This window comes from Staurois parvus, unplaced genomic scaffold (assembly GCF_062004578.1).
Source record: "Staurois parvus isolate SC_StPar_1 unplaced genomic scaffold, SC_StPar_1.0 ptg000362l, whole genome shotgun sequence".
NCBI lineage: Eukaryota > Metazoa > Chordata > Amphibia > Anura > Ranidae > Staurois > Staurois parvus.
Genome location: NW_028318158.1, coordinates 961,924 through 1,034,012, shown reverse-complemented (window position 1 = coordinate 1,034,012; position 72,089 = coordinate 961,924). Strand labels below are relative to the sequence as shown.

Genomic DNA, 72,089 nt, shown 5'->3' with positions numbered 1-72,089 from the left:
CCAGCAATGCCACCCACCAGTGCCACCTATCACTGCACCCCAGCAGCGCCATCCATCAGTGCCACCAGTCAGTGCTGTCAGTCAGAGCCGCCTATCAGTGCCACCTGTCAGTGACCATCGTTGCTGCATATCAGTGCTTCCTCAGCAATGCCTACCAGTGCCACCTCATCAGTTCAGCCTATTAGTCCCATCAGTGCTGCCTATCCGTGCCACCTCATCAGTGCGGCCTACTATCAGTGCAGCCTCATCAACGCACATCATTGAAGGAGAAAAATTACCTGTTTGCAAATTTTTTTAATAGAAACAAAGAAAAAAATTTTGTTTATAGTGCAAAAAATAAAACACCCAGTGGTGATTAAATACCACCAAAAGAAAGCTCTATGTGTGTAAAAAAAAAAATGATCATTTCATATGGGTACAGTGTTGCATGACCGCACAATTGTCAAAGTACGACAGCATTGACAGCTGAAAATTGGCCTGGGCACAAAGAGGGCATAAGTGCCCAGCAGACAAGGGGTTAATTTGCAGGGATTTCCTCTCACTTCCTGTTTTAGCTATGGAACAGAAAATGAAGGGAAATCTCCCCTGTGGGACAGAGAAGGAAGAAAACTTACAAGAGTTATCACCCTCCCTTATTCTATTCAAAATGAAAAACGTTTTGCCTTTAGTTCTACTTTAAGCATCCCAAATTTTTAAAAAGGCTCTATCAACATAAAATAAAAAGTCCCCATAATAAAAACAAAAAAACGCAGGAAATTGGTTAATTGAACAAAAAGCTAGCAATTAGATGTAAAGTATACTGTAGTTTCCTAATTGACCAGCTTTCTCCTTTATGCAGTTTGTCAGCTTTCCTAACAGCAGCTTCCAATAACAATGACACTATCCCTGTAAAGCTGCACATAAATTTTGCCGGGACTGTGAATTTGTCCCGCAGGTTTTGCCTCAAACCCATGTTACCAGCAAACCCGAAACTCATCCTTCCTAAGCATCGCTCTCTTTTTTGCCACAGAACGGAGGTTTCCACTGACTGAATATACACAAATGTAAATCAATAATAAAAACTATGATCAGGTTTGATAAATGCAGTGGGTTTGGGTAGATCTGCCATCGCATATTATTGTCATGGGGAAACTGGTTTGTCTATAAATGTTGTAAAAGACCTAAACCGCCTTTGTCATCAGACTGTTTAGTTTCTATTTTGTCATCACATTTTATCGCTAGAAAAGTCCAGGTACTCATCCGGGAGTACAATGGCATTTACTGCTTAAGCACTAGACTTCTAGATGACACTTGGAGAGAAGAGGTAATCCTCTGCTAAGGACCTTCCTTCCACCCTAATCTCCGAGAAGCCTCTCTCTTCACTTCACACTCCAGCATCATGTGAGGTCATGTTACATCACCCGATAACCCAAGCACGGGAAGCCACCAAATCTTTAATCACAGTGAAGAGCGACCACTGGACAGGATTCATCAGGAAAGACACTTTGGAGATTGCATTCCGAACAAAGAGCCAACAGGGCCACATAAAACAGGATGACCTAAATAAAGATGTCACTACTAGCATTTATATTTAGTTATGTAGAACAGGGGTCTCTAAAACTATGGTCTATGGGTCACATCCAGCTGCTACAAGATTTTATCTGGCAAGCAGCTAATGTACACATAAATAAAAAAGGTGCAGCGCTAAAGAATTCATAAGCATATGGTGCCAAATTGCACCTAATATCACAAAGATAGTCAATAAATGCTGAAACGTGAAGGCTTGACATGCAGTGGTCAGCAGGGAATGAATCCTCCTGATATATAATAGTGACTCTGTGCTCCAATCTGTAAGAATTGCACACTCACCAGATACACTAGGAATTAGTGCATTAGATATAAGCTCTCTGCGGGGTCCCCTTTAAGGTAGGTCAGTCAGGAGTATGGATCCTCTTGTCCGGACACCAGCCTCCACTACAGCTCCTCTTCCACTGGGGGTCTCTCCAAGCAGATGGCTCAAAGCCAAGCCATATATAGAAAAAACTAATAGTGTAGTATGTACATGTACTAAAAATGTATTAAGAATCCTTATTACAGATGTTTAAGGATATAAAATCCTCTATTCGATAGTACACGTGTGCAAAAACTCATAAAAAGTGAAAAGACTGCAGAGCTGATGTGAAAGGCTGAATCAGCCACTATCCAAAATGGCCACCGGACCTCAAGTGCGGCTCTGGCGGCGTGACGTCACGTTATGGCTCCTCAACGCGTTTCGTGCTATAGCATATGTGCTATGGCACACCCCTTTTGATAACATGCTATAGCATGAAACACGTTGGGGAGTTCTCATCCCTCTTCCAGAACAAAATCGAGGTGAGCTTAATGTTGTTCAGCCATTCACAGGGACCTTTGCATTCTATGAATGCATACAAAACTTCCTCTGAATAGGCAAATCATTGGTCACATGATTTCATTATGTGACCAATGACGCAATGAATTGGATGGAGCTGGATGACGTCAGATGCAATTACTGGAAGTGAGGTGCCAGAGTGGGGCTGGTAAAACTCCATGGCGATCTAGCTGTAGTGCAACAGGTTCTGTGCACGGTTTTATGCGAGTTCAATAATGCTTTACTAATAAAGTGTTTGATAGAAGTAACTGAACTATGGCAGCTCTTTATTCCTTCTGAGCACTTTTCAGCTGAAAGTGGTGGACAGAAGGAAACACTACAAGAGGAATTGGTGGAGCAGAGTAATTAAGCATGGAATTGACCCTAAGCTCCCACATTAAAGGAGAGATGTGTGGTAGACCTATACTTATATATGAGTCCAACTGATAAGATGAGGGCTTACCTATCACTGTTGTGCAGCACAGTTGAGTGAGTTGTGGAACAATGGAATTTGTGGTGGAACAATGGAATTTGTGGTGGAACAGTGTCATGCTTTGGAAATTGGTTATCACTGTGGATGGGCATTTTTGTTACGAAAATTTTTTTCTTATGTATGAGTGATAAGCACTGAAGTCACCACAATAGTATTTATTTGGTGAATCTTCTGAGCAGTGCGGCATCAATATTTAATTTTATTTATTACAGGTGTGGGAACACATATTAGGTGTCAGCAGCAGCTTTAAGTTGTGTTTTGTTTATATTGTGGTTTGAAAACTCTAGTCATCTGAGTTAGGTGGAAGGTTTATGTGTTGTTTGTAATATTTCATTTCAATAGTTGTCAGCACAGGAGTAAATGTTTATTTTCAATAATTTTTATTAGGAAATTTTTGAAACATACAAACAATTGAGAACTATGATATAAAGAGGTTCACATTAATACATATAAAATATGCATAAAAAAGGTTAGTTGACGGTGCCTCACCATCCGGTCGAGGCACAATGCAGAGTCTTGCTTTAGTTACATGAGAGGTATGCTACCTTTGTGAACCAATTGGAACTTTAGGAGGTATAATAAGGGGGAGTGGAGGGGGTAGAGGAAGGGGAGGGGGGGGGGGGGAAGGTAATGGCACCGAGTCGTCAAAGTCAGGTAGTATGGAAGAGAGCTATAAAATCATTTTATGGAACATTTGGGATTTTGTAACCATCGAGTCCACTGGGTCTCAAATTTATGATACGAGGAATTGTGGAGCGCCGTTCTTCTCTCCATCTCGCAAAGGAAGTTAAGGTTGGTCAGCAGTCGGGACATAGAAGGAATGTCAATAGAACGCCACAACCTGGTGATATTTATTTTTGCAGCAGACAAGACGTGAATGGTAATAGTACGTGAAGCCAGTGGAATTTTGTCTATGCCAATGTGAAGGAGCGCTAAAGCAGGGTTTGGGTAAATTGGGGTTTTCACTATCGAGGATAGTAATTGGAAAACCTGGTTCCAATAGGAAGTGAGGGATTTGCACACCCACATCAAGTGGAAAAGGGAGCCCCTTTCTCCACAATGTCTCCAGCAAGTTTGGGAATGTTGGGGATAAAACAAAGACAGCTTGACTGGTGTTGAGTACCATTGATGGAGTATTTTCAAGTATGATTCCCAATGCGAGCTGCACTTTGAGGCTTTGAAAGTAATGGTGAAAATTCTCTCCCAGGTGGAGGGAGATATCGGTTGTTGAGTTATGTTTTCCCAGTTTGCTAGGGATGATGTATATGTGGTAAGCTGCGAGTCAACCAGCATTGTGTAAAAAGTTGATATACCTTTTTTTGGATAAGTAGATTTTTGAAAGAAGTGATGTGCTGTCGCAGGGATTTTTATGCTAAATGGTACATGTGCCTTACGGAGGGCATGGGTTAAACGTATATAGGTAAAACATTCAGTTGCCGGGATTCGGTATTTGTCCCGAATGGCTTGAAAGGAGTGAAATTTGTTGTTAGTATATAGGTCTTGTATATGGAGTAAACCATGTTCTATCCATAGGTTTAGGTTCAAGTGAGGAGAAAGGAAGTGTAGAGCTGAGAGCGGAGTGGTAATGTGGAGGTTGTCTGTTCGTAATTTGGTATGAGTAAGAAAGTCCTCCCAAGCTGCTAGGGAAGCTCGTATGCAGGGGTTATATTGCGAGTTTGTAGGTTGTTCCCCACGGGGTATGAATAGTAAGTCGGACAGGGTGTGCGGTAGGAATAGGGAGGTTTCCATAATAGTCCAGGTCTTGCTAATTGTGGGTTGTCTCCAGAAGAAGAGCTGGTCAAGTATTGCAGCAAGATAGTATGACTTAACATGTGGGAGACCCGCTCCGCCTCTGGAGGGAGGACGGATTAAAAGATTTGTGACACATCTAGGTTTTTTTGAGTTCCATAGGAACCGATTCAGAATTCTCTGGAGTTTTGTGAAAAAGATATGGGGCACTGGAATAGGGAGTGTTCTAAAGATGTAGAGTATCTTGGGTAAAATACACATTTTGACTGTCGCCGTTCTGCCTAACGTCGAGAGGGTATTGGTGCGTAGTCCTTTAATTTCTTGTGGGATAGATTCCAGTAATGGTATAAAGTTAGCATTGTATAATTGGCTAGTCCTTGTAGTGAGTCTGATTCCTAGGTATGGAATGCTAACTTTTTCCCAATGAAAGGGGAAGTGCTTAGAGATGAGATTTTGGCTATTTTCAGGTATATGTAGATTTAGTATGGAAGATTTCGGTTCATTAAGCTTATAGTAAGATACGGATGTGTAGTTTTGGATTTGTATTCGTATCGCGTTAAGGGATTTATATGGGTTGGTGACCATTAGGATAATGTCATCCGCAAATAGGCTGATCTTGTGTTCTGATTTTAGGAATTTAAATCCCGTAAATTTAGGGTCATTTCTAAGGTTGGTTGCCAGTGGTTCAATAAGAAGAGCAAAAATTATGGGGGATAAAGGGCAACCTTGTCTAGTTCCGTTAGAAATGGAAAAAGGATGAGATAGCGTACCATTGGTTAGCACTCTGGCTGAGGGTCTAGAGTAAAGGGACAATATGGCTGATAACATCCAACCAGATATCCCAAATTTTTGTAGTGTATGCGTCATAAATTGCCAGTGGATTCGGTCAAACGCCTTTTCTGCATCGAGCGATAATAGAAGCGAGGGTTGGGGGTTTAATTCAAGGTGGTGTATCAGGGATAAGATTCGTCTAGTGGCGTCAGGGGCCTGTCTACCAGGAATAAACCCTACTTGGTCTGGATGAATTAGAGTCGGTAGGTAGGGGAGTAGTCTCAGAGCTATTATTTTAGCATAAATCTTTATGTCTGTGTTGAGAAGTGAGATTGGTCTGTAATTTTGTACCAATTGGGGGTCTTTGCCAGGTTTCGGAATGGTGGTAATTATCGATTGTAGCATTTCTTGGGGAAATTCTCCATAAGTAGCTGCATGATTGTATAGGAGTGCTAGGTGCGGAGTAAGGTTGGGAGCAAGTGCTTTATAATATTCATTGGTGAAACCATCATTCCCTGGGGACTTGTTCAGTGGGAGGGTACATATGATTTTCTCTATCTCAGGAGGGGTAATCGGTACAGAAATAGATTCAAGTTGGGTCTGAGTTATGCGTGGAAGATTAGTGCTACTCAAAAAATGTTCGATTGATTGTGTTGTTGGTTGGATTGTATCAGCGTCATCCTTCAAGTTATAAAGTGTCTGGTAGCAGGCCGCAAAAGCATTGGCAATGTCTTGTGCGTTTGTCAGGGTGTCATGTAACGTAGGATGTTGGATCGTGGATATTTTGGTTTTCAGTCGTTTTTGTCTGATAAAGAGCGAGTTTGCTTTGTTACCTAGTGCATAAAATCTAGCTTTCGTTTTTTGCAGATTAGCGTCGTATGTATGTAAAAAAATGGTACGTAATTTATTTCTGTCGGAGTTTAGAGTCGCTGTCGTGGTTGGGTTTGGGTGTTGTTTATTCAGTTTTTCATTTAAGCGGATGGAGGTCATGAGTTGGTCAATTTGTTGAGAACGTTGTCTCTTAACACGGGAATTTAATTGAATGAGGATACCTCTCATGTAGGCCTTGTAAGCTGGCCAAAGCGTGGTAATGGATATATCCGGGGTGGAATTGGTATCAAAAAAAAGTTTATGGGCATCTTGAATATGCTTCAGGTTTTCCGGTGCTGTTAAAAGTGCAGAGTTAAGTCTCCAGATGGGTGGTAGTGCTGTATTTTGATCATCGACCAAGGATATTTGGATCGGAGCGTGGTCGGACCAGGTTATGGTCCCTATTTTGGATGATGTCACCTGTTGCAGCGTCCACTTATCTGTTATGAACATGTCTATTCGGGAGTATGAAAGATGCGGAGCGGAGTGATAGGTATAATCCCGTTCAGAGCCATGTTGACATCTCCAGATGTCATAGAGGTCGTTGTTATGGAGAAATTGGTTAAAAGTAGGTTTGGTGTATTTGGAAGTGGAGGAAGAGTCTATGTCCGAATTTCCTATAATGTTAAAATCGCCACCAACGATGAGTTTCCCTTGTTTAAGTCGGGAAATGGTTTTGAAAAGTTTACGGTAGAAACTTATCTGTTTACAATTTGGGCCGTAGATATTCACTAAAGTGTGGGTCTTGTCATTTATTTGGCATACTAATATATGGAAGCGTCCTTGTGGGTCCGCTGTCTGATAAAATACGGAATGAGAGAGAGAGTCATTGATGGCCGTGATCACTCCATTCTTCTTTTTGGTGTTGGTTGCCATGAATATTTGAGAAAAGCGATGAAGATATAATTTAGGTGACTTATTAGTAGCGAAATGTGTTTCCTGTATGAAGAGTATGTCTGCTCTTGATTTCCGTGCTTCTTTAGATAGTAGTGATCGTTTATAAGGTGAATTTAAGCCTCGGACGTTTAAGGATGTAAAATTGATCATTGGTATTTATAATTCCAGGATTTTCCGTTGGTTGCAGTGTTATTTGGGAGAATCGTAAGATTATGTACACTTTCAAGAGGATGAGCGTTTGAGCGTAGGTGGGAAGTCTGTGACTCAATTGAAGCGGTAGATGGAGTATTCCAAGATGTGTCGCAGTAGAAGACGTTGAAGTATTGGGTGGGTGTCCAATGGTGCCAGGGTAAGAAGGGGAAGAGGGTATGGTGAACAATAAAAAACCATTTGCGAAAAATGCAAATATCACGTGTAGCCAACATTGCTACCTCTAAAACTTGGGGGTTCAGGAGGGCTTGACCGTTAGATAATGGTCAGGCCAATTGTAAAGAGAACTTTGAGCGAAATTCAAGGGTTTAGGCCAAACGCCAGACAAATTAAGTAAATGATTGGCTCCTGGGAGAGCGTGTGAGTATACTGGTTAATATAGAAAGGGTATGTTCCGCGGGGGCTAAGTTGCCTCCATAGAACTATGCGCAGATTCTTGTGGTTCCGCGGGTATAATATTCCAGGATTTTAGGAGATCCAGGCCAGCTTCCAACGTTTTAATGGTGAAAATCCTACCATGCTGTCTCACCGTTAACTTAGTGGGGAACCCCCATTGGTAGGCTATGCCGTGATTTCTGAGGGCCTTGGTGATTGATATCATACGTTTCCTGTTAAGGAGGGTAGCCTTAGATAAATCCGCATAGAGGCGAAGATTTGTGTGTGATGGCGGGAGAGGAGGCGGGTTTCGGGCCGCTGACATGATTCTGTCTTTCACGTGGTAAAAATGTATGCGTGCTAAGACATCTCTAGGAATAGATGTTGGTAGAAAGGAGGGTTTGGGTAAGCGGTGTGCGCGGTCAATTGCGAGTTCTAAGTCGGATATTGATGGTAGAATGAGTTTGATGTATTGCTGTATGTATGGGAGTAGGTCCTCATTCGTGACAGATTCGGGGATTCCTCTGAATTTAATATTATTGCGACGTGATCTGTCTTCTAAATCGGCCAATTTTTGATTGATTTGTTCTATATCTGATGAGTGAGTTACATGAGCATCGATTAAGTTGTTGTGTGCCGTAATGATGTCTCCCATGTTGTTCTCAATGTGGGTTATTCTGCGTTCCTGTTGTTGTACTATATTTGACAATTGGTTAAGTGATGTGAAAAGATCATTATGTAGCGATTGGTGCAAAGATGTGAGCATGCTTCTCATGCATATTTCTGTCAGAGATACATCTGACGCAGGGAATGCGGCTGTATCAGGCATGGCTGAGTGGGGTACATGTGATGCAGGTTCTGAGGCCTGGAGTAACGTGCTGGGGTCCTGCTCTAGCCTAGGTCTGGACTTAGCTGGGCTTAGTGATGTGGGGGACAGTGGGGGTGATGACTCACCAGGGTCCCCGGGGTAGAGCGAGTGCTGGAGCCTGAGATCTCTTTGCTGGGACCTGTAGTCCTCCTGCTGGTCACTGCTCCCCTCTCCCTGCGTGCAGCCACGAGCGCCATCTTGGATTCCCGGCCCGAGGGCCGGGAAGAATTGAGTAAGTTTTCCTGGTTGATCCGCCAGTTTCTTACGTCGTGGCATAGCGGTGGAGGATCGGGCACCTGATAGGAACGGTGCAGTGTCAGTGCTGTGTCCCAGGGCCGGTTTGTGCCGCAGTGAGTCTGGCGGGTGGACGGAGCTGTCTTACTGCACGTCCACCTTCAGAGCCGGAGCGCATGCGCCCCCAGGAGTAAATGTTTAAAGTCAAAGTACACCGTTCTAACTCCCAGCTTACCAGAAAAGTGCCAACCACTGTGCAACTCCTACAGGGCACATAGGGGTCTATTTAAATAAATAAAAAACATGCATAGCTTTACATCCCCCGAAATATCATGTATATTGGCTGTGTGAGAATTTACCAACATTTGCTCATTAGTTCTACAAACAGGGCAAGTCTGAAGGTTCTTGATTGGTCTTTGGATGGAATGTTATTAGAGAATTTTGTCTTGGGACTGAATGTTATTTGAAACATTTTCTTTTCACACTGAACATTCTTAGAGCGTTTTCCCTTTGGGTGCTTTCCTTTGTGATTGAACGTTCAATCCAAAGGGAAAACACCCTAAGAACATTCAATCACAAAGGAAAGCACCCTATGAACATTAAGTTCAGCAAGAAAATACCTTAAGAATTCAGTTCAAAGGGAAAATACCCAAAAAACAATCAATGCAAAGGTAAAACACCATATGAATGGTCAATCCAAAAGGGAAAAACACCCTAACAACATTCTGTTCAAAGTGAAAACAATCCCAAAGAGTACACACCCCAAGAATGTTCAATCAAAAGGGAAAACACCATAAGAACATTCTTTCCAAAAGGGAAAAACACCCCAAGAACATTCAGTTCAAAGGGAAAACCCCCAAAGAAGGTACGGTTCAAAGAAAAACACTCTTAGGAACATTCAATTCAAAGGGAAAGCACCCTAAGAATGTACAATCCCAAAAGGAAATTGCCCTAAGAATGTACAGTGCCAAAAGAAAACATCTGAAGAATCCCAAAGGGAAAGCATCCTTAGAACATTCAATCCAAAGGGAAAACACCCTAAGGATGCTTTCCCTTTGGGATTCTTCAGATGTTTTCTTTTGGCACTGTACATTCTTAGGGAAATTTCCTTTTAGGATTGAACATTCTTGGGGTGTTTTTTCTTTGAATTGAACATTCTTAGGGTGCTTTCCCTTTGCTATTAAACATTCTTAGGGTGTTTTCCCTTTGAATTGAATGTTAAGAGTGTTTACCTTTGAACTGTACCTTCTTAGAGGCTTTTCCCTTACAACTGAATGTTCTTAGGGGGTTTTACTTTTGAATTGAACATGCTTAGAGTGTGAGCATTCTTTGTTTGCCTTTGAACTGAATGTTCTTAGGGTGTTTTTCCCTTTGGACTGAACATTCTTAGGGTATTTTACTTTTGAATTGAACATGCTTAACATGTTTTCTTTCTGAATTGAGTGTTCTTAGGGTGCTTTCCCTTTATGATTGAACGTTGTTAGGGTGTTTTCCCTTTGGATTGAATGCTTTTGGGATATTTTCCCTTTCCTTTGGAACTGGATGTTTTTAGGGTGTTTACTAAGAGAGGGTGTTTTCTCTTGAGACTAAGTGTTCGTACGGCATTTTGCATTGGGTTCAACTGCTCTCTTAGTATATGTTGCATCCAGTACTGTTTAGATTTGAGAAAAAATTCATAAGTATTATGGTTAACACATCCGAATTACATGCACCCTGCAACAGACCAATAACATTCCTCATATGTTAAAACCATTCGCAAGGTTATTTGCGACTTTTGAAAGGATACATTAGCACAACAAAACAGTGCTATAGAGTGTAGCCTTTACATAGAAATGAAGTGTCTGACTAGACATTCACTGAAAATGTTGAGTACTTCTGAGTGGTAGGTGGCGGACACACTCACCACACTATTTGTCAGTTTAATTTTGGCAGTCTTTGTCCCCATTGTGGAGATCTAGCTTCCCTTCTTGTCCTGTAAACACAACAGGAAGGAAGAAGACTTCTGTCCAAATTGGGGGTAAATCCCCTTATACCTTGTCAGCAGAAGAGACGCCCTAATTTTCCCTCACATCCTGTTCTGGTGACAACTGTAAAAGGTTTGATTTTCTATCACAGTGAATTTCCCCACCAGGGACACAGATAGCAATACAATTCTGCCAGATGTATTAGCACATTCCTACTCTATGAAAAACTGCTAAAATGGCTTTTGATAAGCTTTAAAGCAGAACTCCAGCCAAAACCAACAAGATAAAATGAATAGATCACTAAAAGTTGAAGTGATATTAAACCCAACAACTTACTATATTAAAATGCCTCAATTTTTAAATGTGGTGGCTGCATTCATTTTTTTTTTTTTTAACCTTTTATCCTTTATTTTCACCTAACATACAATGTGTGTCCAGCAGCTATCACCCCATGTAATCACTGGCTGCATGTAGCTAGCTTTGGCCCAGAGCTTGCACACTTCAATGGCAGCCACAGGTAGCTGCTGACACTTGTCAAAAACAGCTGCAGGAATCCATAATTTCTGCCACTGCTATTCACACCATGGTAAAATGTCTGTGGGAAAGTAGCCAAAAAAAAAAACAACTTATTTTTCAACTTCTTTCAACCAACCAAGCTGTCCAGAAAAAGTGGAGGAAGCTAGAGGGCTATGACAAGCCACAGGCATGGTTACAATGATCAGCTTTTATTCATATATGTAAAACCTTTATCCCAAAAGGGAAAAAATAAAAAGTTGCTGTAACTGCTTATAAAGTGTCATCTGGAATTCAGCTTTAAAGGATAAGTTCACCTTTGGGAACATGTAACATGTTCCCTATGCAGCAGCCGTGCACGCCGCTGGTGGGAGTAGAGATGCAATTGATGATTTATGATGGCATCTTAACTATTGATTGGGATCTACATTCCTGTGTATGGCAATTCGATCAATTGGATTGTCAACTATAGATCAATTATTCCGATCGGAAAAGAAATCACGCCCTTTTTAAATCATGTATGGCCACCATAAGGATTGGCAAACTGCAATATACTGTATTACTTTCTTGTGTTTAAGTTTAATAGGACTTTAAAACAACATAAAACCAGCTTTTGCCTCAATATTCATTTTAAATCCAGAGATTTCTCCTGCAGTACTTTTCCCCACCCTTTAGCTGAACTTCCTAGGGAGAATACTCCATCCTTCTTCCTCTGAACCCAGGTCATTCAAAATTCACCACCAGCCTAACTGGACAGTGAAAAGAGAAGCAGCACAATAAGCTCATCTGTCACTCTGCTTTCTCCTTCTTTCAGCATCCTCCCTATCAGAACATGAACTGACTAACGTCTTGTGCTGCTTCTCCTCACATTCCAGGCCTGCTGTACATGGACTGCAAGAGGCTGATACCAGGTCACATTCAGGTAGTTACTGATGTAATATTAACTACAGAGCTGCAATAAAGGTGTTGAAAAGGCTAAAGTTTTTTTTTTTAATCTTAATACACTATTTGCATTAAGGTAAAAAAAAACCTTTTAGATGTGTCTCCCTCCCCTCTAAATACTTACCAGAGCCAGATCTCAATCCAGCACTGTGCCCAAGAGCAGGGTCACTGCTCTCTCTCCCTCCTCACTGGACCCAGTGAGAGCAGCGGTATTCATTGGCTCCTGCTGCTGTCAATCATATTCAGTGACAAAGGATAGGGGGGCTGGACTAGGCCACACTGCGTGCATTGACACATACAGCCACACTTGGGATCAAGCCCACACGTGTGCCCCCGCAGCAAGTGGTTTGCTTTAGGGGCACGCTGGGGGGACCCCAGAGAAGGAGGATCGGGGTTGTTCTGCACAAAACCATTGTAAGGTGGGTAAGTATAACATGCTTCTTCTTTTTTTTTTTTTTATATATATAACAAAGACAACCTTTATAACCACTTTAAGTTATGTCTTTTTTATCTTCTTAGAGTTCAGCTTTAAGAATATTATCAGGAAAATAGGTCAAACCATTTCAACATGAAAACTTCAAAGCAATACAGGAAAAACAAGGCGGATTTCAGCAGCATTTAATAATAAATGCTAGCAGTAGATGCCTTTCTACTCGTCCCTCTCCAACACACACACAGACATATTCCGCTGCCATCCACAGTAGCCGTGTCTTTTATTCAAGCTGACAACTGTACATGTAAAGACTGACCTCCCGCCTTAAAATCTTCCCCAAAAGGTATCAATTTTGGAAGGGGCTGTGTTGCACCCTTTGATAAAGAATCCTTAAACTGTTTTCTGCTCCTGCTAACCTTGGAGAGACATAAGTGAAAGCCAAGTAGTTATTTTCGAGCAGAAATCGTTTCAAAAGCAGCGCTGGAATCTGTTTCAAGCTCAGCCAGGGCCTCTCGTCTCTGCCAGCAAGAGAAGAGATTCTAAACACCACACAAGGTGACGGGTCGGAAGACACGGCCGCGCTCCTGTCAGGCGCGGGGGGTCGAGAAGCGGAACTTGGGCAAAGCCTTCTGAGCCAGGACATCCATCAGGGTGACAGACGCAAAGTTTGTGACCTCTGGCACTTCCCCTAACCAAACTGGGAAGGTGCCACTGTTTTGACTGCACAAAATGTTTTGGAAAAATAGGTTGAAAAATTAGACATTTTGGAAAATATTTCAGGATTAAAGGCTTCCTGAGGCCAGGAGAATGAAAGTTCCCATAATTTTTTTTTGCTCCGTTTCTTTACATATAAATATATAAAAATGGTATTTGTGAAATGTGAAAAATGCCATGCATTCTCAGAATGAAGACTTTATCCAGTCAGCTCCACAGATAAGGAATTATCTTTAGCCCTTCCGCAGAACTTCACTATCTATCTGAATCACTTCCGCTGTATTCCTCCCCTGCGCCAGGTTGTGCGCCCACCTCTCCATCCTCGCTGTCCTTGTCCCAGTCCTTCATGGACGCCCCCATCATAAAGTCGTCGCGCAGAATGTTCCATTCTGACGTGTCCTCTGATTTTGCAACATTCTGGAGGAAATAAAATGGCAAAGGGCAATTATTTAGGAGAACAAAAAAAAACATCAGAGATAGCTTTAACAACAGCACTAAATATGGCAAGTACACAATACTGACAACTCATTAACTGAATGCTGTGCTTGCTTCTTCTATGTTAATGCCTTGGAAATACTGAGGTAAGAGAATGAAAAAAAAAAAAAAAAAAAAAAGACAATGGCTGCCTATGCATTTCATGAAATATTTTCTTTAACACCAAACTCTGGACAACTAAAAATACTCACTTCAAGGGTAATTGCTTGTTTAGGCCTAGGGGAGCAAAAAGGACTCCTTTGACACCGATGAGGGACAGTTGTACCCATGGGTTTAGTATGTGCTAGCTGCACTTTCATTGACTTCTATCTCCTGCAGTTTTGGTGCGCTTTCAGAAAGCGCACAAAAACTCCTGTATGCAAGACTTTTTACCAAGAATATAGAAGTCAATTGGAAAGCACAACTAACCCTCACCAAACCCACAGTGGGGTCAAACCACACCATATCAGCATGAAAAGGACCCAAAAGGAGATTTACTTACCCGACCTTCCACTCCTCCCGACTGCTACATTGATCGCCAAAGTGTCTGCATCCCCAGACTAGGCTTCTGACATCAAGACCAGAGGAGAAGCCCCAGCCTTGCACTGGATATGAGGATGCTGCAGGACAGTCCGCCTCCAGATTGGGGGGTAACACCGCCTGCCAGAGGAGAACTTTCTTCCCTCCCGCAGTGGGGCTGTGCTGGCACTGCATTGGTTAACTGCTCGTTTTTCTCCAAGGGTGAGCAGAGCGTAGATGAAGTTATCTAAACCCCAATCCAAGTGCAAGACCAGTCCCTGCTGCTCTTGACCCCCCGCACGCTAGAGGTTTTGTGAATGGACTGTTCCTGACATCACGCCCATAGACCAGCTCTGGACATGAGGATGGCAGGACACCGTTTTCCAGAGGATCGAAGGATGGGGCAAGTATAGCCTTTCTGTGCGCCACTGGACAAAAGTAGTTAACCCATGCAGTGCGGACACAGCCCGGCTGCAAGGGGGGAAAAAAAAATAGAGTTCTGCTTTCTTCTCTCCCAAGAAAACAAGAAAAAAACAGCCATAACCCTTGCAGTGTGGGCACAGCCTTACTGCAAGGGATAATTTAGCCTAAATACAGTCCACTTACTAAAACTACTAAAGTTAGCAGTGCTTTTCTGCCCCCTCATATCCCCCACTGGTTGGATACCTGCACCACTATTAAAAAAAAAAAACAAAATTCCAGAATGGCACATATACAAGATGAGGAGTATGTCGTCAAAGGTAGAGGACTGAGGATTGTACTGGTGATGTAGCCTTCCCAGGGGACATCTGTGAGGCCCTGGCTATGTCATTAGAGCTTAAGGAGACTAGGGAGTGGAAACCCAGTAAAGATAAATCAAATATTTTTAACGCTCCAGAGCTTCACTGCTACTGCAGCCACCACCATAAGTCCTAGAGTTGGCTTGTGTCAGAACTTAGATTTGTGACTTCACCCCATATGAACCAGTGAGAGGAACCACTGTGTGTGGTGAGGGAAGCAAGTTCCTTGACCCAACCAACCTGTCGAACACTTGAAATGTCAACTCTTCACTGCTCCCTGGTTGTTACAAGGGTTTGTTCTTCTATAAAAGTATACAGCATCTTCCATATAAAATATTCTTTTACATACAAAGTGATCCTGTGCTGACATGGTCACTTTAAAGGATAAGTGTACTTTAAAACAAAAGTACACTCATCCTTTATGTCCCCAATCAATCCCCATCCCCCACCCCTACACAGACACATACTTACCTCGATCCAATAGCTGCAACTTCCAATGTCTGTTTACATCCTGGCCTCGTCTGCGTAATACAGCCTCTATGGGGCTTGTCTTGATCTCAGGACAAGGAACCCTCAGCAGTGTACCGGCGTGGCCAAAACAGGAAGACTTGGAACAATGGATGTAATCAAATACCAGCCACAACCATCGGATTGAGGCATGTGTCCATTAGTTTAGGTCAAGGTAAAGGGGCAAAAAGGGATAACTGCACTATTCTGAAGTGCACTTATCCTTTTAAGAGAGAACAGGAATGTAAAAAAACAAAACAAAACAAAAAACCCATACATTACACACAGATGACTGCAGTATTGATCCAATGCCACCTCTACTCCGAGAACTAATAGATTAAAGAACGCTGATCGCTCAATTCTCAGGTCTGCTCTGAGCAGAGAGCAGTGACTGTCATTCTCCATCTCTGTGCTGACTGGAGCACCAGGCAGTGCAGTTCAGGGGTGGGAATGGCCGGCTTAGGCTCTCAGCGGAACCCAGAGGCTGAGCCTGCTGCTGCTCAGGGACCAAGACAGATCCCGGCAATATGGTCAGGACCCCTGTAGAACCTGGACCAGCTCTGTGACGTCAGCCAACAGCGGACTTTAGCCCACTGTCAGCAGAATCTGGGTCACAAGAGTGCAAAACTAAGTGTGCTACTCTTACCCACAGGAGAAGTAGGGCCAAAAAAAACTTTGTTCATATTTCATTTCTGAGGTTTACAACCACTTTACAGAATATGGCCAAAGCATATCCCTCTATAGTGTGTACATGTCACAATTAAGAGCACTGTCTATTGCTTTGTTCCTCTGCTATCAGCATGAATCACTTCTGATAAGTTTTCCTGACACCAAGAGAAAAACGAAGACGGGGAGGGACCTTCAGCAGACTGACAGCCTCAGTTCTGTTCCTGTGAGCTACGTGAAGGGGGGTGTTCCTCTTCCCTCCAATCTCCTCCCTTTTTATTTTACTGAACTCAGACAAGCTTTATAAATTCTAGACTTTAAACAGATATTTCAAAGAGAATAATGTAGATAAACAGATATAACTTATGTAGGAGGATAAATCTCTGTCAATCACTTGAGGCCAGTCACTTTACTGGGTATATGCAAGTGTGTACAACCACTTTAAGCCTGCTTTCACACAGGTGGTTGGAGGGCCAAGAAAACAGCAATCGTTTAACGACAACCCCCCCTCCCCCCCACCCGACACCCATCTAAACCTACCATAAAAGCTGAAGTGGCTGTACACATGTGGTGGTGCTTTGTGTCCCTGCCAATTTACTGTGGCTTATCACATTGCTGTTCCACAAAAAAAAAAAAAAAAAAAGGCATTCAGGAAACAGCAGTATCATCTCTTGAATGCCTGATAGTAGCTCTCTAGATGCCCTCTGAAAACCAATAAACTGCAGATTGTTTTTCTAAGACAGACCAAGAGTGAACTTAGCTGTAGACTGGTGTCACACTTCTGTTTAGTAATAAAGAATGGTCAAGTTGGTCATTTAGAATGTCACCCTAATCCACAAGAACGCTAGCTGGCAGCACACCGCACCACACACTACATAGCAAAATGATGCAGGTGTTTTTATTTGTCTGTTGTGGTATATTGGCTGGGATGTTTTAACACAATCACACGCATGCAGTACCGTGCTGTGATGGAACGGAAAAGTGTAAAGGTGCCTAGGAGGACTGTTTGATGAAAAGTATTGAAAGAACAAACTTCTTTAACTGAGATCTGTACCTTGGTGCCGGAATACGGCCAGGATGTACAGCACAGCCAATGAAACATGCCATCTGCATATCCCATCTTGTCCCATATTAGAATGTCAATCTAAACAATTCAACACACCGTGCCAAAGCTGTTCTGCTAATACCATGCTGTACAGAGATCATATAGAATGCAACAGCACCATCACATGGCCGTGTTCAGTAACTGACTGGCTCTCGGAAACATCTGATGTAGTATGGCTAAAAGAAAAAGCTTTTAAACTCATCACTATACTTTTCCTTTTTTCCTCCCAAATATAAAGGTTCACAGATTCTGCTAATAGAGGGTCCTTATATATATATATACATACACACACACATATATATCTATATACACACACACACACACATATATATATACATATATATATACACACACACACACACATATATATATATATACACATATATATATATATACACACACACACATATATATATGTACGTATGTATATATGTATTTATGTGTGTAATATATATATATATATATATATATATATATATATATATATATATATATATATATATATATATATATATATAACAAACAAAACCCTGATCTTTAGACTGGAGTTCTTCTTTAAGGAGGGGAATGGTCTGGCCAGACCACACACTACAATGAAGTGTATTTGTTTAGCTGTGTCAGTCTGAAAGGTCTATTTATGGGATTCACATACAAGCACTGTGCAAATAACCTAGATCGTCAATATAATCCCAGCCTATTGACAGCACTGGGTCAAGAACATCCTTAGTGTCCGTGGAATGTTAAGGACAGCCGTGCTTGCGTCCAATATAATCCTATTTGCCTACTGGTACTGCAATCAATTACTGAAAGACCACCCAGGGACATAATCAGACATGGTGCCCTGACCAAGGTTTAGATCAGTGGTTGTCAACCTTTTTTCAATCAAGGCACCCTGTAAAATTTATGCAAAATCTCAAGGCACCCCATTATAAAAAGTAAAACATGAAACCAATCGTTTTATACACTGATCAAAAAAAATTAAAGGAATACGTTTTAATCAGAGTATAGCATCAAGTCAATTAAACTTCTGGGATATTGATCTGGTCAGTTAAGTAGCAGAGGGGGTTGTTAATCAGTTTCAGCTGCTTTGGTGTTAATGAAATAAACAATAGGTGCGCTAGATGGGCAACAATGAGATGACCCCCAAAACAGGAATGGTTTTACAGGTGGAGGCCACTGAAATTTTTTCCCTGCTCATCTTTTCTGACTGTTTTTAACTAGTTTTGCATTTGGCTAGGGTCAGTGTCACTACTGGTAGCATGAGAGGATACCTGGACCCTGCAGAGGTTGCACAGGCAGTCCAACTCCTCCAGGATGGTAGGAACAGGATGAGTACTGCCAGAGCCCTACAAAATGACCTCCAGCAGGCCACTGGTGCAAATCTCTCTGACCAAACAATCAGAAACAGACTTCATAAGGGTGGCCTGAAGGCCCGATGTCCTCTAGTGGGCCCTGTGCTCACTGCCTGGCACCATAGAGCTCAGTTGGCCTTTGCCATTGAACACCAGAATTGGCAGGTCCGCTACTGGCGCCCTGTGCTTTTCACAGATGACAGCAGGTTCACCCTGAGCACATGTAAAAGGGTCTGGAGAAGCCGTGGAGAAGGTTATGCTGCCTGTAGCATCGTTCAACATGACTGTTTTGGTGGTGGGTCAGTGATGGTCTGGGGAGGCATATCCATGGAGGGACACACAGACCTCTACAGGCTAGACAATGGCACCCTGACTGCCATTAGGTATGGGGATGAAATCCTTGGACCCATTCTCAGACCTTATGCTGGTACAGTGGGCCCTGGCTTCCTCCTGCTGCACGAAAATGCCTGGCCTCATGTGGCAACAGTATGCAGGCAGTTCCTGGAGGATGAAGGAATTGATACCATTGAATGGCCCCTACGCGCGCCTGACCTAAATCCAATAGAACACCTCTGGGATATCATGTTTCGGTCCGTCCGACGCCACCAGGTTGCCACCTCAGACTGTTAAGGAGCTCAGTGATACCCTGGTCCAGATCTGGGAGGAAATACCCCAAAACACCATCCGTATCATTAGGAGCATGCCCCGACGTTGTCAGGCATGCATAGAAACACGTGGGGGACATACAAACTACTGAGTACCATTTTGAGTTGCTGCAATGAAATTTCAGCAAAATGGACTACCCTGCTGCATTTTTTCACTTTGATTTTCGGGGTGTCTAATGGAAATGAATATTATCCACCTACAGAGAACTGAATTCAAACGATGGGGCATCCTTACGTTCCTAATACATTACCCAGTCCATATCAATATAGATATCCAGCATGAGATTTTCCCCATTGAGATCTGATGTGTAGTTAGAAAGGGTTAAACCAAGTTTTTTGCAAATAGTCAACAGGTTCACAAGAAACGTGTTGAGAAAAAAATTATGCAAATTAATTGCCAAAGATTTAAGAATCAAGCTTGAAGCTACCAGGAACATAATATCCTCCAGTGCAGGCATATTCCAGAACTTCATCCTACCTGGAGTGCCCAGAAGTACAAGATGTTTAGTGGTCAGAGACATGGTCAAGGTACGGAAGGCTGAAACCCGACCATCACCGAACAAGACACACACGTTAAAACGTCAAGACTGGGCCAAGAGATATCTGAAGACAGATTTTTCAAAGGTTTTATGGACTGATGAGATGAGAGGGACTCCTGATGGACCAGATGGATGGGCCTTTGGATCAGTAACTGGCACAAAGCTCCACTTCGACTCAGATGCCAGCAAGGTGGAGGTGGGGTTCTGGTATGGGCTGCTAATATTACTGAAAAAATTACCTGTTTGCAAAATCTATAAACGAAGCAAAGAAAAAAACATTTTTTCTTGCTTTTTTGTTTATAGCGCAAAAAATAAAACACCCAACGGCAAGTACATACCACCAAAAGAAAGCTCTATTTGTGTGAAAAAAAATTATACAAATTTTATATGGGTGCAGTGTTGCATGACCGCACAATTATCAAAGTGCGACAGCACTGAAAGCTGAAAATTGGCCTGGGCACGAAGGGGGTATAAGTGCCAAGTAGGCAAGTGGTTAAAGCAAGGATTGCAGGAAAATTAATCTTTATTGCTCCTGCAAAGCAAAGTGTAAAAAAAAAATGTAATGTAATGTAACGTAATGTGCGGACAAGTGGCGGCTCGGGGCAAAGTGACGTACCCTTACGTCTATTTCTATTTCCGGGTGTGAGCGCGCATGCATCCCTGTCTGTCCAAAGAGAGAAGAGAGACCACACTGAGTAAAAGCACTACATTTTCCACGCACACTCACACGCACATTTAACACTTTAATCGTCCCTATTAACCCTTTGATCACCCCGTCACCCAGCCAGTGCCATTAGTACAGTGTCAGTATATAACATTTTTCACTGATCACTGTATTACTGCCACTAGTGACATCAGATAGCGGCAGGGTCAGTTAGGACCCCTCCGAGTCAGGGTCAACTTGCATTAGATTGCCCACACACTATAGGTGGCTGCTCACCACCATTACTAGTATAGTGTTTGTACAGATCAATATATTGTTCACAAACAGAACTATACTAGTGCCTCCATAGTGTCCCCGAAAAGGCAGCACTAGCATGCAAATCTTCCATGAAAAACCATGGATGGGCTATATTAGTTTTGGGCGAAAGCAATTTATATGCACAATACATCGCAGCCCATCCAAATTCAGCTCTTACCAGACAATTTGCATGGAAATCACGGTTTACAAATTTAAAACTTTTTGGGCCTAACCCTCAACACGGGCATGGCAAAAAAAAAAAAAAAAAAAAAGGAATCATATATCCATGTTCTCTGCGGTTACATATAGGCCCAATAAGGACCAGCAACATACTGGTACATTGCTGGACTTTTGAGTGGTTATACCAGGATGTTGCCTACAGCTATAGGGATCGTTTTCTTCTTCAGGTGGTCGGCTATCATGTGAAAGCAATAATAGTGGCTAATTAGTCACTAGATTACTTTTACAAGCAGGAGAAAGGGACGCCCCCACCTCTCACTGCTTTCTCGGGTTCTCCCATCCCATCAGGGTACCCGAGAATGCAGCCGGAAAGTCCGCCGGCTGACAACAGAGCTGATCAGAGACCGGAATGGCCTCATTCATCTCTATGGTCTAAGAAACCGGAAGCAAGAATGGGAAAGCACCAATCTTGGTGTGATATTTACATTCCCTGTGATAACAATAAATGTAAAAAAAATAAATAAATATAAAAAAAAAAAAAAAAAAAAAAAAAAAAAAAGAAGAATTGAAGGGACAGTGTAAAAAGAAAAAAGGAAAATAAAAAATCCCCACCCCCACCGATGCTCATGAGCAGTCCCACCTCAGTACATAACCAGAGATTGCGCCATGCATGTGAGGTATCACCACAAATGTCAGATCGAGGGCAGTAATTTTAGCACTAGACCTCCTGTGTAAATCTAAAGTGGTAACCATAAAAATGCTTTTAAAGTGGTGCCTATGGATATTAAAAATTGTACACAGTTTGTTGCTGTTGCAAGGGCGTGCGTGATTTTAAAGCATGTCATGTTTGGTATCCATTTACTCAGTGTGACATCATCTTTTATATTTTATCAAACAATTGGGCAATATATTGTGTTTTTGAGAATTAAAATATAAAAAAAAATTAAGCACCCACCATTTTATTCTCTAGGAACTCTGCTTTAAAAAAAAATAAAAAAAATCTATGTTTATGGGTTCTCAGTAATTTTCTAGTAAACCCCCCCCCCCCCCCCCCGTTTTTTCATGTAAACAAAACGTGTCAGAAAAGACTTTTCAAGTGGTTAGAAGAGTGGGTGATGTGTGGTATAACCTTGTAATGTTGACCCTGAAATGCCAGGATAGTAGAAGCACCCCCTCAAATAAACCCCTTTTTGGAAAGTAGACACTCCAAGGTATTTGCCAAGGGGCATGGTGAGTATTTTGCAGGTCTCATTTGTTGCCACAAGTTTTTGGAAAATTAAAAAAGAAAACAAAAATGTATTTTCTCTTTTACAAAACCCTGTGACAAAAACAATATCTGGAAAACACTCACCATGCATCAGAAAGAAGAACATATCTTTTTCCAAAATTTTCTTTTTTCGTTTATATCGCAAAAAAATAAAAAACCCAGTGGTGATCAAATGCCACAAAAAGAAAGCTCTATTTGAGTGCAAGAAAAAGAACAAATTTCGTTTGGGTAAAGTGTTGCATTATCATGCAAATACCAATTTAAATAGCGCAGTGCCGAATAGCAAACAATGGCCTAGTCAAGAAGGGGGAAAAACCTTCCAGGGCCGAATAGGTTAATGCAAATATTGTTTACCCGCAACAGATGTGTGTTCTTACGCTTTGTGTATTTTTTCCAATCCGTGCAGCAATCCATTCAGAAACTTTAAGGCTGTGCAGGAGCTTCCTGTAATAAAGACCGGTCACTGCTGTTCTTTCTACTTGTGCAGGGTGACTGGTCTTGTCTCCACCCCCTCCTGACGTTTTCTGGAGGAAGCCTATAGTGGGTGGAGCCTGCTGGGTCCCTCCCACTCTTTGCACAGGTTATTTGCAGCACAGTATGAATTTCACTGCTACTTTTACAAAGTAATTTTTTTTATTTGCTACATTTTTTTCCCCAAAAAGGTGAAGGGAGCTTTAAATGGAAGTTTTTGTGACCTGCGTTCAGCTTTAATTACCTCTCTAATCCCACCAGCCTAACAGCTGTAAATCAGTGCGATTCCTTACAGAATTGAGGCTTTGCTTTTACCATCCAGCATGCTGCTTTAAGCACCCTGTCAGAGCACAGTGAGGCACCCAGTATTTCCAGCAGCAAGTCTCTTCCCTCGCTTCCTTCCATGATGCACCTTAATGGACTGGACCCTGTTATTTGGGTGCACCCTCTTTACATGGTTAGGAAAATGACCAACAGTTGAGTATAAGCAGTGGTGTGGATAAAAGGTTGGCTTTTAGGGCCCTTTTCACAGCAAGCGGACTCTGATTTGATCAACAGGGGATCTGTCTGACAGGCCAGTCTTTGCTCAGTTTATGCAAAGTGGACATGGACAGAGCCAACTCTACTCTACAGGCAGTTGGGGGTAAACAAACACCACTTACCATTTACACCACACCTCCCTATGATCGGCAAACCTGATCAGACCCTTGATGTGAAAGGGGCCTAACACAGCTGTACTGTTTTATGAACAGTAAAGAAGGCTCAGAGTTTACATGTTATCTGGAGTGATCCTTTAAACAGTCTCCTGATATGGAACCTAACAGAGCTGGTGGGGGGAGGTCCGCATTCTGCTCCAATTAAGATAAACAGAAATCTTAATCTGATGACATGTTTCTTGGTAGCTGAAAACCAAAACATCAACTAAATGAGCAACAGGAGACCTGGGCCTCGTTTCAAACACAACCATGGCATGACACAAAAAACCCTCGTTGTTTAGGTAGATCTATAACTCTTCTCTTTGGAAGTGACTTCATAAAGCCACAAATTTGATTTTCAGAGCTCAGGACGCTGGCCAGCAAAAACGTATGTGTTTGATCTGGTCTACATCTCCCTGGGGACCAGCAATAAATTAAGCGTTGCTGCCCGGGAACAGAATGACGGTAGAAAAAAAAAAAAAAAAAAAAAAAGACAATGACAAAAAAAAGAAAGAAATATCAATGGGTTGAACAAGGATAAGGCAGTACCTTGATAAAACAGTGGGAGATATGAAAGGGAACCGTGTTGGCTTTCAGCCCAAATATAATGGATTCCACATGGGCACACAAACATTCTCCATTTCACCAGGGGAGGGGTGGGGGGGGGTTGGAGTCGGAGAACATAAAGCAAATATTCATCAGAAGCTTATGGATTGCGCTAAGAAACATAAAATGGCATCTCAGAAAAATACCAGTGTAAACATCACTATACTCAAAAGATGCAAAGATGAGGGTTCCATGAAAGGCCAACTTTGGTAACAAGGGGTTAGTAGCTCAAAAATGTGTGAATCTGTGAGCAAAATTAAAAAAAAGGATCAGCCTGGTTGTAGGTAACTTGATGATATTGCTATGTTGCTATGCTGTGCAAAAGGTAAGATGTCACCACCTTGACAGAGCTCTGATCAATCGTTTTTGTCTTTTTTCAACCAAACAAGACATTGAATATGCATGTTGCTATACTGCACAATTCATAGGGAAGGCTAAAGGAAATGCTCATGAAAAGTTGGGGCAGGTTCATCTTGGAGATATGCATACAACTTTAGCTGTCTTGCCCACAGGAAGTATTGAAGCTTTCCAGAACTTTACCCATAACAACCTGATAAAAATAATAATGTTCTTTAGCAAAGAACATACATTTCACATTAATAATTATGCTACCAAAATTAGTGTGCTGTAAACTGCCTCCAGCATTGTTCCGGTTTCTTCTTGCTGGAGGTTGCCGTTTTGTTGAAGCCCAGTGCCCCTGAGCAGCAGTAAATCTTTAGGATGTCAGCAGGTCGGCCTCTACAAATTCAGCACAGTGTCTAGAGAGCAACTGAGGCCACAGTGTTTGTACAGACAATTCCATCCTCAGTGTGGCCGAGTTGTTTCAACAGTTTTGCAGCTGGGTGGGTGGAGTCTGAACAGGATTCAAAAACACTAGCTAACCCCATCAGAGCCACTCCCTTTGTGACTGGCAGCAGACAGTGTGCAGACTCCTTAACCAATCAGAACACCTGTCATTGACTACAGAACCCACCCACTGCCTGCTGTCAATCACAGGGAGAACGTGGACCTAATGGGGAACCAGTCTTCCAGCTTCCCCCATTAGGGCTTATTCAGAGGTGCAGATATTACTACACCTCTGAAAAGCGATTTGTGGATGGTTTTTCAGAGGAAGTTTGACAGGAAGTTTAGTAAGGTAATAGGTCATCTTACCACCTGGTGTACGTTGTCCCACCATGCTGCAATAGCACACAGTTGAAGGATAGTTACGGGGTAGTTGCATTGCACACTTGAGTACTACCCACTGAATGCAACAGAGGGTTTAATTTTTGCTTTGATTCGTGGAACAGCCCTGAGCAACTGTACATCCATGTTTGGGTGGTCAAGAGATGTGGCAAAACAGCAGCTCAAATGCCTGTTTGTATCGCCCTTTTCTGTCCCATGTAAACAAGCTCTTAGGCTCTGTCCACTGTCAAGCTCACTGGTTGCTAGAAGCCAACAGCATCCTTGATAACCAGTGACAGGAGAGGAGAGGTAGCAACCGCAAACCTGTCATGCTGCCACACAGCATACAGAGACAGATAATCTGCCTGTCTCTGTACGCCAGGTTAAGCTGCCCATAGATGGAATTGAAATTTGTCCGGTTCAGCAGGGACCGGCTGAATTTTGATCCATCTATGGGCTGTCTCTGCTCAATAAAAGTCGATCTAACAACCACTGCATTCCGACAAATGGGAGAGTCCTGCTGTCAGAATACAATGGCACAGCGGGGAGGATTTTTTCAATGAATTTGCATGCGTGGACTGAAAAATTCTTTTTTTTTTTGCCTCCTTCAAATCAGCCCACAGGCCGATCCTAAAAAAAAAAAAATAGGTCCATGTATGGCCAGCCCTAGCATTGGTCTTAATAAAAAAGAATTACCTCCAGTTTGCAAAACAACGAAACCGGAGGTAAACCTTTTTGAATTTAGGGCAGCATGTAAGTGTCAATAAAGCTGCCAAACCTGGCAGAAAGGATTTTGGATCTGGGACAAGACCTACCAGAGGAGAGTTATTAGTGTTTTACTGTATTCCCCCTAGTGTTGTTATTGGCTTTTATGAAGAAGTAGTAGATAGATAGATATGTGGCTACATAGAATCTCTAATAGCATTAACACATCTGACAAAGGCTTTAATCACCCACTATAGCAAAAAAAAAAAAAAAAAAATAATAATTAGCTTTACATACACTTTAATTTGCATGTAATCAGCGCTTTCTGAGCAAAGTTGCAAAAAATCCCTCAATCCCTGATACAGTCCCCTCTCTCTGGAGTCTGTACAAAGCTGTATGTAGTCCGGAGTTCTTCAGCGAAAGGTATAAGACGTTCACCAATGAAGTAAGTTTCATCAAGGCCAGAATACACACAAACAAAAACCATATGACACAATGTTTATGTGGTAATTGGATCAAACGCAGTGTGCTGGCACAGCAAGAGCACTTAAACCGAAGGAGGAGAGAAACAAAAAAAAAAAAAAAAAAAAAAAAAAAAAAAAAGGAAAAAAAAAAAAAAAAGTAGAAAAATGGGCCAAATGCTTTCCGCCTCCGTGCGCTCACATCAAACTGCAAGCACCGACACACAGATACCGCGGGCTCTGGACACACCGTAACCGCCGCCCATCAGGAGAACATTTATTTTGTTTAAATCTCATCTATTACTGAAGAGAAACCACACAAACTTCTTCCAGGGGAAAAGCTTGGTTAGAGATTAGCAGGAGCGAAGAGAATATACGGGCCCATTATTAGAAGCATGAGCTCATGAGAGGCAGCGCTCTCCCCGTGCCAAGCCGGCTAAACCGAAACCCATTTACCTAATGTGCACTTTTTAAGAGGACATTCACAGCACGTTCTGTTCAATGTACACACTCAGAGCGCCTGCATGGGCCTGTCTGTGTGCTGTTTACAGCTGGAAAGGCCATTGACCTGAGAATATCACTTTAATCAGAACTCCAGGGGAAAAGAAATGAGACCACCTTAAGTGAAAAATGGCTGTGCTTAAACTAGAAAAAAAACATGCTGTTCTTTTCAATCTCACCTATAGAAGAACTGCATACTATTTTTTTTTTATAATGGTTTTTTAAACATTAAAGTGTTAGTTCACCAGAAAAAATGAAAAAGGTGAACTAACCCCAACACCTTTGCCCACCCCATCCCATCCCCTCTGCTGTACCTACCACTCAGGATGCTCAGGAGCGGTCAGTGCCCTTACAGCCAGCCTACGGTCCAGGAATCTAAAATCTTCCCTCTTCTCTGTGCAATGCTTCCATGCCACAAGTGCTGCACAGAGAAGAGATCCCCCTGTAGCCTCCATCTAACTGAGCGGGCAGACTGGCAGTACTCTCGGGGAGCTCGACGCGGTGGAGGCGTTATGTGGATGACAGAGCTGTACATTTGTCCACTGTGCCGCGACACATGGCTCTTCTCCCTTAGGAATGTGGTGGATCTGAGACAGACGTGCTCCTACATTGGTCTGGGCTCTTACATCAACGCAGTTAAAGGATACAGGTTGTACACATTAGCTGAGTGCAGGATTATGGAGTATAGCGGTTGAGTGGAGAAAACTGGTTTTGCAGCTTTCTCCAGGTTTTGGTATTCCTGGAAGGGGCTCCATAGTTTGGAGATGCCATAGTGTCTTGGGTGGGACGGAATCTCCAACCCAGTGTCCGGGTTTTGGGGAGGAACAGCAGGGTGTGTGCCCAGGTGCACACAGGCTTTATGAATACCTCAGGGCTCCACCCAAGAGGTCTCCTCCAGGAGTCAGAGAGGCTGCAGGTGGCAACCGGAGTATGAAGGTCTGCAAGAGACAGTTGATGGCCTGAGGACTTGGCCAGAGGAGTTGTGTGCGGCTCTAATCTGTGTGCCCAAAAGAGCTGGTGGTCAGAAGGACAAGTAACTATAGCAGCAGTGCTGCTGAAGAGTAACCAGGTGGGATAGTATCTTCATTGTGCACATTTTGCTGGAGAAGAACCCCTGCGTGGGAAACATTGTGTTTTGGACTTTCCTTTCTGACTGGTGTGAACTCACTTGCAAAACGTATCTACTGCTGAGTTAAACATCCCCAAATATTTTTATACATACATACATACATACATATACACACACACACAGGGTAAAATAAGTATTGAACACGTCACCATTTCCCTCAGTAAATATATTTCTAAAGGTGCTATTGACATGACATTTTCACCACATGTCAGTAACAACTCATGCAATCCATACATACAATGAAACAAAAACAAATAGGTTCAGAAATTAAGTTATATGTAATACAATGGAATGACAGGGAAAAGTAATTGAACACGCTAACTGAAATTTGTTTAAACACTTTGTACAAAATCCTCTCTTGGTAACAGCTTCAAGATATCTCCTGTATGGACAAACTAGCTGCATGCATTGCTCAGATGTGATTTTGGCCCATTCTTTCACACAGTCTTCAACTCTTGAAGGTTCTGTTGGCCTCTTCTCTGAACTCTGATCTTTAGTTGTTTCCATAGATTTTCTATTGCATTCAAGTCAGGTGATTGGCTGGACCATTCTAGCAGCTTTATTTTCTTCGAAACCCATTGAGAGTTTCCTTGGCTTTGTGTTTGGGATCATTGTCTTGATGAAATGTCCACCCTCGTTTCATCATCATCCTGGTAGATGGCAGCAGATTTTTATCATGAATGTCTTGGTACATTTTTCCATTCAGCTTTCCTTCAATGATATGAAGTTTGCCAGTACCGTATGCTGAAAAACAGCCCCACACCATGATGTTCCACCTCCAAACTTCACTGTCGTTATGGTGTTTTTGGGGTGATGTGCAGTGCCATTTGACCTTCAAACATGGTATTATGGCATCCAAAGAGTTCAATGTTGGTCTCATCTGAGCAGACTATATTCTCCCAGTATTTCACAGACTTGTCTAAATGTTGTGCAGCAAACTAAATGAGCTTCAACATGCTTTTCTTCAGTAATAGAGTCTTGTGTGGTGAGCGTGCATACAGGCCATGGCGGTTGAGTGCATTACTTATTGATTTCTTTAAAACAATTGTACCTGCTAATTCCAGGTATTTCTGAAGCGCTCCACAAGTAGTCATTGACTCTTCGACAACTCTTCTGATAATTCTTTTCACTCCTCTGTCAGAAATCTTGTGAGGAGCACCTGGGTGTGATCGGTTTATGGTGGAATGATGTTCTTTCCACTTTCAGATTATGGCCCCAATAGTGCTCACTGGAACATTCAGAAGTTTAGAAATCCTTCTGTAACCAATGCCATTGGTGTGTTTTGCAACAATAAGGTTGCAAAGGTCTTAAGAGAGCTCTTTTACCATCATGAGATGTTTCCTGTCTGACACATTGGTAATGAGACACCTTTTTATAGGCCATCAGTTGAGTCTAAACCAGCTGATACTAATTTCCACTGATAAGGGGCAGGATTGCCTTTTTGCACCTCCTTTTCTTCATGTGTTCAATACTTTTTCCCTGTGCCATTCCATTTTATTACATATAACTTAATTTCTGACCGTATTTGATTTGGTTTCTTTGCATGTATTGATTGCATGGGTTGTACTGATGTGGTGAAAATTTCATGTCAATAGCACAGTTAGAAATATATTTACCTAGAAAAAAGGTGTGACGTGTTCAATACTTATTTTACCCATTGTATATGGGAGAACCAGATCCAGGGTATATACAAGGCGTATACAAGGGGGGGAGGGACCAGACCCAGGGTGTATACAGAGGGGGTAGGGTGTATATGAGGAGCAGGGAACCAGACCCACACTTCCTTCTCCCTCGGCACCAGCCAATCATTGCGCACTGTGGCCCACCCCTCTTACTCCCTATTAGTCCCCACATACTGTGCTGAAGACAAACAGGTAGGAGAGCAGAGTCCAGCTCACACAGCATGCCACACACACATAAAAAACCTCAGACCCAACAAGCCATCCCACCCAGCCGCATGCCTGGCTCCAGTCACCTCCATGTGCAAATTCAAGATCCCCATCGTCGAAAATAAAGCCCTGTTAATCAAAAAAAAAAATTCTAACTTTTTTTTAGCTGACTCTTAGATTCAAAGCAAAATTTGTCAAGCCCTACTTTAACTTCTCGCCAGCTACCCAATGTATAAGTGCAGCAGCATGCCAGATGGGCCTTACCACCCATGTGCCTCATACAATGAGGAACATGCACTAATGGAAGGAGCGCCAGACCAAAGGATAGGAGTCCAAATCCATTTCTTTGTTCATAATAGAAAACAGCCATTGCATTTCGGAGTTCAGAAAAAAATTCTCCCTTCATCAGGGCTTCAGTTAAAACAAGAACTTTGAATGGACTCAAAATCCTGTGTGAATCTATATTTTAGGGAAGCTAATTGCTGGATTAGGAGAGTAAAGCTGGACATTCATTATACAATTTTCTTGCTCAAGTTCCTTTAGATTCATCTTCAACTATGTAGTGCAAGTGCCTGATTGCATACAAATTGAAAAAGTTTCAGTTTGACCTCATATTGTATGGTTTTGGTAAATCTAAAGGAAAATTGTACAATGTATGCCCATCTTTACTGGCCAGCAGAATTTTGTGAGCAATCAAAAAGATACTCACCCCTTGCATTATGCCGTTTGGGAGAAGGGCGAGTTCATTGTCCAACTTTTAACCCCCCACAAGTGTTTTTTCATGGTAAACTAACAAAGGAGACCTTACATGGGGTGCAAGGTCTGCTTCAACAATTTAAATCTATTTAAAAGGTTAAATATGGCATTGAAAGCTTAAAATAAATACACTTTCATGGTATATTCAACAGACTTAAAGGGAGACGGTTAGAGAAGTTCATTTATTTGATGAGTACAATTTAAAAAGGCAACAGTGACACCTGCAGGTCTCTAGCTAGTAATGCACACACATCCACAAAAGTATCACAAAGCTTCCCCTTAGAGATTTGGTGGTCACTTAACCAATCCGATTAGAAAGGTTACACCAAGTTAAAGCAGAAAAAAACCCAGCCACATATTTTCAAAACTACGTATTACCCATTACATAACATTGTAAAACATGGATTTTACTTCCAAGATCTATTTGAAAATTGCAATACTGCAAATTACCAAGCCTTTATCTTTAACTGCTGCCACGTCGCCCTATAGCACAAATACTGTTACAGTATTTTTGCGCAAAATCACATATAAACACGTGATTTTGCACGTACAGGTAGGAGGCATGCATGCACCCTACCTGTGCCACCATTCGCGGCCTCAGCTGTCAATCACCGGGTCCTGGCTGGTGATTTCTTGCCAGCACCCGGTGATCGCCGAGTATCTCCGACAGGGGAGAGACCTGTGTAAAATCAACACAGATCTCTCCCGTCAGCTCCTGCACACTGCTTTGTATGGCTCTGCGTAACAGAGCCATACAAAGAAGTGTGCTTATAGTGTAAAGCACACACACAGCACACAGTTAACCCTTTGATCGCCCCAGATGTTAACCCCTCCTGCCCATTGCCATTAGTACAGTGTCAGTGCTTTTTATTAGCACTGATCACTGTATTGGTGTCACTGGGGATGTCAGTGACACCAAATCAGCTCCCCAGTGTCAGAACGCTACAATGCTATATAGTCTCACTACAATTCGCTGATCACCGCCTTTACTAGTAAAAAAAAAAAAAAAATTTATAAAAAAAATCCCAGTATATATACCGCCATTTGGAAATGCTAAAACGTTCATGTAAACCAATTCATTTACATGTACTGGAATTTTTGGGGTTTTTTTTTTAGCAGACATGTAGCAGAATACATTTTGGCCTAAATTTATGACGTAATCTTATTTAAAAAATTTTTACTAGACATGTAGCAAAAAAAGTCAAAAATATAGTTTTTTTCTCAAAATTGTTGGGTTTTTTTCCTTTATAGCGCAAAAAATAAAATGCACAGGCGATCAAATACCACCAAAAGAAAGGTATATTTGTGGGAAAAAAGTACGTAAATTTAAATTTGGGTGCAGTGTTGCATGACCGCGCAAATACCATTAACCCAACGCCGTATCACAAAAAATGGCCTGGTAAGGAAGGGGGTAAATCCTCTGGAGGGCAAGTTAGCCAGCGCTACCTTTGTTAAGTTCCCCATCTGCTTTCCCAGGCAGCTGCATCTACCATTTAACAAATTCTCACGCATGCGCAGTATGACACTTAGTACTGCAATAAGGCCTTCCCTATATAAATATCGCCATGGTAATGCTATATCTTGTAGAACCCTATGCCAAGAACTCAGATGAATGTACAGACGGGCTGCAAATTCAGCAGTGGGGAGAGCTGTGAATGACAGCCATTGTGAGAAGAGGTTTAGCTGCTGGAGGAGAGAGATGTCACTCCAGCACACTGCAGATCACTTTCTTGGCATCTCCTTGATCCAGGAACAGATGATGAACGGTGCATGTGCCGCCCTATTTTACACCGCTGAAAATCCAAAACAGACTTTTCTAAACGTTTGCTGGAGGATAAAGTGTATGGAAATGAAAGCTTTTGGCCTCATGCACAAAGGACGTTAGGACAAAAAAAAAAAAAAAAAAAAACTCTCCTAGAGTGTTTTTAAAGAAAAAACTCCTGACGCTTGTAAAAGTATATAACACTTTTACAAGCGTTTAGGTTCGTTTACCAGCGTCAAACGCTTGGGCGTGAATTAATTTCATTGGCCAGAATGATAATTAGCTCAAGCACTAAACAAGCCTGGCGTTTACAGGTGTTTAGCTGCATCAAGCGTTTTTTTTTTTTCCCAAAACATTGCTGCTCCTGGACACACTGGCCCTGGGGAGGGGGGGGATCTTGCTGGTAGATGCTACTAAAAGTCTATGTGTGCATGGACATATAGGATAACATGGAGGGCCATCTGGAAGAAGTAAAAAGGGGGAACAAAAAAAAAACAAAAAAACTCCGCCTTACACTCCTAAAAGAGGCTGCAAAATACATACATAGTGTGTATTAGGCCTTCAAAGTGAGCTAACATTTTACTGAAAGGTCATTTGCTGAATTTAGTAACCCACCAACCCAGCAGTTGAGTAGTACAGTCAATGCAAAAAAAAAAAAAAAAACACTCTTGCAGGTTAATGCTATAATGTTCTATTATGCTCCACATACCTTTCAAATGAAGCCCTACAGCAAAGCGCTATCACCGCTACAGGCGCCTCCATCTTCACCCATCTTCCTCCAGGTTCGCGTGCTTACCAGTTTGAATCACCCACCCGCGATGACATCACGTGAGTCACTATCGCAGGACAGTGCTCTGAATTGACAGCACACTCAGCCCCCAATACAGCTCAGTGTGCATGTGCAGGTAGTATCACCTGGTGCTGAGATCATTAACATCCTCAATGGCGCACATTTAGGAAATAGTCATTGTACCTACAAGTCAGCATTTTGTAAGCATACCTGTAGGTACAATTTAGAAAACGGTATTTACTACTGCTTTAATGCTCCTGCCTGTTTACATTTATCTAATGCACCTTACAATTGAACTTAAAGTGAACTTGAACATTTACACGTATTAATTGTGCAGGTCCCTAAAAAGCGTACCTGTTATCTGAAATTCCTCCTAAAATAGCAGTGCACTTCCTTGTATGTGGGGCACCGAGGCACTCCTCTGCCTACAGCCTCATAACTGTATACCTTCAGTGTTCGATATAAAGCATTGCTGCCCATCTGCTAGTCTCAGGAGATTAGTAGCAGGACTAGGTGGTGTCACACAGACAGACATAGTGGGGTTTATTTACTAAAGCTGGAGAGTCCAAAATCAGACTCCCTTCTGCATAGGAACCAATCAGCTTCTAACGTCAGCTTGTTCAATGAAGCTTTGGCAATGAAACTTGGAAGCTGATTGGTTTCTATGCAGAAGGGAGTCTGATTTTGGACTCTCCAGCTTTAGTAAATAAACCCCAGTGAGTCAGTAATGGTGAAAGATTAGCTGCAGGGAAACTAAAGAAAATACTGGTGACTAGTCCATTGCCCTTCGCCTGCATTTTTTTGTGGCACAGCTTCTGATCTCCAGCAGGCAGATAGAAAAAATACAGCCTAGTTCTGTATTTATCAATACATGACCAAGTGTGTTAAACAAAATGTAAGCAGAGTAATGCAGGCCATAGACCAGCAATGGGCAAACTACGGCCCGCGGGCCGTATACGGCCCGGCGGACCTTTTAATCCGGCCCGCGGAGCTAGGCTCCCGCAAGGCCAGTGGTCGGCAAGCCGCGGCTCTTTACAAATTTAGATGCGGCTCTCCTGTGTGCCGGGCGCCCGCTCCCCTCCCTCTTCTCCTCCTCTCCCCTCCCTCCTCTCCTCTCGGATGGCCGCCCCCCCTCTCGGATGGCCGCCCCCCTCCCTCCTCTCGGACGTCAGGACTCTGCAGCTGTCAGGATGTAGGCGGGGCAGCCAGGATGTAGGCGGGGCAGCGTGACGAACTCCTCTCACAGTCCTCCCTGAAGACCAGAACGGCGCGGGAATACGAGAGGAACGCGCGGACCAAAGGTAAGTGAATTGACACAGGGGGGGGGACTTACTATATGGGGGACGAACTACTATATGGGGGACGAACTACTATATGGGGGACGAACTACTATATGGGGGACGAACTACTATATGGGGGACGAACTACTATATGGGGGACGACTTACTATATGGGGGACGACTTACTATATGGGGGACGACTTACTATATGGGGGACGACTTACTATATGGGGGACGACTTACTATATGGGGGACGACTTACTATATGGGGGACGACTTACTATATGGGGGACGACTTACTATATGGGGGACGACTTACTATATGGGGGACGACTTACTATATGGGGGACGACTTACTATATGGGGGACGACTTACTATATGGGGGACGACTTACTATATGGGGGACGACTTACTATATGGGGGACGACTTACTATATGGGGGACGACTTACTATATGGGGGACGACTTACTATATGGGGGACGACTTACTATATGGGGGACGACTTACTATATGGGGGACGACTTACTATATGGGGGACGACTTACTATATGGGGGACGACTTACTATATGGGGGACGACTTACTATATGGGGGACGACTTACTATATGGGGGACGACTTACTATATGGGGGACGACTTACTATATGGGGGACGACTTACTATATGGGGGACGACTTACTATATGGGGGACGACTTACTATATGGGGGACGACTTACTATATGGGGGACGACTTACTATATGGGGGACGACTTACTATATGGGGGACGACTTACTATATGGGGGACGACTTACTATATGGGGGACGACTTACTATATGGGGGACGACTTACTATATGGGGGACGACTTACTATATGGGGGACGACTTACTATATGGGGGACGACTTACTATATGGGGGACTTACTATATGGGGGACTTACTATATGGGGGACTTACTATATGGGGGACTTACTATATGGGGGACTTACTATATGGGGGACTTACTATATGGGGGACTTACTATATGGGGGACTTACTATATGGGGGACTTACTATATGGGGGACTTACTATATGGGGGACTTACTATATGGGGGACTTACTATATGGGGGACTTACTATATGGGGGACTTACTATATGGGGGACTTACTATATGGGGGACTTACTATATGGGGGACTTACTATATGGGGGACTTACTATATGGGGGACTTACTATATGGGGGACTTACTATATGGGGGACTTACTATATGGGGGACTTACTATATGGGGGACTTACTATATGGGGGACTTACTATATGGGGGACTTACTATATGGGGAATTAATTACTATATGGGGAATTAATTACTATATGGGGAATTAATTACTATATGGGGAATTAATTACTATATGGGGAATTAATTACTATATGGGGAATTAATTACTATATGGGGAATTAATTACTATATGGGGAATTAATTACTATATGGGGAATTAATTACTATATGGGGGACTTACTATATGGGGAATTAATTACTATATGGGGGACTTACTATATGGGGAATTAATTACTATATGGGGGACTTACTATATGGGGAATTAATTACTATATGGAGGACTTACTATATGGGGAATGAATTACTATATGGGGGACTTACTATATGGGGAATGAATTACAATATGGGGGATGAATTAATATGGGGGATGAATTAATATGGGGGATGAATTAATATGGGGGATGAATTAATATGGGGGATGAATTAATATGGGGGATGAATTACTATGGGGGATGAATTACTATGGGGGATGAATTACTATAGGGGGGATGAATTACTATGGGGGACGAATTACTATATGGGGGACGAATTACTATATGGGGGACGAATTACTATATGGGGGACGAATTACTATATGGGGGACGAATTACTATATGGGGGATGAATTACTATATGGGGGATGAATTACTATATGGGGGATGAATTACTATGGGGGATGAATTACTATATGGGGGATGAATTACTATATGGGGGATTAATTACTATGGGGGATGAATTACTATATGGGGGATGAATTACTATGGGGGATGAATTACTATGGGGGATGAATTACTATGGGGGATGAATTACTATATGGGGGATTAATTACTATGGGGGATGAATTACTATATGGGGGATGAATTACTATGGGGGATGAATTACTATGGGGGATGAATTACTATATGGGGGATTAATTACTATGCTTACTATGGGGGAATATTACTATACTTACTATGGATGACACATACACATCATTCATCTACTCTTGGTCCGGCCCCCGGGTCCAATATATGAACCCATTGCGGCCCTCAAGTCAAAAAGTTTGCCCACCCCTGCCATAGACTGTTCGTTTAATCGGCCGATTTTTCGTCCGAAAGAATAAATCGGCCGATTTTCACGTTAGTGGGGCAATGGCATCGGACGATTTTCGCGGTTCCTCCTCATTTCTTTTATCAGTCATGCTGGAAAATTTGTGAAAAACAGCTGATTTTCGCAATCATTGGTGGCGACAGAACAACCGATGTTTCGTTTTTTGGACGAAAAATAGGCCGATAAACAAACCGTCTATGGCCTGCGTTAATATCTAAAAGCTGAACTGGTATCAGCTTGTTTTCAGACCCCTGTACAACAGAACTCAGACTGGAAGAGGAAGCAGCAGCTAATCAGTTGTACTGTGTACTTGTGTTATCAAGAACATGCTGGATGGAGGAGAGAGCAGAGTTGAGCTCATTCTCCTTTAACTGTCCAGTCACAGGCTGGGGGAGGGACATGACCTGTACAATGTTACTTTACTGCCGCAGGTGAAAAAAAAAAAAAAATCAGGCCTCCTGCCCTGCCACACAGGGCTGTTGTGTGTGGAAGAGATGTGTAAATTAGTGGTGCACTGAAATGACAATTCTGGTGCCGAAACACATACCGAAAATTCAGAATACATGTGGCTGAAAACCGAACCGAAATGTCTGCGTATGTAGGGGGTGGAGAGGGTCCATTTTTTTTTTTTTTTAACCTATGATTTTATTGCTATCACATAGAGGACCAATAGTCCACTATATGTTAGCATATGAGCGACAGGCCATATTTGTAGGGGTAGGGAGGCAGTGTGTGCAAGGAGGGGGCAGGAAAGGAGCAGTGTATACAGAGAGGCTCCCTCACTGGCTGTCACAATATGTCAGTGCTGGCTTTTAAATGCAATTGCCGGCTTTTTTTTTTTCTTCACTATGAGCTGTCACTTTCCCCGCAGCTATAGAAAACAAGTTTTTTTAGCTCGGGAAAGAAACTAAAAAGGAAACTCTGTTTCTTTTAGCTGGAGGGAAGTGACAGCTCATTCTGTAAGCTATAGTGAAGAAAAAAAAAAGCAAGCAGGTAATTACATTTAAAAACTGGCATTGACATATAGTGACAGCCAGTCACTGTATACACTGCTCCTCTCCTGCCTTTCTCCGCCGCTCCCCCTCATATCTGCAGGACACACAGTCCCCTGTATCAGCACCTGTATCAGATAAATGTTTCTTAAATCGGCAAAATGCCAATAGGGCTGTTTCTGGCAGATATGTTTCAGTGGCCGAAATTTCAGTGCATCCCTAGTGTAAATCTAAGGACTGGATGGGCAGAAATAGAAATCCTTTGAACAGTAAAGCAGTGCCCTCATATGCATTTCATTTGTGTATCTAGCACCTTGCCTGGAGTCTAGCTTTTTAACAATGACAAGACACAAGATGGCTGTCCTACCTTCTTAAATTCTTTTTTCCCTTTTTGTTCACTTTTACTTTCTTTCCCTCGCAGAACATCAATGAAATCTCTCTTTGACACAGATGACATCAGTTTACTTCTCTTTCTTTCAGAGCCTCCAGCTTCATTCAGCTTGTCATTTACTTTACCCTGATGAGTTCTGACGGCATTAAATAACTGAACGACACCTCTGTGGGGGAAGGGATAACATTAAAAAAGGTCAGAAAAGGACACTTAGAAGTTAATTTACACATTTTTAACAATAACATGCCAGTCAAACAGCTAGAGACACTTCTATTCTTATCTACTTTGTAGAAAGGTTTAAAGAGCTCAAGCTGAAATTTACAAGCTAATTAATCCAAGCAGCAACCACGCCCTTCCCTCTCAGTCCATGCAACAACCCCTTCCTTAAATCGGAGCATAGAACCCTCCCTTGTTTATATGGGGCTTCTGCTGTGCTGTCATTCATATATATATATATATATATATATATATATATATATATATATATATATATATATATATATATATATATATATATATATATATTTATTTATGTAAAAATAAAATCTCTGCTACACACCCTGCATTTTCACTAGAAGAAACCTCAGTGGTGAGCTCTCCTCACTGTCCCGATTCTCTCCAAAAGCCATACAAAATGATGGTATTAACATCACCTTAACCCAGTGTTTCTCAATTCCAGTCCTCATGGACCCCCAACAGGTCATGTTTTAAGGATTTCCATTATTTTGCACAGGTGATTTGATCAGTTTCACTGCCTTAGTAATTACCACAGCTGTTTCATCTGAGGGAAATCCTGAAAACATGACCTGTTGGGGGTCCATGAGGACTGGAGTTGAGAAACACTGCCTTAACCACTTGCCCTTGAAAGTCAAAACGTTTATAAATGGCAGTATATATACACTGGGATTTTTGTGTTTACTAGCAATGGCAGCCATCAGCGACTTATAGCGGGACTGCGGCGGGCTGACACTGGGGGGAACTGACTTGGTGCCACTGACATTCTCAGTGACACCAATACAGTGATCAGTGCTAATAAAAAGCACCGACTGTACTAATGGCACTGAGCAGGAAGGGGTTAACAAGTAGGGCGATCAAAGGGTTAGCTAAGTGCTGTTTCACAGCATGCTGTGCGAGTGCTTTACACTGCAAGCACACTGCTTTGTATGGCTCTGCTATGCAGAGCCGTACAAAGTGTGCAGGAGGTGACAGGGGAGAGATCTGTCTTGCTTATACAACCCCCGTTGATTGACAACCGAGGCCGGAAAGGCAAAAATCACACACGCGATTTTGCGCACCTGTGCTGCCCTGTGGCACTAGTTCCCGTGAGCTGTGTGGAGGTTGGTGTGCATCTTCCCCCCAATCAGCTCTCAGAGCTCTCCACACTGAAATCTGCAGTGTAGAATCTCAGCTCTCTGCTCCCTTTTTTCTGAACTCTCAGACAAGCTTTATAAATTCTGGACGTTGAAAGGCTGAGAGGGCTGCAGACAAACAGGTACAACTTATACAGGTGAATTTGTTTCATCTCTTGTGTATCACCTGAGGCCAGTCCCTTCACTGGGTACATGTAAGGGTTTACAACCAATTTAATGCACTATTAACATAGAATAGACACCTAGCTGTCTCACATTATATGTCTTCCTTAGTTCAGTTTCATCCTTCAACAGACAGATTGGCAGTTGATAGTGGAGGTTAAGTCTAAACTCCAGAAAACTGCAGTTGCCATACAACAGTGCATGTTACGTTCATAAAAACAGATAAAGCAAAATTGGAGAAAAAAAAACATTTCAGCATTCTTGTCTTGTACCTGGTGGCGATTCTCTGCAGATTCCTCTCCACCTCTCTGTCTCTGGCCACATCTGGTTTCACTCGGCACATCATCTCCCACTGTCGCTTCTTATCAATCTGCAATGGACATGAGATGTCAGGGGACAGACAACATACCATAAGAGCAGTACAAGAAGATATAAGCGTTCTAATACCTCTGATTTTCTTTAACTCTTTCCAGCCATCAGGAGCTGGCCCACTAATTAAATATTGGCGGCATTGCTTTGGATTACCACTCATGTGATCAAGTGAAGTCTGCCCACATTGCCATGCCCTACAGATAAAGTAAAGCTGGCCATACATTATACAAATTTTCTTATTCAATTTCCTTTAAAAACATATTTTCTACTATGTCGTGCAAGGGCCTGCCTGAGTGTATACAAATTTAAAGTGTTCAGGTTTGACCTCATATTATATGGAAATTGTATGGAAATTGTATGGCAAGCCTAAGCACAGTTTGGCCAATGCGTGTTGGTCACTGGGCAATTAGTGTTTTTAGGGGTGTCATGAGACCAGCACCCATATCAGGAATTCCAGCTTAGTACTGGAATATTTGTAAGCCTTTATATCTGCAGTAAAGAAATCAAACATTAAATTCCCGAGTTCAGTATGCCTAATGACGCTGCTGAGGGTGCCGCATTCTTGGCAGCAGAATGTCCATGACATGTGCATCTTTGTAGGGAAGCAGGGAGCAAAATACAGGAGGATGAGGATTCTCTTGTGTCCTGTGTACAAAAATATCATTTCCAAGCATCCTAGAAGAGAATTGTGAATCCAGGGCAGGACCTACCTTGTGCCAACCCACTGTCCATATGAAGTGGACAGTACCAAACTTGATTACCCAGTTGATGTTGTCATATGGGAAATGTTTACAGTATAACTAAAAGGCAAAACTTTTTTTTGTTTTGTTTTGGATAGAATGGAAAGGGATTAGAACACTTGTCAGATTACATTGCTGTCTGCCCCCATGGGGGGGGGTTACCCTCTCTATCTGTCCTGTTTACCATTATCATTGAAAGTAAGAGAAATGCCAAATTTTGGATTGTCCCCAGAAAAGTAATAAAGGGAAATATTTTCCAATGGGGACACCTGGGGGTCCCCAAGGAATTTCCTTAATTTGCTGAGATTAACTCACTTCCGGTTTTAACTATGGGACTATGGGAGAGGAGGTGAAGGTAAATCTCCCTGATGGGACACAGATGGCAAAAAATAAACTGACGTGTTATAACCCTCGCTTACCCTATCAAAAATAAACAAATTGTTTTGCTTATAGTTTTAATTTAAAATGTGCTTGAAATGATTGCCACTGGTCAATTCATAGAATGTAAGTTATCCTTGAATAATGGTTTTAGATTTCAAAATTAAAAATACATTTCTACAACACAGTGCTTTTGTATTGTCTGACCTTTACATGTCATTTCTGGACAAATGATTAGACTGCTCTTTGGATCAATTTTCTCCTTGGGTGCTCCATAGTTCAGAGTTGGCCTTGGAGGTCATAGTGCTCTGTTGAGTGCTGTTCCTATAGGTGGAGAGCCTTGTTATGGTGTAGTGTGGCACAATTTGGATAAAGCCCTTAAAGATTTAAAGCAGAACTAAACCAATTGCTTTAACCATTTTCCAAAACAGTTCCATTGAAGGCATGTCATGCATGATAACAGTCACAGATGTTTGTGCTTTCAAGCGAACTGTCAAGCCATCCAATTCTGGTGTTCTAGCAGATCACACAGCACCATGGCAACAGCAGAGCAAACAGAGGCCAAGATGGCAGCTTACTTGGTTGTAAAAGATAGGAGGGTTTAGTTCCGCTTTAAATCTTCCTTCACTGAAGACACTAATTGATGAAATATATATGGATATTAGATTGAAATATTTTTAATTTGTTTCTTTTCTTGACATTTGCTGTTGATTGATAGAAAACCTTTGGCACGTTGTTTTTGTACACGTTTGGTTTAGCTAGGTGCTGCCTATTAGTTTAAAATGTGAATTCTGGATGAATATTGCATTACAAAATGCTTTATATACTGATTACATATCTATTGTCAATTTATATCAATAGCAAAATTGATATAGCCATATGTTTATTATTCAGTGGGGATAGTTAAGAATCCCGACAGGTTTTTATTGCTGTGTCCCATTCAGGAGATTTCACTTTACTACCTGTCCCAGAAACACAGCAGGAATGGGAAATTTCTCTGGAACTAGGTATATCCCTCTTATAGTTATCACCAACTTTGGGTCTATCATCACAATCTATCCCAGGGACAACAGTCCTGACAAACAAGGAGGGAGAATCTTCTTGTCTTGGAGTTCTATTACCACTATCTCTCAGTGCCTGTTGTCGCTGTGACAAAAAAGTGAAGGGAATTCCAAAAATGTTACAGTTCTCACCGCAACAGTGTAGATGCGATGTATTCCAATGGAAAAACCTCTTCTGGTGACAACTTTCAAAGGTCGAAGGGAGAAAGATGGCACACAGCAGCAAGTCCTTGCAAATACTCATTTCAAAGTGAGCAAACAGTTCAGGAAAATCATGCTGATGTGTTTCTGCATGCAAAGAGGCTATAATCACAGCTGACAAAAAGGATCTTCACCAGTTTGAGCCGCTCTCTCTCACTCTCAGTCACATCTCTACAAAATCTAGAAGGAAGCACACAGAGGGAAAAGAAACCTGTTTCTAACGCTTTCCTTCTTCTAACCTATAATCTTTAAATAGGCAAAAGGTTACCCATCACATTAAGGAACATATAAGGTCTCATTTCTTCCTTGTATAAATGATTGCTGGATAGTTCCTTTCGTAATCAACAACTCCCTAGCAGGAAAGGATTGGCCAATGTTATCGCCGCTTTAGATGTGGAGGTATGGCATGCTCTGTTGAAACGGGTATTAACAGGTTTCTCTCTCACCAACACAGCAACTGTCCCAACTTTTTGCCATACATAAGATGTATTAAATGCCACAAATGATATGAATTACACCATAGAGAGTCCGGATTGTCCCAGATGCGGAGAACACCTGCGGATCTGTTGCACATGCTCTGGAAATGACCAAATCTGGTGCGCTATTGGCATTGTGTTATGGCTACTATTAATAGGGCATTCCAGATTGTTTTGCCACATAATCCTTTGACGTGTATATTGGGATTATTGAATGAGGAATTATATACTTCAGGTCTGGATTTCAAATTCTAGATTAGTATTTCTGGCCCGAAAATGGCTTTCCCCTCTTCCTCCTACATATGCGGATTGGCGTATGCAGATCCACGCTACCTTGCTTAAAGAAAGGCACGTTGTGCTGCAACGGGGCACTCTTCACAAGTTTTACAAACTATGGGACCCATGATTGCAGATTTATCTTGGAGCGTCTGGTGGGTAGCACTGACAGATGTGGGTGGTTGGGGCAAACAGTGAGTAGACATGCTTTCGTTGAGCAGTATTTGTAACCCGTCCTGGACATAGCAGTGGTGATGCTCCCTCGTTCATTGTCCTTGTTTGGCACTTAAACTCTTTTTGCTCTCACTTGCACCTTTGTGCGTAGAGGTTGCAATCTGTATATTCAATGGTTACTGCAGAATACTACTGCTTTACATGCATTTCTGAGGTTCTGTTATTTTCTCACATACACTTGAATATATTGTGGCTGCATATAACTACCAAGAAAATTGGATCTACTGACCCATTTGACAAGCAATTTTACTGAAGGTTTGTATGCTCAGCTGGAATAGCCCAGTTTTCAAAGGTTTACTTTACTTCCTGAACTATGTGTAAATTCAAAAGGTAAGGAAGATAGTGCCCACTAGGTTCCATCTATAATGAAAAGATAAAGATTTTACTTTACGACTAAGCATTGGTAAATGAGCCAGCTTGGAGTCCAGCCTCCAAGTTCAGACCTCACCTCTTTCCTCTTTTCCGACTTCTCAAGCCTTTCCCGTTCCTTCTCTTTCTGCAGGGCTTTGCTCTTCACCAGTATAGTGCCGGTTTTGTCCGGCACCTTTTTGTTAAGAATTTTGGCCATAGAATCAGCCCAGCCCTTGTTTGGATCTCCATCAGGCTCAGTATTGTCCTCTGATTCATTCTTGGTGGCATCGGGCTCGCCAACTTCTCCATCAGATGAGAAACTGTCATCAGCAAAATCGGAGCTCCCTTCAGAACCTGCAGTAAATATAAAAGTTTTAAAGTTTTCAATCCTTCTGGAACATATGTTAAAACACACACATAAAACATATGAGAACGAGATCTCCAAGTTGCAAATATTCTCTTTACTTCAAGTATATCTTCATGTCCAAATTAGAGCGACTGCGCAGTTTCAGGCATAACATTGCTCTTCATCAAGCTACAATTGTAAAAACTAAAGATGAAGTAAATTATAAAAATCTAAAGATGAAATAGTTAGGCTATAAAGAACGTTGGAGGCCCACTTTAACTTGTTGCCGACCACAGATAGCCGAATGACGGCTGCACTGCGGCCGGCCAGTTCTGAGTGGACGTCATATGACGTCCCCCCAGAACGCGCTCTCCTGCGCGCCACAGGGGGCGCGCACGTGGCGATCTCCGTGATCGCTGTGTCCTACGGACACAGCCGATCACGTGATGTGGTAAAAGGCCAATCACAGCGGCCTTTTACCACCTGATCAGTGGTGTCCAATGATACGCTGATCAGAGGGAAATGCAAGTGCCGGTTCTCGGCTGCACTTTCCTCACGCTGTCAGATCGTGAGGAAAGTACTGCCGAGAACCGGCAGTTGTCAGAGCGGGGATCGGCACCGATCATCAGGGCACTGATGATCAGTGCCCTGATGATTGGTGCCCAGCAGTGCCACCCGCAAGTTCCGCCCACCTGTGCCCAGAAGTGCGCCCAATAGCTCCGCCCACCTGTGCCCAGCAGATCACCCACCTGTGCCCAGCAGTGCACCCACCTGTGCCACTCTGCAATGTCACACACCTGTGCCCAGAAGTGCCACCCACCTGTGCCCACCAGTGCCACCCACCTGTGCCCACCAGTGCCACCCACCTGTGCCCACCAGTGCCACCCACCTGTGCCCACCAGTGCCACCCTGCAATGTCACACACCTGTGCCCACCAGTGCCGCCCACCAGTGCCACCAGTCAGTGCCACCAGTCAGTGCCCAGCGGTTGTGCCAGTCAGTGCCCAGCAGTGATGCCAGTCAGTGCCGTCTATCAGTACCCATCATCAGTGTCACCTATCAGTGCCGCCTATCAGTGCTGCATATTAGTGCCGCCTATCTGTGACACCTCATTAGTGCTGTCTATCAGTGCCACCTATCCGTGCCACCTCATTAGTACTGCCTATCAGTGCCCTTTAGTGCTGCCTATCAGTGCCCATCAGTGCCGCCTCATCAACGCACATCAGTGAAGGAGAAAAATTACCTGTTTGAAAAATTTTATAATAGAAACAAAGAAACTTTTTTTTTCTTCAAATTTTTGGCAATTTTTTTATTTATAGCGCAAAAAGTAAAGCGCCCAGTGGCGATTAAATACCACCAAAAGAAAGCTATATTTGTGAGAAAAAAATGATCAAAATTTCATATGGGTACAATGTTGCATGACCGCGCAATTGTCAAAGTGCGGCAGCGCTGAAAGCTGAAAATTGGCCTGGTAAATAAGGGGGTATAAGTGCCTGGTAGGCAAGTGGTTAAGAAGACCTAGATTTATATTACAAAAACCAAATATGTATCCCCACAGCGGAGATACAGATAAGAGAGAAAATATTTGCTCTGAAGATGGCAGGAAGCATTAGCTTACTCTTGGGATATTGTTTTCCAGTGCGGCATGTGGTCTGCCTTAAGTCGATAATAGAAAGCAGATCTTTGTGAAAAATGAGCGAGGACCTGTCACCATTCCCTTTCATCAACATTTAAAACCACTAGGTGGTCTCAGGAAAGGAAGAGCTTCCCTCAGAAAGCTGCAGCTAGGAATCTATGCAGAGATTCTGTAATCTTAAAATCTCAAATCCAGGCAAACGGCTAAATACACAGATGAAATACATATAAGGGAGCATTTTTTTCTGTCACAGAATCCTACCTATACAATACTGAGATTTTCACAGCCCTGCCAGGTGAATGATGCCACTTTCTCTGTTACAGCTGTAGATTGTAGCAGGAATGAAGAGGAACCTCCTTCCCATTCTCAGCCTGCCTGGGACATCAAATAAGCAGCAGCAAATGAATGAGAACATCTTTCTGGTAACTCTGCTCTCTCCTCCTATCAACACCATGCACAACACCTGACTGGCTCTCAGTCCTGCCCTCTCTTGCAAAAGGCCAGTACCGGGTCAAATTCACGTACATGCACTAGGAGCATTGAAAGCCAAGGAACATCTTCTGATCTGAGCCCCTGAGCGCAGGAGGTGGTGGATGTGTGCATTGAAAGCCAAACCAAACTCTCATTAATACTCGAATGCAGCCAGGCAGCATATACAGTAATACATTTTTTTTTTCTTACAGGAAGTAAAAATCACTGGTGATTGAATCTGTGGCAAACTACTGGGGAAACGGGCCCCTAAATTGTGTGAGAGGCACGGTCAGACTCCCTATGTGCTGGCAGCACAGGATATTTTAATCCTGCCGCAGCACTTAATGTAAAATTGTAAACAAGCCCCATATTTATTTCAATATACGCAGCCTGACTGCAATAAATTAAATGAGGGTTCAATTGAGCGAAGAAAAAAACACTTCCTTTTTTTATATATTTATCTTTTGTAGATGTTTTAGAGTGGTCAGGTTACATGTAAGGCCCTCTTTAGGTTTTCTCCTGTGGTGGGCCATCCTCAACGATGCAGAGAGCAGCACTAACCTGAGGTCATCAGCACCACTCTGCATCACAGCGTAGAGCTCAGTGTTGACATCTAGTGGCAGAAAGGAATTATTACAGAGGAAAAAGAAAAAAGTACAGGTGAAACTCAAAAAACTAGAATATCGTGCAAAAGTTACATTTATTTCAGAAATGCAACTTAAAAAGGTGAAACTAATATATGAGATAGACTCATTACATGCAAAGCAAGATAGTTCAAGCTGTGATTTGTCATAATTGTGATGATTATGGCTTACAGCTCATGAAGACCCCAAATCCACAATCTCAGAAAATTAGAATATTGTGAAAAGGTGCAATATTCTCGGCTCAAAGTGTCCCACTCTAATCAGCTAATTAGGCCATAACACCTGCAAAGGGTTCCTGAGCCTTTAAATAGTCTTTCAGTCTGGTTCAGTACAAATCACAATCATGGGAAAGACTGCTGAACTGGGAGTTGTGCAGAAAACCATCATTGACACCATCCATAAGGAAGGAAAGCCTCAAAAGGTAATTGCAAAAGAAGTTGGATGTTCCCAAAGTGCTGTATCAAAGCACATTAATAGAAAGTTATGTGGAAGGGAAAAGTGTGGAAAAAAAAGGTGCACAAGCAGCAGGGATGACCGCAGCCTGGAGAGGATTGTCAGGAAAAACGTCAGAAGCGTCTTACCTGGGCAAAAGAAAAACAGACCTGGTCTGTTGCTCAGTGGTCCAAAGTCCTCTTTTCTGATGAGAGCAACTTTTGCATCTCATTTGGAAACCAAGGGCCCAGAGTATGGAGGAAGAATGGGGAGGCACACACTGCAAGATGTTTGAAGTCCAGTGTGAAGTTTCCACAGTCTGTGTTGATTTGGGGAGCCATGTCATCTGCTGGCGTTGGTCCACTGTGCTTCATTAAGTCCAGGGTCAATGCAGCCATCTACCAGGAGATTTTGGAGTACTTCATGCTTTCTGCAGACGAGCTTTATGGGGATGCGGACTTCATTTTCCAGCAGCACTTGGCACCTGTCCACACTGCCAAAAGCACCAAAACCTGATTCAATGACCGTGGGATTACTGTGCTTGATTGGCCAGCAAACTCTCCTGACCTGAACCTCATAGAGAATCTATGGGGCATTGCCAAGAGAAAGATGAGAGACATGAGACCAAACAATGCAGAAGAGCTGAAGGCCACTATTGAAGCATCCTGGTCTTCCATAACACCTCAGCAGTGCCATAGGCTGATAGCTTGATGCTTGATAAGGTGTCAAAATTTGCCTCTTATAGCAACTCCTAGGCTTAGAGCAGCTGGGGCAATAAAGAAGAGATCCAAAACTATGTGCAGGCACCCATAGGTGCCGGCATTGTGCTGTTTCATCCTGTTCTGTCATTTATTATACTGGCAGGTTTATGTTACAGTTTAAAGCGGAGTTCCACACAAAAGTGGAAGCTCCGCTTGTTTGCATCCCCCCACCCTGCACTGCCAAATTTGGCCACTTCCGGCTCAGTTTGCAGCGGTGAAGTGAGCCAGAAGTTCATCCCTCTACTTCTTCCCGCAGTCTCCTGAGAACCTTCACAGGTCCCAGAAGGCTGCCAGACCAATCAGGATGTGCAGAGCGACTTGCGCATGTGCAGTGGGCACCTGGCTGTGAAGCTGCAAGCTGTCACAGCCTGGTGCCCACAGCTGAGATGCCGATGCTGTGGAGAGAAGGAGAGAAGTGACGGTGCAGACGAGCACATCACTGGACCCTGGGACAGGTAAGTGTGTGTTTATCAAAAGTCAGCAGCTACAGTTTTTGTAGCTACTGACTTTTAATAAACACAATGGCTGAAACTCCACTTTAACTCCAGCAAAAACATCTTCAACAGCCACAAATAATATACATCCACTTAGTGTTCACAAAATGCTTTTGCAAACTCAATCATTTCCTTGTAAAAGTAGTGCGATGTTGTCACTGCTATACATAGCCAGTGCAGAGAGCACAGCTGTGGGAGGGATCCAGCAGGCCGCAACCACTACAGGCTGCTGCAGAAAACTATAAGAGGGGGCGAATACAAGACCAGTCAACCAGCACAAGGAGACAGAGCAGCAGTAACCGGTCTTTATTACAGGAAGCTCCTGCACAGAGGCAAAGTTTCACACTGAATTACTGCACAGATCTGGAAGAAATGCACAAAGCATGCAATATTTGCTTATGGAAGTTCAGCGTTACAGTAACTGTACACCCCCAATAAAAAAAAATGTGAGTGCATAAGTCCCTCTAGTGCTTAGCTTTGTTTCAAAGGCTCCAGATAACGACAGGAATAAATATGCATACCTGTCATGACACCAATCTCTGCAGCTATCGACAGCATTCAACCCTACCAGGAGTGTTAATAGCCTGGTCCCACACTGCACTTTGTCTCTTTTGCAGCCATTGTGTCCTGTAAGGATGTATAGGTCGATGGGAGGAACCAGAGTGCAGCAGGGGACCAAGTGGCTTCACCTACCTGAATATGTAGTGCTGCACTGGGAGTATGACAAGAATGGCTGAGAAGAATGACATTTGGCAGGTAAAGCAAATCACATTCAGAGTAGTCTTTTTTTTAATTAATTTTAGCCATAATGCATTAACAGCCACATCATTACCCTCAGTTGAATAAACTAGGAAATTGGAGAAGTGACTCCGAAAACAGAGAGGAAACTAAAACTGTACAAATTTTCCAAGCAACCCTGTCCTGAAAGACTCCACACCAAAAAATGTGAAGGGGTTAAAGCACAAACTGTACTTTGCAGCGAAGGCTGCCAGTGAAACATAGCACTTATGTAAAAGCTGAAATATGTTCTGTGAAGGAACTGCTCCAAATAACTACCAAATCTACTATTATCTGAAAAAACTCAACATGTGTGACCCACTTTTAAAGATGGGAAGGAAAGCAACGTTGTCCATGGCTTGAGTCTGGTCATTTATTTATTTAATTTTAACAATTGGTTAGAAAATTAATGCAGACGTTTGCTCTACTTATATTTTGTCCTCCCTGGTTCCTCTTTTTCCCCTCATTTACACTCATGTAACTCGTGAACTAAACAATATTCTTATTCTCCAAAAATAATCCATAAACATTCACTACTCAATAGCCCTGATATCCATTTTTCATTAAATCTTTCAATGGGGACAACAGGGGATTTCCTCCCACTTCCTGATTTGACAATGGGACAGGAAGTGAAAACTCCTGAATGAGGCTCAGATGGCAAAAAAAAAAAAACTGACAGGAATTATAACTCTCCTCACTTTATGCAAAAATGAAAAGAAAAAAAAGTATTGCCTTTAGCTCTACTGTTTAGGTCAGCCACCCTTTTTTCTTGATGTAGATGTGGGTGTCACAAAAGATGACATAGTACAGAGACCTGGTCCAGACCAATAAGTCTTCTGTTAAATTATATGTGCATTTAACACATTTTATCCATGTTTTTTACCTAAAAAAAAAAAAAGTTCCCTTGTGTAGACATCCAGAAGCCCCCAGACTTCCGCTGGGTGCTGCAGCCTTTGGTGTGATGTCAGCAGCACCAGCAGAAAATAAAAGGAAACAGTTCCCATCCACAACAGGGAATTGTAGTAAATGTGGGTGGGTACACTAGGTCTGTACACGTTGAATGTGTCAGAGTCTTGGTCCTCCCATCATTGCAAGTGGGGCTGAATGACATCACTGCTTCCTGGAGAAAGAACTACAGAAGGGATGTGCCAAGACCAGTGGCTGGAGGAATAAAAGGCATAGCAGCCACTGGTCTTACATACAGGAAACCAAAGAGATGGTCCAGTTTGATTTTAAAAAGGGTAGGCTATTTTAGAGCAACAACTGGGTGAACCAGAAAATGGATGACATATTCAGTGAAGTAGGAAATCAGCAACAAGGACATGTAAAGAGGTTTTTGCCAGGAGTTATGCTGTAACCACTTGCCGACCAGCAGTTTTACTGCTACAGGGCGGCAGCTCTGCACAGAATCACGTATATATGCAATTCTGCATTTATGGGTATGGGGCTCGTGTGACGTCCTACCGGCGCGGTCATTGGCTCCTGTAGATGTCAATCACCGAAACCCGGTGATTGGCAGAGCAGCCAACAGGAGAGAGACCTGCGAGTGTAAACAGCACAGATCTCTCTTCTGGGTTTTATCTCTCTGAAAAACAGGGAGATAAAAACCAGCATGTCCCCTAGTAAAACACCACAAAGTGCACAGTCAAATCACTCCCTACCACATACTTAGCCCTCTTTTCATCCTAGATGTTAACCCCTTCCTGCCCCGTGTCATTAGTACAGTGTCAATGCTTTAATATTAGCACTGATCACTGTATTAGTGTCACTGGAGATGTCAGTGACACTTAGTTCCCACCCAAGTGTCAGAATGCCTACCATACTATCTCAGTCCTGCTATAAGTCGCTGATCGCCACCATTACTAGTAGACACTATAATAATATTCATGCAAACCAATTAATATACTTATTGGGATATTTTTTAACAAAGACATGTAGAATACATTTTGGCCTAAATTTATGAAGAAATGTTATGTTTTTTATTTTATTGGATATGCTTTATAGCAAAAAGTAAAATTATTTCTTGTTTAAAATTTTCAGTCTTTTTTCGTTTATATCGCAAACAATAAAAAGCCCAGTGATGATCAAATACCACCAAAAGAAAGCTCTATTTATGGGTAAAAATGTTTATAAATCTAATTTGGTACAATGCTTCATGACCATACAATTGTCAGTTAAAGAATAAGTTCACCTTTCGTAACATTCAGGGTGTAACATGTTGTTATGATCTGACTGGCCCCTGCACCTCTCCCCCCCCCCCCAATCCCTGTCATGACAGCTAGCGGGGGATCTTCTCCTCCCCTCTGTCACAATTTTTGAAAAAATGTGGCTGTGCGGGGCCCAGCCGGCCGCGTCATTCATTTACAGCATTCTGTAAATGGGAACACTACAAGTCCAGGCAGCCTTTGCGGCTGTCAGCTTGTAGTTTTCCATTAACTACCACGGCGCCCCACAGCACTGTGGTAGTTCATTGAGCCTTCCTATCAGTAAGTACCTGCTTGCCTGTACAGGATGTATGAGCAAGCAGATATACTGACAGGTCAGGGAGAGACCTGCAAAGCACTAGTGCAATGCTTTAGAAGCACAACAAACAAAAAGTAATAAATGCACATTTTACCTTAAAAAAAAATGCATTTATTATTCTTTGTTAAAAGATGAACTTATCCTTTAACCGCTTGCCCTCCGCCCTATAGCAGAATTACTGCTACAGGGAGGCAGGGCTGTGCAAAATCACATATATATGTGTGATCTGCATTGTCGGATAGGGGGCGCACGTATCGTCCTGCCCGTGCCACTATTGGCAGCTAGATATGTAAATCACTGGGCCCTGGCCAGAGATTCCCGGCTGGCAACCGGCGATCGTTGGGGAAAGCTGACGGGAGAGACCTGTGTGTACAGAACATAGGTCTCTCTCCTTTCAGAACATGCTAATCTGTATCTTTCTAGCAGAGAGATACAAAATAACATGACTCCCTAGTAAAACACACAGTAAACCCTTTGATCGCCCCAGATGTCAACCCCATCCTGCCTGGTGTCATTAGTACAGTGACAGGGCTTTTTATTAACACTGATCACTGTATTGGTGATTGGTGTACTGGGGATGTCAGTGGCAGTTAGTCATTTCCCCCCAGTGTCAGAATGCCTTCCGCAGTCCTTCTATAAGTCCCTGATCGCCACCATTACTAGTATAAAAAAAAAAAAATTCTAGTACATATACCGCCATTTGTAGACTATAACTTTCACGTAAACCAATTAATTTACATGTATTGGGATTTATTTTTTTTAGCAAAAACGTAGCAGAATACATTTTGGCCTAAGTTTATGAAGAAATTTGATTTAAAATTTTTTTATTGGATATGTTTTATAGGAAAAAGTAAAAAATATAGCATTTTTCTCACAATTGTTTTTTTTTTTAGCACAAAAAATAAAAGACGCACAGGTGATCAAAGACCATCGAAAGAAAGCTCTATTTGTGGGGGGAAAAAGGACATAAATTTCAATTAGGTGCAGCACTGCATGACCGCGCAATTGTCAGTTAAAGTAACGTAGTGCCAGAACGCAAAAAATGGCCTGGTCAGGAAGGGGGGGGGGCGGGGGAGGGTAAAACCTCAGGAGGGCAAGTGATTAATTAAAAAAAAAAACCCTTTGCAATCACTAATTCTGAGAGGTGGCATTCCTGATCATTTGATTGGCTGCCACATAATCCAGAAGCCCCTCCAACTAGCTGGAGACTGAACACACGTGAGCTATACCGCTGGTAAGTTGTTGATGCTGGCAGCCAATCATGGCGTGGTGAGGCATCACTTGCCTCCTATGATTGGCTGATGGTTTGACAGCGTGCAGGTGGGATAGGTCAGGTGGATTCAGACAGCGGCCATCCCTACTCATGATAGCACGGTGACCAGGAGCGTCAGTGACAGCTCAATCAGCGCACTGGGAGCATGTACTAAGAACAGCGCCACCCAATGGCCACACACAGACATTACACATATATGGCAGCCTAGCAACACAAGATGAACACTTGAAATGGTGACAGAGTCTTTTTAAGCAACGCAAAGCATACTATATATCAGGAGAATGGATGTAGCGCTGCGTGATACTGAGGAAACAGTACATAGAGAGGGACTGAGAGCTCCGCTCCCACAACACAGCCATGTTTACACTTCCCATAGAGATTCACATAGGGAAAGACACATGAAGACCCCCCCGACCCAGGACACGTTATCCCAGACAACTCCCAACCAGACCTGCCCGTCCCACAATGTCCACCGTACCTACAGCGCCTTCCTCCGCCACCTCCATCCTTCCTCTCATCACACACGTGCTTCTTTCAGCTGTTCCGGGAGAGGCGGGGCTCGGCACTCATACACATCCGGTCCACGTGACCGCCTCTGTCTCTCGTACGGCCATCTTTGAAAAGGTAGTCTATTTCTTTTCTTTTCCAACAGCGCCATCTAGTGGTGGTCAGGCTGCGCTCACCTCCTACACTGCAGACTGGTATTTCTGGCATTTCTAGCAGGAAATGTTTCACATTCTGGGGATGAACTTTGAAAAAAGTGTTCCTAAAAATGTCCCTGCATCTGGACATGCATCAGATATGCATTGCTGGTAAGTCGGTGCATTGTAGCTTAGGCGTGCCCAGGGGCGAACTGACAACTCATGGGGCCCCCGGGCAATAGGGGATCATGGGGCCCCTGTGTCCTTGCCCAAACTCAAAAAAGCCTATGAAAAAAGGTACCAGGGGCATCTCATGGGGCCCCCTACTGACCCCGGGCCCTCGGGCAGTGCCTGAGGTTCCAAATGGTCAGTCCACCCCTGGGTGTGCCACATTGCCCCGGAAAACCAGGGATCATTATCCCCCAGTTATGGCACATTATTTCAGAAATACATATATAATATCACGAGCCCTTTAAAAGTTGTTACTTAAAAAACAGGAACTCAAAGTATAACTTAAAGCGGAACTCCACCCCCTCCCCTAAAAAATATTAAAAGTCAGCTGCTACAAATACTGTAGCTGCTGACTTTCCATATTAGGGCACTTACCTGTCCAGGGATCCAGCGGTGTCCTCATCCCGAGCCGATTCTACAGTTGGGTGCTGGTGCCACCATCTTGACTAAGGGAAATCAGCAGTAAAGGCTTGTAGCGTCACTGCCGGTTTCTTACTGCACATGTGCAAAGTACGCAGAGCTTTGTGAATGGGCCGCAGTCCTTTTGGACCTGTGAAGTGTCTCAGAGGGCTGCGGGGGGGGCAAAATTCCGTCTCAGTTCACGCAGCGAACTGACCCAGAAGTGGGAGTGGGCACCTGCCAAAACCTCCCCCCCAAAAGATGCCAAATGTGGCAACGGAGGGGGGGAGGAGGCAGAAAAGCGGAGCTTCCACTTTTGGGTAGAACTCCACGCTAAGACAATGCTTTTCCTTTTGGAAAAAAATGGAGAAGGATTAGACCCTCTATAAGATTTTTATTACTGTCTCCCTCCCTGGTTTTCACGAAAGGAAAAAGAGAATAATGCATTTCAGGTTGTCACTAGAACAAAAATAGAAAGGAAATCTTCCAATGGGGACACTAGTTCTGGTGACAAGGTTCCCGCACTTTGGAGGGATTTCCTCTTACTTCCGCTTGTGGCTATTCACAGGAAGTGAATAAAAATCTCCCCAGTGGGATACAGATGAAAAAAAATGACAGGGGTTATAAGCCTCCTTTTCTCTATCTAAAAATAAAAAAAGTTTTCCCTTCAGTTCTACCTTAACTACTTGCCCTCCGGAAGATTTACCCCCCTTCATAACCAGGCCATTATTTCCTGTTCGGTGGTATCTCAACTGGTAATTCAGCAGTCGTGCAATGCTGTACCCGAACAAAATTTATGTCCTTTTTTCACACTAATAGAGATTTCTTTTGGTGGTATTTGATCACCTGTGCGCTTTTTACTTTTTGCACTATAAACAATAAAAAGACAGAAAATTAAAAAAAAACAATATTTTTCACTTTTGGTTATAAAAACTATCCAATAAACTCAAAGTTAGTCATAAATTTAGGGAAAAATGTATTCTGCTACATCTTTAGAAAAAAAATCCCACTACATATTAATTGCTGTATGTGAAAGTAATAGCTTCTACAAACTATGGTATATATATTGGAATTTACACAGCTTTTACCTTCTGACTGCTCATCACATTTCTTGAGGTGCTAAAATGCCAGGGCAGTATCCCCCCCCCATGACCCCTTTTTGAAAAGTAGACACCCCAAGGATTTTGCAGAGAGGCATGCTGAGTCCATGGAACATTTTATTTTTTGCCACAAATTGTTTGAAAATGACAATATGTTTTTTTTTTAACACAAAGTTGTCACTTTAATGATATATTGCTCATGCATGCCATGGTTATATGTGGAATAACACCCCAAAACACATTCTGCTACTTCTACCAAGTATGGGGATACCACATGTGATAGATTTTTTGGCAGCCTAGCTACATACAGGCCCCCAAAATCCAATGACCACCTGCAGGCTTTCAAAGGGCATATTTCCTCATATCACTTCCTCACTACCTATCACAGTTTCAGAGGTCCTAAAATGCCAGGATAGTACAAACACCCCCAAATGACCCCTTTTTGGAAAGTAGACACTCCAAGGAATTTGATAAGAGGCATGGTGAGTATTTTGCAGATCTCATTTTTGTCACAGGGTTTTGAAAAAGAAAAAAAGAAAAGAAAAAATACATTTTTGTTTTCTTTCTTCATTTTCCAAAACGTGGCAACAAATGATATCTACAAAACACTCATCATGCCTCTTAGCAAATACCTTGGAGTGTCTACTTTCCAAAAAGGGGTCATTTGGAGGGGGTGCTTCTACTATCCTGGCATTTCAGGGCCAACATTAGAAGCTTATGCCACACATCACCCAGTCTTGAAGACCAAGACTTTTCTGACACTTTTTGTTCACATGAAAAAACTGTATTTTTCTAGAAAAATACTAGGAACCACCAAACATTATATATTTTTTTTAAAACAGAGAACCTAGAGAATAAAACAGCGGGTGTTGAAATTGTTTAAGTCACACAGTAATTGTGCAGCGATTTTTCAAACGCAAATCTTTTGGGATTTAGAATTTAATTGCACAAAAACACAATATATTGCCCAATTGTGTGTTAAAATATAAAAGATGATGTTACACCGAGTAAATGGATACCAAACATGACATGCTTTAAAATTGTGCATACATTTTAAATTTTTAATATCGATAGGCAACATTTTAAAAGCATTTACAGGTCACAAATTTTTATTTACACAGGAGGTCTAGTGCTAGAATTACTGCCCTCGATCTGATGTTCGTGGTGATACCTCACATGCATGCTGCAATCTCTGTTTACATACCGACACAGGACCAACGCTTGTGTTCCCCTTTGCGCACGAGCACGGGAAAGGGGAGGGGCAGGGGTGATTTTTTTTTTAATTTAGATTTTTTTTTTTAAATTTATACACTGTCCCTTTCTTTTATTTTTTATTATCACTTTTCTTGTTATCACAGGGAATGTAAATATCCCATGTGATAGCAATAGGCAATGACATGTACTCTTTTTCTGAGAAATCTGGGGTCTCTTAGACTCTAAATATCTCTTCTGCCCTTAAAGCAACTGATCACACCAAGATAAGTGTGATCAGATGCTTTCCCAATTTAAAAATGGCGTTGATTGATTCATAACAACTTTTCTTACATTGTGATCATGACCATGATCACCGGGTCCCGTTCACCTGCCGGACACAGCAGCAGTGGTGTATTTAGGTTTTGTGCTGCCCTACGCAACACAAAAATTGGTGTCCCCAACCCTCCCCCCCGGCATAAAGAGCCTGACATTGACCAGGAGCACCCCTGCCCTCCACCCGAGCCTTCCACTACCACTACCCCCCATACACCAGCCACCATCCCCCATGGCGAGAGAGAGAAAGACATTCACCTTAATAGCTCCAGACATCCCCAGAAACAAGAGTCGAACTATGCATACACCGTCATGAAACCCACAGCATCTCTCGGAGCCCACCAGGTCCCCATGCCACGTATGTCCCTTCTTCTGTCCCTTCTTCCAAGGGGCAGTGCTGCCCCCCCGAAAAATGCCGCCCTAGGCAAATGCCTTGTTTGCCTTGTGGTAAATACACCCCTGCACAGCAGTCGTGGGTGGGGAGCGCTGCATACCCGTTCGGGTGGCCCCCTGTGTTAGTAAAGCAAGAGCAACGTACCCGTATGTCACTTTGCCTGCAGCTGCCGCCTGGACTTCACTCTCTCAATCAACATGACTATTTTTAATCCTTATGCTGCTACCATTACTAAATAGATAGGAAGGTATATTATATATACTTGTTTTAATTTTTTTGTACATTTCCTAAGTTACTTCCTGGTTTTTGGCCTAGGAGGCCAAATGATGACATGCATCCCAGGAATCTTCAGGAGGGGAGAAGGGGTTTTCTCAGCTAAGTACAGTCTCCTGCTTGCATGTCTGAACTAGGGGCAGATGGATTCCAGGAAGTAAATGCTATATACAGTAAATCATCTTCTCTTACCCAAAATGGCCATGGCTAGAAATGCAAGGGGGGGGGGGGTTTCAAAGTGATCTCTCAACAAAATAAAGCATGGAGGCATGGATGGGTTTGCTTGGTATATTACAAATTAATCAAATAGCGTGTTTGATTTGTGGTGCCAGATACAGTGCAGTTCCCTTTTAGCCCTGGTTCACACCAACGCGCACCGCATTAAATTCAGCGAATCCTATGTGTTTCCCTCACCGCATTGCAATTGCACAGCGTCCATGCGATCTGGTACAGGTATTAATGTTAAATGAATGACACCCCAAAACAGATCATAAAACGCAGTGCGATCACAAGAATTTGCATTGCATGGTGTGAACACCCATGCGATGTGAATCAGGTGCGGGAAAAAAAAAGGGTCCTGCACCTTTTTGGTGTGGATGCGCTGCGATTTGAGCCATACAAAAATTTATGGCTCAAATTGCACCGCACAGACATTGCATGTGATTCGCACAGGAATGCGGTGCAGTTCCTGCGCGAATCACATGCGATGTGCTGCACTGCACTCGGGCACTGCCAGAAGACCCGGGGTCAGTAGGGAGCCCCATGAAATGCCCCTGGCACCTTTTATAGGCTTTTTTGGGTGTGCTTTGAGTGCGGACAAGGACACAGGGGCCCCATGATCCCCTATTGCCCGGAGGCCTCATGAGTTGTCAGTCCGCCCTTGGTTAGAAGACATATGGAAGAAGCACTTTACCTGCTGAAAAGCTTTGCATAGAAAGCTTCGCCTAAATCCAATTGGCCAAAATCACTTCATCCCCAATCCCTATGCTTTGTATTTTCTCCACTGTGCTTGGCGTTGTTGGCCTAAAAGGGGGACTCCAGCCACACAGCTCATTGTATGGTTGAAAGACATATGGAAGAAGCACTTTTCCTGCTGAAAAGCTTTGCATAGAAAGCTTCGCCTAAATCCAATTGGCCAAAATCACTTCATCCCCAATCCCTACGTTTCGTGATTGCGGCAAACAGCGCTTTGAACTTTTTGTAACATTCACCGTTGTCTGCCCATGTATAGCCCCCCCGAGTGAGGAGATACAGTTGTCACTTGCCAAGCTTCAGAAGCGATGTGTGACCTGACACCTTCCCTGCAGCTTCTCCACAATTCTTATGGTCACGCGTATGTGCGCGCTATTAAACGGTCAGAAGCTCCTGCCTCTTGCTAAGCGCCCCGTTCAATAATCGCCCTGCATAACTTGTGCTTGTTAACCTTTGAGGTCAACTAGTTGGAACATACGTTTAATGAAATCCCCAGTGCCAGGATTTATAATAGCGCTAGCTGAATGTTAAATTGGACAATTTACATAAGCAGGTCATTAACCTTCCGAGCAGTAAGTAGCATTTTAGCACTTAGCCGCTGGGGACAATAAGGGACATGTTCTATATATCTGTGATTAGCTTGCCCGGAATCTCTCACGATGACCAATTGGCTTATCCAGTTTAGAGGCATAATTAAATGGATGGACTCGGCGTAAGTAAATTATCGGCGCTGTGTACAGTATATCATTACCGCTCTGGAAGATATGCATAATTTAGTCTCACATTTACTAATTTGTCAGCGCTGAGCGAAGCGAGGAGACAATTTCATTTGTTGTTTTAAATGGGAGATTTGATTTAGGGCCGGCATGATTAAACTTGAGACTGGCATTTCAGACGCATCAGAAGGTTCCCATAATGGACAATCGGAAGAGCTTTCCAGAGGAAGATTTTCTCTTCTCTGCTTGGCGTTGTTGGCCTAAAAGGGGGACTCCAGCCACACAGCTCATTGTATGGTTGGAAGACATATGGAAGAAGCACTTTACCTGCTGAAAAGCTTTGCATAGAAATGTCCACATAACTGCTACCCCTGTTGTCTGCGTTTCATACTCCACATACACGCTGTATTCTCCGTGACACCTTTCTCTTCTACAGGAACTTAGCAGCAGAAAAAGCTGCCTTTTTGCCTGCATGCTCTCGCACGTTTATGCATGTGTGCGTTCACACGCGTGTTAGTGCATGTTCAAGCGCCGGGTGTTCATGCAGTCTGTTGGCCAGAATGTTAATTTATTCTGGCTATTAGAGTGAATTAAATCCCCGCCGCACTATAGCAGATATACTGCTACAGGGGGGCAAGGGTGCTCAAAATCACACATATATACATGATGCTCTATCTCCTGGTAGGGGGCATGCGCGAGCCGCACGCACGTCCTACCTGCGCCACCATTCACGGCCACGACTGTCAATCACCAGGTCCCAGCCGGTGATTACTCACTGGTGCCCAGTGAATACCAAGGATCACCTAAGGCAGGTGTAGGCAACCTGCGGCTCTCCAGCTGTTGCAGGACTACAAGTTCCATCATGCCTCTGCAAGTCATAGCTGCAACTGTCAGTTTTGTAATGTTGCAATGCCTCATGGGAAATGTAGTTCCACAACAGCTGGAGAGCCGCAGGTTGCCTACCCCTGAAAGGGGAAGAGAACTGCTTTGTTTACTAACAGTCCTCCTCCCTATCTGCTTGGGCACACTGCTCTGGATGGCTGTGCGCAGCACAGCCATCCAGAGCAGAGTGCTTACAGTGAAGCAACAACACACCGCCCCCCTGTAAAACACTCCCAGCACACAGTTAACCCTTTGAGTGCCCCTCATGTTAACCCCTTCCTGCCCAGTGCCATTAGTAGTGTCAGTGCTTTTTTTTTTAGCACTGATCACTGTATTGCTGTCACTGGGGATGTCAGTGGCACCAATCCAGAGCAGTGTGCTTACAGTGAAGCACCAACACACCGCCCCCCTGTAAAACACTCCCAGCTCACAGTTAACCCTTTGATTGCCCCTCATGTTACCCCTTCCTGCCCAGTGCCATTAGTACAGTGTCAGTGCTTTTTTTTTTAGCACTGATCACTGTTTGGTGTCACAGGAGATGTCAGTGACACCAAGTCAGTTCCCCCCAGTGTCAGAATGCCCGCCGCAGTCCCGCTATAAGTCGCTGATTCGCCACCATTACTAGTAAAAAAGGAAACCAATTCCAGTAGATATACTGCCATTTGTAAACACTATAACTTTCACATAAACCAATTAATTTACACGTATTGGGATTTTTTTTTTATAGCAAAGATGTAGGAAAATACATTTTGGCCTAAATTTATGAGGAAATTTGATTGTTTACATTTATTGGACATGTTTAATAGCAAAAAGTCAAAAATATTGTTTTTTTCTCAAAATTGTCGGGCTTTTTTTTTATAGCGGAAAAAAGGAAAAACGCACAGGTGATCAAATACCACCGAAAGAAAGCTCAATTCGTGGGAAAAAAAGCAGGTGGGGGCCATACAAACTACTGAGTACCATTTTGAGTTGCTGCTGAAATTAAATTTCAGCAAACTGGACTAGCCTGCTGCATCATTTTTTCACTTTGATTTTCAGGGTGTCTTTGAATTCATTCCTCTTTAGGTTGATAATTTTCATTTCCATCAAACGATGGGACATCCTTACGTTCCTTACACATTACCCAGTCCATATCAGTATAGATATCCAGCATGATATTTTTCCCCATTGAGATCTGATGTCTTTTCAAAGTGTTCTTTTAATTTTTTTGAGCAATGCATTAATTTTCGGTTTTGATATTTCAGGTGGATTCGTTATTCATATATCAAAACTATTCAATATTTTCAGACATAATGGAATTATTAATGCAAAATTCGGCATCCCCAAATTTTTCAAACCTAAGAATTGCATTAGAAATTACAAATTCAATTTAAATCACAACTTTTCTCAAATCCAAATTTTCAAACAAATTCAGAAATGTAATTCATTTCCCCATGGGCGGGACCTACTATCGTACCATGTGACATCATCCAAATGAAACAAATAAAACAAATGCATTCATTCATTTTGTTATAACTTTTTTCGGGTTCATTGACATTCATTACTATGTCCATTTGGAGATTCGTACACATCCGAATCTCAGAAAATCGATTTGTTACAAAACAAAATGCACACGTCTAATGAAGTTATTTCAAGTTATTTCAAGGGTTCCTTCATGTTGAAAAGGTTAAGAAAGGTTGGTTTGTATTGTTATTAAAATGCTGATGTTATAAGATTTCCTTTAACGTGTGTTCACAGGTACCTTAATGCCCATGTCCAGGTCAAATGTTCTTTTCAAACTTAACTTTTCAAACTTAACATTTAAACATCAGTAAAGAAATGCACTATATTGCAGCTTGCCAGTCCTTAGATATGGTGGCTACATTAGATTTCTCCTGCAAACCAAGAACATATTCAGCAAGTACAGAAAATACTTGCTGATTTTGCCAGAAATGTGGTGACATTGTCACTTCTTTTGAACTGAACAGAAATTGCAACTAATGTTACACTTTGAAAAAAGGTTGATAAGCACTACTGCCTCTCTCCACACTCCACAGCTGGCTGCTCCAATATCCTCCAAATGGCACCACTAGTGTCTTCTACATCTGCATCCCGGGATGTGCATCACCACACTGATGTTAAAGCATATCCAACTTTGGACTGGATGGTCCAGTGATGTCATGTGTTTTTCCTCTTTTTGTCCAGCAGGGGCAGTAGGTGGTCCTAACCAAAGCATTCATGTGCAGTAGGGGTGTCAAACTGGCAGCCCTCCAGCTGTTGCGAAACTACAAGTCTCAACATGCCTCTGCCTTTGAGAGTCATGCTTGTAACTGTCAATTTTGCAATGCCTCATAGGACTTGTAGTTTGGCAACATCTGGATGGGTTCTGTTTAGTGCAGGAGTACCATGTGTACAGGTAGTGACCACCATTTGCATAATCTTTTCATTCATATTGAATTGGCACTCAGGCACTACAGGCAGCCCCCCCATACTAAGCACAATCCATACATACCAAACACATTTTTGTGCACAGTCTGGGAGGCAGCCAGTGACAGTTGGCAGACAGAGAGCAGCAGAGGCAGTGAGGCACACTGAGGGTCAGACAGACAGCGTGTGTGTGTCCCAGCAGCCCCGGTTGGAAGGTGCATCCTTCCCACCTCCTGGCTCAGACGGAAATGGCCTTTGGCAGGAAATGGTGCATAGGGTGTGCTTTTTATGCATGCCCAACATGCCATGCGCCATGACATCATGTGCTGCACAAAGGGCAGGAGCAGACTACCCCCGCCCCCGCAAAGCGCAGACGCACTGAAAATTGTCGAATAGAATTTTGCTGGCTTCAGAACTGTGCAGTTCCAAAGTCAGCTGAAAGTCATTTTTTTTACAAGCAGCTGCTGTCTGTAATAGACATTTATGGACAGTATAGAAATCAGGCAACCCTGGTACAGATGAGTGTGATGATGTACCCCAAGGGGGCAGGGCCATGACAGCTCAGGCTTACAGGAAGTATTTAAATGAAGCTGATTGTCATTCAACTCAAAGTGGCTGTTACTGAGTGGTGGCAGAGGACATGGAAGTCAGCAGCGAAGGGTGGAGAGGCTCACTAGTGCTATTATTATTACACAGGATTTATATAGCACCAACAGTTTGCACAGCGCTTTACAAAATGAAGGTAGACATTACAGGTACAATACAATTTGGAACAAGAGGAAACAGAGGGCCCGGCTCTATAGAAGGATATGTTAACATATCTAAACTCAGAAACAAAAATTTCATGTTTTGCAGCTTACCAGTCCTTCAATGTGGTAGCTGCTTTCGATGTGTAGCTACACTAACTTTTTCACCTGTTTCCATAGAGGGAGCCATGGTTTTCACCCCGGGTGAACTTCAAACATGTCTGAATTTATTCACCTTCATTACTTGGTGGTTAATAGGACTAGTAGATTACAAAACAAACACATTGTTTTGCTGTATTGTATCTAGCATTGTCACAATAGGGTGCTTTCCTGTTTGCATATTCATTCTGTGCTACTAAGGGAAAAAAACAACTGTAAACAGGTTATATCCTGTGCTGTCTGAATGTAAATCGTTGATTTTAAATGGAAAGTACTACATTTGGCCACTAGATGATGAAAGGAATGATTTTCTTTCCCCTCAGAGACCCCCGGTCTGTGGAGAGATTCCTGGTTTATCAGCAGAATTCTGGGAACACCCCTTGAACACGGGAATAACGGCAGTTTATGTTTAGAGATGTTCAAAGTTTATTAGGCATTAATAAGATTATATAGACTACAGATAATAATAAGGGAGGGGGGAGCGAGTTTCAAAACTGTAACTTGTAAATTTCCATCATGAGCTAACTACATGAAACATAACATATACATTTCTTGGTACAAATTGTTTTGGCTAACTTTCTGGAAAACAGCCAGACAAAGACATTGTCAGGGTCATGTTAGCTTCTGTTGATACATCCTTGAACAACCAAAAACAGTTTCATTAAACTTCTAATATATCTGCAAAAAGCTAACTTAATACTTAAAATGGCGTACATAATACAAAATGGAAGTTATCTAGATCCTTTCAGATGGAGCTAAGTATTATAAGAAATTTCTGTGTTTCTTAACTCCATCTAGTGGCCAAATGCAGTATTTTCCTTTTTTAAATTGATTTACATTCAAACATCACAGGATATACCCTATTACAGGTGTACCTCGGTTTACGAATGCGTTCTGCGAGACTTCGTATTGCGCACAATTCGTAAACTGAAACGTGGTTTCCCATAGGAATGCATTGAAAAACAATTAATCCATTCCGGAGGTCAGAAAAAAGTAAAAAAAAAGTCTTCTTTCTGTTCAAAACTCTTTATAAAGTGCATTTTAAAGGCATAAATACTGTACAGGGACATTATTAAAAATGAATCCGTAAATGCATTGAAAACCAATTAATCCGTACCGGAGGTCAGAAAAAAGTAAAAGAAGAGTCTTATCTGTTCAAAACTCTTTATAAAGTGCACTTTAAAGACATAAATACTGTACAGGGACAATATTAAAAATGAATTCGTAAATGCATTGAAAACCAATTAATCCATTCCAGAGGTCAGAAAAAAGTAAAAAAAAAGAGTCTTATCTGTTCAAAACTCTTTATAAAGTGCACTTTAAAGGCATAAATACTGTACAGGGACATTATTAAAAATGAATTCGTAAATGCAATGAAAACCAATTAATCCATACCGGAGGTCAGAAATAAGTAAAAGAAGAGTCTTATCTGTTCAAAACTCTATAAAGTGCACTTTAAAGGCATAAATACTGTACAGGGACATTATTAAAAATGAATTCGTAAATGCATTGAAAACCAATTAATCCATTCCAGAGGTCAGAAAAAAGTAAAAAAAGAGTCTTAACTGTTCAAAACTCTTTATAAAGTGCGCTTTAAAGGCATAAATACTGTACAGGGACATGATTAAAAAAAAAATTGTAATTGCACTGAAAAGCAATTAATCCGTTCGTATTGCGAAAAAAATTTGTAAACCGAGGCATTGTTTTCAATAGACTTTCATTCGTAAACCGAAAATTATGTTAACCGAGGCATTTGTAAACCGAGGTACGCGTGTATTTTGTTTTTTTTTTTGCCTCATTCACAGATGATGAACGAGTATGCACTTTCACTGCACAAATAGCTCTATGAATTCCTTATATATCAACCCCTAAGTGTGTGACAGAATAGTATAGACTCTCACGCCACTAAGAGATGACAAATCTGTGAATGAGAAGTCAGGCAGATCAGGAAATCAGGGGTTTCCCATAGGAATGCGTTGAAAACCAATTAATCCATTCCGGAGGTCAGAAAAAAGTAAAAAAAAAGTCTTCTTTCTGTTCAAAACTCTTTATAAAGTGCATTTTAAAGGCAAAAATACTGTACAGGGACATTATTAAAAATGAATCCGTAAATGCATTGAAAACCAATTAATCCGTACCGGAGGTCAGAAAAAAGTAAAAGAAGAGTCTTATCTGTTCAAAACTCTTTATAAAGTGCGCTTTAAAGGCATGAATACTGTACAGGGACATGATTAAAAAAAAAATTGTAATTGCATTGAAAACCAATTAATCCGTTCGTATTGCGAAAAAAATTCGTAAACCGAGGCATTGTTTTCAATGGACTTTCATTCGTAAACCGAAAATTATGTTAACCGAGGCATTTGTAAACCGAGGTACGCGTGTATTTTGTTTTTTTTTTGCCTCATTCACAGATGATGAACGAGTATGCACTTTCACTGCACAAATAGCTCTATGAATTCCTTATATATCAGCCCCTAAGTGTGTGACAGAATAGTATAGACTCTCACGCCACTAAGAGATGACAGATCTGTGAATGAGAAGTCAGGCAGATCAGGAAATCAGGGGGCTTTGTCTGTGTAATAGCTCCCATCCAGCATTTGTTTTACCAAGACTTTTGCCTGCACCCCTAAGCAGCACTCTGGAGCAGGAAATAATGATCCTAAGCCTCTATTTAAAATAGATGACATCCCCCTCTATCCCATGGTAAAATCTCTGCTCAGCCAAACACGGGCCCCTCACCTGGGACCCCGGAGAATGAATGACCAGACTGTAGATTTCAAATGAATAACTTAATTTGTTTCCCCTCAGGGCTCTCATTAACTTGAACTATTGGGACTAAATCCATTGAAAATATGCCTTGGGTCAAGCAGCCCTATAAAGTGTGACTGAGCGGCGGAGTAAAAGGGAACGTTTGGAATAATTCTTTGTCTGCATATTATTAAGCCAGACACATGTTTCCAGCATGCCCTGCAGCTGTATAATCATGTTCATTTCTCCTTTACAGATTCTGGACTTTGGCTTCCCTGCTGCTATCCGGGAGAACTACAGACAACACATGCTGGTGTACTCTTCACATTCATCATCATTATCATATTTGTCTCCATCAGGAGCAGTAGTGAGCATCGCCACCCTTCAGCATTTCACATCCTACGAGGCTGCTATGGGTACGGAGCTTTATGTGTACAGAGCAAGATATAGGCTATATGGACCCATGCGCAAAATTTGTAGGATGTAGAGAAGTGTTGTCACTCTCCCCGTGACCATTGTCACTGAAACTGATGTTGAGAAAAGAGGTCCCATGGGAGGAAATCTTCTGGGATCTCACATATCTTTCTTGCATATTTACTGGGGTTTGGCTGGGAGATTGGACGTTTTTGGTGGACAGAGCAGTACTCTACCTAGGGTTGCCACCTCATCCCTTTAAAACTAAACACATACTAATGACACAGGTTCAGTGACTGAATATGGTAGTAATTAAAGCAGAGCTCCACCCAAAAAGGGGAAGTTCTGCTTTAACCACTTCCCGCCTGGCCTATAGTAATATGACAGCTGGGCGAACCTCTCGTTGCTCCAGGAGGGCGTCATATGACGTCCTTCCCAGATCACGCGTTGTGCGTGGCCACAGGGCCACGCTGTGGCAAGATCTGTCACCGGCTGTGTACCTCGGACACGGCCGATGACAGATCTGTGTACCGGCCCCGTTGTCAGTACCATGTGACCTGCTGTGACCAATCACAGCAGGCCACATGACAGTTGTATACAAAAGATGACTTCCTTTCATGCCATCCATTGTATACAAGTGTGTCTAGCTGTGAATGGTCACAGTGATCACATACATAGGCTGGGCCAATCACAGCCCAGCTGTGTCATACGATTAGCCATGGCCAATCACGGCTAATCACAACAAAAAAACCTGAATGAATCGATTTCATTCAGTTAAATGCTTGCTTATAGCCAGGGGCGGACTGACAACTCATGGGGCCCCCGGGCAATAGGGGATCATGGGGCCCCTGTGTCCTTGCCCATCTCATGGGGCCTCCTACTAACCCCGGGCCCTCGGGCAGTGTCCGAGTTTCCAAATGGTCAGTCTGCCCCTGCTTATAGCAAAGAAATGCTTGCTTATAGCAAAGACATTTTTTGCTATAAGCAATCAAATTGTGTAAAAAAAAGACAAACAAAATAAACTGATCACTTCCCCAGAGTAGTACAACGTTACTATGGTAACATTATACTACTTTGGGCACAGTGTAGTATGAAAAAAAAATGTTAAAAAAAAGAGAAAGAAAATTAATAAAAAATAAAAAAATAATTAAAAATTAAAAAATTGAAAGAAAAATGATTTTTTTTTTTGTACTTTCACCAGCCAGTATCACTGATCACCACCACACCAGTTATATGATGATGCTGTACTGCACTGGTGACGGTATGTAAAACAAAAAATCGTGAAATTTTTTTTCTTTTTTTTTTTTTCATTTTCCAAAAAATTATGACAAAAAAAATGACAACTCGCCATGCCTCTTCTGAAATACGTTGGACTGTCTTTGCAAAAAGGCGTCATTTGGGGATATATCTGTACTGTTCTGACATTCTTGGACCTCAAGAAATTAGATTGGCTGGCAGTACTTCAGGATTGATCAATTTTCAGACATATACCATAGTTTGTGAACTCTATAACTTTCCTACAGAGTAAATAATACATACTGATTTGGGTTATTTTCACCAAAGAAATGTAGCAGTATATATCTTGGCCTAAATTTATGAAGAACAATTATTTATTTGCAAACTTTTATAACAGAAACAAAGAAAAACTTTTCAGTCTTTTTTTATTAATTTAACAAAAAATAAAAACTCCTGTGGTGATTAAATACTACCAAAAGAACTCTAGTTGTGTGAACAAAATTATACAAATTTTAGTTTGGGTACAGTGTTGCATGACCGTGCAATTGTCATTCAAAGTATGAGAGCGCTGAAACCTGAAAATTGGCCTGGGCAGGAAGGGGGTAAAAGTGCCCTGTATTGAAGTGGTTAAAGACTGGTCCCCAGCTCCCCATTAAGGATTGGCACCTTTGGGGAGGGGGGGAGCAGGTACCTGAAACTGACAGGTACCCACTCCCACTTCCGCTGCGATTGCCTAAGCGATCAGAAATGGAAGTTGTCCTCCTCCCCTCCCTCCCCGTAGTCTTCTGGGACACGTGACAGGTCCCAGAAGACTATGGGGTCATTCAGGAAGTACAGCGCTACTCGCACATGCGCAGTGGGCACCTGGCTGTGAAGCCTAAAGCTGTCACAGCCAGTGCCCACACTGAAGATGCCGGCACCTGGAACACCAGATGGCTGGTGAAACAGGCTGCAGGGAGGACACTGTGGGATCGTGGGACAGGTGAGTGGCTGTTTTTTAAAAGTCAGCAGCTACAGTTTTTGTAGCTGCTGACTTTTATTTTTTTACAGTGTGAGTGGAATTCCGCTTAAAACTCACTTGGTGTCTTATCTGAATTAAATTAGCTTCAGAACCCATGTAATTAATATCTGTTCAGGTTTAAGGGGAAGAGGGGGCAACCCTAGCTCTACCCTAAGGTCCACTTCACACTAATACTTCCTGTAACCCCGAAACAATAACCCTACCTGAAACCTTAACACTGATTCTCACACTATCCCTTCCTGTAACCCACGTGTTAAGCACAAAGCAATGAGCCACATCCGGCCCACTAGGCAATTTCATGTGGCACTTGCACCTCTCCTGCAGCTGCGGCACCCCCCCCCTCATCTCCTTTCCCACCTTGTCTCAGCAGTTGGCAGCAGAGAGGAGGACAGAACTCCTCCACCAGATCCTGCTGGATACTGGAGTATCTACATCCAGACCTTACAGCCCAGTCACAGCAATCCAACTTCAGTGAAGTCACACAATTTCAAAGTTGGATGTCATTCTGATTTGAGGTACAACTTGCAAGACATCTGCCCAGATGTCTATGCAAGTCACATCTGGAGTAGTGCATGCACTACTTTGAAAATTGGTGTGGCTCAGTCCAAGTGCGGACAATAAGGTGCGACTTGCCATGTGATTTGCAACTCGCATGGCATGGCAAATCGCATGGGAAGTTGCACCCAATGTGACCCCGGGTGTCAGTGCATCTGCACCCAGTATGAAGTCAGAAAACTTTCTTCTCAGGTTTTAGCTGAAAAGACACCTTAGGATTCGTTAAAGTTGAAGTTTAGCTAAAAAAAATATTTACAGCTTTAGTCACACCACTTACCTGTAATGAATGATGTCGCAGGTTGTGCACATAGCTGGATCCTGGAGAAATCTTCACGGCAGAGATACCTGTCCTTTTCCTGTTTCTGAACTTTCGGCACTGCCATGGCCAATGCTTCGGGACACATCCCTCCTCCACCTACATTGAGAAATGTTCTGTCACTGATTACACTGCTGGTGACATGATCTGTGAATGGTCCGAGTCTGATGAGCTTATTCTCTCCTCCATTCACAGACTGTGTTACAAGCATTGTATTCAATGAAAGAGGCTTTCTCAATTGAGAAGGAAGAAGTGTCCCAATGGCCCATCTGTAAAGCTCCTCTGCCTGAAGACCTGAACCTATTAACCATTGCAGCGTTGGAAGTTCAGAGACATGAAGAGGACGGGGCATCCATGCAGTGAAGACTTCTCCAGGATCCAGCTGTCTATATTTTGTGGGGCATACTTCATTACAGGTAAGGGATGTCACTAAAGCTGTAAGGAATTAAGTTCTGCATTACCAACCTCAGACCACATTATGAGTGCTGGGTTAGTTTCAGCTGCCCTATAGCAGGAATTCTAAAGGGGAATAAACCTACATTGCTAGGAAGGGCTTTTTTTCTCAGAGAATAGGTGCAGGAATTCCATCCTTCTGAGTCACCCTTGTCTCCGCCCCCTACCCAACTTTAAGTACTGTTCCTTGGTTTCGCCCTCTACCCACCTCCCAGTACTGCCCCTTTTAGAGAATACAAAGTCAAGTAAAATTTTATAGTGCCAAGTAATTTGTATGGAATTTGTTAATGATAACAAGAAAAGCAGTGAAAAAGATCCCCTGCAGCCAACAACAAGAGACCCCCCCAGCAACAATAGATCTTCCTAGCAACCATAGATCCACTCCAACAACAACAACCCCCAGCAGCAACAACAGATCTCCTAGCAGCCAGCATCAATGAACCCCTCCCTCAACAGTAGATCTCCCCCAGCAACAAATTACACCCTCCCAGAAACATAAGACCCCCTAGCAACAATAGATCTCCAACCAGCAGCAACAGAACCCCCCGGCAACAACAGATCCAAATTCAGTTATATAACCCCTCCAGCAACAACAGATCCCAGCAGCCAGCATCAATAGTCCCTCCAGCAATAATAGAACCCTCAGCAGCCAGCAGCAATTGACCCTCCAGCACACCCCAGCACACCTTGCCATTATAGATTCAGTGCTGGAGGTGCGGAACTGCATTCCCCCAAGGTCCCACTGAAAAAAAGCCCTGCTGCTAGGACAGCTAAACTAATGCTCCAAATTGCACATAGAAACCAATCAAGTTTTTTGGTCAAAGCTTAATCGAGTAAGCTGAAGTTAGAAGCTGATTGGCTACCATGCACAGCTGAATCAAACTTTACACTCTCCAGTTTTAGTAAACCAACCCCATAATGTCAAGGAAGATGTGACCAGTGACAGCAATGCTGAAGATTCTTCCTATATTTCTGACCTCGGCTCACAGGTAACCTGCCCACAATCTGTCTGTTTACGTTCCCTAGCTTGAGAAATTTTAAAATCCATCATCCCTTTAAAAACTGACTCGTAGCTAGTGGCTCTCAGTCTTGGCTATCACTGAGCCACCCACAATAAGGAACCAATCCAAATGCTCCCGATCATTTGATTGCTTGGTCAGGTATGAAAATCAGGAGATTGTGGTGAAATTGCTCTAAATATTTGCTGATCCCTAATATAGATGGTAGCCATAAACCTTGCACCATGAAAATTTGGAAGTATCTAATTACCATCAGTGTTGGCCCAGCTCTTTCAACCCTCCCCTCACATTCCTATAAAATTGTTTATGTAGCTATTGGGGGAGGAGCGAAGAGGAATACTACAGTGTGCCACCTGAGTGACAGCTCTGAATCTGCAAGGGCTGTTGACATGACATCAAAGATGGTGGTACCCAGCAGCAGTCTCAATTTGTAAGTGTCGTTAGAACAGCTTATAGTTTGGCCACTAGGTGCCTCCTAGAATATAACTAGTGGGCTGAGCTTGAGATGAAGGAGTTTGGGTGAAGAGTCTGAGA

At 42.6% G+C, this 72,089-nt stretch overlaps 1 protein-coding gene across 1 annotated transcript; it reads right to left on the bottom strand.

Moving 5' to 3' along the window:
* Nucleotides 1-12,937: 12,937 nt before the first annotated feature.
* Nucleotides 12,938-53,903, bottom strand: RRP15 (ribosomal RNA processing 15 homolog). The gene is made up of 5 exons (XM_089685012.1): nt 53,826-53,903; nt 44,089-44,345; nt 40,175-40,272; nt 38,347-38,536; nt 12,938-13,818 (listed from the first exon to the last, which is right to left on the bottom strand). The coding sequence occupies exons 1-5, from the start codon at nt 53,863-53,865 to the stop codon at nt 13,657-13,659; spliced, it is 747 nt and encodes a 248-aa protein (XP_089541138.1). The 5' UTR covers nt 53,866-53,903; the 3' UTR covers nt 12,938-13,656.
* Nucleotides 53,904-72,089: the final 18,186 nt, after the last annotated feature.

What these genes read in the sequence shown, in the direction of transcription:
- RRP15 (XM_089685012.1), bottom strand. Translation starts at nt 53,865, where the DNA reads ATGAGAGGAAGGATGGAGGTGGCGGAGGAAGGCGCTGTAG. An exon ending in AGTCGGAAAAGAGGAAAGAG is followed by an intron (nt 40,273 to 44,088) that starts GTGAGGTCTGAA and finishes TGTCCATTGCAG; the next exon opens with ATTGATAAGAAGCGACAGTG. An exon ending in CTGCAGAGAATCGCCACCAG is followed by an intron (nt 38,537 to 40,174) that starts GTACAAGACAAG and finishes CTTCCCCCACAG; the next exon opens with AGGTGTCGTTCAGTTATTTA.